Source organism: Argentina anserina, unplaced genomic scaffold (assembly GCF_933775445.1).
Source record: "Argentina anserina unplaced genomic scaffold, drPotAnse1.1, whole genome shotgun sequence".
In the NCBI taxonomy this organism is placed as follows: Eukaryota; Viridiplantae; Streptophyta; class Magnoliopsida; order Rosales; family Rosaceae; genus Argentina; species Argentina anserina.
Genome location: NW_026089511.1, coordinates 2,110 through 74,198, shown reverse-complemented (window position 1 = coordinate 74,198; position 72,089 = coordinate 2,110).

Sequence of the window (72,089 nt, the reverse complement as noted above, 5' to 3'; positions counted from 1 at the left end):
TGCAAGTGTGGGAGTGTGTTTCTCTCAAACTGAGTATCTTTACATCGTTTGCGTATCTTTACTATTCCGATTGTGTATCTTTACATCGTTTGCGTATCTTTACTATTCCAATTCTGTATCTTTTCATTTCTCGTTTGAGTATCTTTCTGTAAGGCTTTCTGATGCGAGTTTCTATTGTATTTGAGAGTTTTGCAAGTGTGGGAGTGTGTTTCTTTCAAACTGAGTATCTTTACATCGTTTGCGTATCTTTACTATTCCAATTGTGTATCTTTTCATTTCTCATTTGAGTATTTTTCTGTAAGGCTTTCTGATGCGAGTTTCTATTGAATTTGAGAGTTTTGCAAGTGTGGGAGTGTGTTTCTTTCAAACTGAGTATCTTTACATCGTTTGCGTATCTTTACTATTCCAATTGTGTATCTTTACATCGTTTGCGTATCTTTACTATTCCAATTCTGTATCTTTTCATTTCTCGTTTGAGTATCTTTCTATAAGGCTTTCTGATGCGAGTTTCTATTGTATTTGAGAGTTTTGCAAGTGTGGGAGTGTGTTTCTTTCAAACTGAGTATCTTTACATCGTTTGCGTATCTTTACTATTCCAATTGTGTATCTTTACATCGTTTGCGTATCTTTACTATTCCAATTGTGTATCTTTTCATTTCTCGTTTGAGTATCTTTCTGTAAGGCTTCTGATGCGAGTTTCTATTGTATTTGAGAGTTTTGCAAGTGTGGGAGTGTGTTTCTTTCAAACTGAGTATCTTTACATCGTTTGCGTATCTTTACTATTCCAAAAGTGTATCTTTACATCGTTTGCGTATCTTTACTATTCCAATTCTGTATCTTTTCATTTCTCGTTTGAGTATCTTTCTGTAAGGCTTTCTGATGCGAGTTTCTATTGTATTTGAGAGTTTTGCAAGTGTGGGAGTGTGTTTCTTTCAAACTGAGTATCTTTACATCGTTTGCGTATCTTTACTATTCCAATTGTGTATCTTTACATCGTTTGCGTATCTTTACTATTCCAATTGTGTATCTTTTCATTTCTCGTTTGAGTATCTTTCTGTAAGGCTTCTGATGCGCTTTTCTATTGTATTTGAGAGTTTTGCAAGTGTGGGAGTGTGTTTCATTCAAACTGAGTATCTTTACATCGATTGCGTATCTTTACTATCCCAATTGTGTATCTTTTCATTTCTCGTTTGAGTATCTTTCTGTAAGGCTTTCTGATGCGAGAGTCTATTGTATTTGAGAGTTTTGCAAGTGTGGGAGTGTGTTTCTTTCAAACTGAGTATCTTTACATCGTTTGCGTATCTTTACTATTCCAATTGTGTATCTTTACATCGTTTGCGTATCTTTACTATTCCAATTGTGTATCTTTTCATTTCTCGTTTGAGTATCTTTCTGTAAGGCTTCTGATGCGAGTTTCTATTGTATTTGAGAGTTTTGCAAGTGTGGGAGTGTGTTTCTTTCGAACTGAGTATCTTTACATCGATTGCGTATCTTTACTATTCCAATTGTCTATCTTTTCATTTCTCGTTTGAGTATCTTTCTGTAAGGCTTTCTGATGCGAGTGTCTATTGAATTTGAGAGTTTTGCAAGTGTGGGAGTGTGTTTCTTTCAAACTGAGTATCTTTACATCGTTTGCGTATCTTTACTATTCTAATAGTGTATCTTTACATCGTTTGCGTATCTTTACTATTCCAATTGTGTATCTTTTCATATCTCGTTTGAGTATCTTTCTGTAAGGCTTTCTGATGCGAGTTTCTATTGAAATTGAGAGTTTTGCAAGTGTGGGAGTGTGTTTCTTTCAAACTGAGTATCTTTACATCGTTTGCGTATCTTTACTATTCCAATTGTGTATCTTTACATCGTTTGCGTATCTTTACTATTCCAATTCTGTATCTTTTCATTTCTCGTTTGAGTATCTTTCTGTAAGGCTTTCTGATGCGAGTTTCTATTGTATTTGAGAGTTTTGCAAGTGTGGAAGTGTGTTTCTTTCAAACTTAGTATCTTTACATCGTTTGCGTATCTTTACTATTCCAATTGTGTTTCTTTACATCGTTTGCGTATCTTTACTATTCCAATTCTGTATCTTTTCATTTCTCATTTGAGTATCTTTCTGTAAGGCTTCTGAAGCGAGTTTCTATTGTATTTGAGAGTTTTGCAAGTGTGGGAGTGTGTTTTTCTCAAACTTAGTATCTTTACATCGTTTGCGTATCTTTACTATTCCAATTGTGTATCTTTTCATTTCTCGTTTGAGTATCTTTCTGTAAGGCTTTCTGATGCGAGTTTCTATTGAATTTGAGAGTTTTGCAAGTGTAGGAGTGTGTTTCTTTCAAACTGAGTATCTTTACATCGTTTGCGTATCTTTACTATTCCAATTGTGTATCTTTTCATTTCTCGTTTGAGTATCTTTCTGTAAGGCTTCTGATGCGAGTTTCTATTGTATTTGAGAGTTTTGCAAGTGTGGGAGTGTGTTTCTTTCAAACTGAGTATCTTTACATCGTTTGCGTATCTTTACTATTCTAATAGTGTATCTTTACATCGTTTGCGTATCTTTACTATTCCAATTGTGTATCTTTTCATTTCTCGTTTGAGTATCTTTCTGTAAGGCTTTCTGATGCGAGTTTCTATTGAAATTGAGAGTTTTGCAAGTGTGGGAGTGTGTTTCTTTCAAACTGAGTATCTTTACATCGTTTGCGTATCTTTACTATTCCAATTGTGTATCTTTTCATTTCTCGTTTGAGTATCTTTCTGTAAGGCTTTCTGATGCGAGTTTCTATTGAATTTGAGAGTTTTGCAAGTGTGGGAGTGTGTTTCTTTCAAACTGAGTATCTTTACATCGTTTGCGTATCTTTACTATTCCAATTGTGTATCTTTACATCGTTTGCGTATCTTTACTATTCCAATTCTGTATCTTTTCATTTCTCGTTTGAGTATCTTTCTGTAAGGCTTTCTGATGCGAGTTTCTATTGTATTTGAGAGTTTTGCAAGTGTGGAAGTGTGTTTCTTTCAAACTTAGTATCTTTACATCGTTTGCGTATCTTTACTATTCCAATTGTGTTTCTTTACATCGTTTGCGTATCTTTACTATTCCAATTCTGTATCTTTTCATTTCTCATTTGAGTATCTTTCTGTAAGGCTTCTGAAGCGAGTTTCTATTGTATTTGAGAGTTTTGCAAGTGTGGGAGTGTGTTTCTTTCAAACTGAGTATCTTTACATCGATTGCGTATCTTTACTATCCCAATTGTGTATCTTTTCATTTCTCGTTTGAGTATCTTTCTGTAAGGCTTTCTGATGCGAGAGTCTATTGTATTTGAGAGTTTTGCAAGTGTGGGAGTGTGTTTCTTTCAAACTGAGTATCTTTACATCGTTTGCGTATCTTTACTATTCCAATTGTGTATCTTTACATCGTTTGCGTATCTTTACTATTCCAATTGTGTATCTTTTCATTTCTCGTTTGAGTATCTTTCTGTAAGGCTTCTGATGCGAGTTTCTATTGTATTTGAGAGTTTTGCAAGTGTGGGAGTGTGTTTCTTTCGAACTGAGTATCTTTACATCGATTGCGTATCTTTACTATTCCAATTGTCTATCTTTTCATTTCTCGTTTGAGTATCTTTCTGTAAGGCTTTCTGATGCGAGTTTCTATTGAATTTGAGAGTTTTGCAAGTGTGGGAGTGTGTTTCTTTCAAACTGAGTATCTTTACATCGTTTGCGTATCTTTACTATTCCAATTGTGTATCTTTACATCGTTTGCGTATCTTTACTATTCCAATTCTGTATCTTTTCATTTCTCGTTTGAGTATCTTTCTGTAAGGCTTTCTGATGCGAGTTTCTATTGTATTTGAGAGTTTTGCAAGTGTGGAAGTGTGTTTCTTTCAAACTTAGTATCTTTACATCGTTTGCGTATCTTTACTATTCCAATTGTGTTTCTTTACATCGTTTGCGTATCTTTACTATTCCAATTCTGTATCTTTTCATTTCTCATTTGAGTATCTTTCTGTAAGGCTTCTGAAGCGAGTTTCTAATGTATTTGAGAGTTTTGCAAGTGTGGGAGTGTGTTTTTCTCAAACTGAGTATCTTTACATCGTTTGCGTATCTTTACTATTCCAATTGTGTATCTTTTCATTTCTCGTTTGAGTATCTTTCTGTAAGGCTTTCTGATGCGAGTTTCTATTGAATTTGAGAGTTTTGCAAGTGTGGGAGTGTGTTTCTTTCAAACTGAGTATCTTTACATCGTTTGCGTATCTTTACTATTCCAATTGTGTATCTTTTCATTTCTCGTTTGAGTATCTTTCTGTAAGGCTTCTGATGCGAGTTTCTATTGTATTTGAGAGTTTTGCAAGTGTGGGAGTGTGTTTCTTTCAAACTGAGTATCTTTACATCGTTTGCGTATCTTTACTATTCTAATAGTGTATCTTTACATCGTTTGCGTATCTTTACTATTCCAATTGTGTATCTTTTCATTTCTCGTTTGAGTATCTTTCTGTAAGGCTTTCTGATGCGAGTTTCTATTGAATTTCAGAGTTTTGCAATTGTGGGAGTGTGTTTCTTTCAAACTGAGTATCTTTACATCGTTTGCGTATCTTTACTATTCCAATTGTGTATCTTTACATCGTTTGCGTATCTTTACTATTCCAATTGTGTATCTTTTCATTTCTCGTTTGAGTATCTTTCTGTAAGGCTTTCTGATGCGAGTTTCTATTGAATTTGAGAGTTTTGCAAGTGTGGGAGTGTGTTTTTTTCAAACTGAGTATCTTTACATCGTTTGCGTATCTTTACTATTCCAATTGTGTATCTTTACATCGTTTGCGTATCTTTACTATTCCAATTGTGTATCGTTTTATTTCTCGTTTGAGTATCTTTCTGTAAGGCTTCTGATGCGATTTTCTATTGTATTTGAGAGTTTTGCAAGTGTGGGAGTGTGTTTCTTTCAAACTGAGTATCTTTACATCGTTTGCGTATCTTTACTATTCCAATTGTGTATCTTTACAGCGTTTGCGTATCTTTACTATTCCAATTGTGTATCTTTTCATTTCTCATTTGAGTATCTTTCTGTAAGGCTTCTGATGCGAGTTTCTATTGTATTTGAGAGTTTTGCAAGTGTGGGAGTGTGTTTCTTTCAAACTGAGTATCTTTACATCGATTGCGTATCTTTACTATCCCAATTGTGTATCTTTTCATTTCTCGTTTGAGTATCTTTCTGTAAGGCTTTCTGATGCGAGAGTCTATTGTATTTGAGAGTTTTGCAAGTGTGGGAGTGTGTTTCTTTCAAACTTAGTATCTTTACATCGTTTGCGTATCTTTACTATTCTAATTGTGTATCTTTTCATTTCTCGTTTGAGTATCTTTCTGTAAGGCTTCTGATGCGAGTTTCTATTGTATTTGAGAGTTTTGCAAGTGTGGGAGTGTGTTTCTTTCAAACTGAGTATCTTTACATCGTTTGCGTATCTTTACTATTCTAATAGTGTATCTTTACATCGTTTGCGTATCTTTACTATTCCAATTCTGTATCTTTTCATTTCTCGTTTGAGTATCTTTCTGTAAGGCTTTCTGATGCGAGTTTCTATTGTATTTGAGAGTTTTGCAAGTGTGGGAGTGTGTTTCTTTCAAACTGAGTATCTTTACATCGTTTGCGTATCTTTACTATTCCAATTGTGTATCTTTTCATTTCTCGTTTGAGTATCTTTACTATTCCAATTCTGTATCTTTTCATTTCTCGTTTGAGTATCTTTCTGTAAGGCTTCTGAAGCGAGTTTCTATTGTATTTGAGAGTTTTGCAAGTGTGGGAGTGTGTTTTTCTCAAACTGAGTATCTTTACATCGTTTGCGTATCTTTACTATTCCAATTGTGTATCTTTTCATTTCTCGTTTGAGTATCTTTCTGTAAGGCTTTCTGATGCGAGTTTCTATTGAATTTGAGAGTTTTGCAAGTGTGGGAGTGTGTTTCTTTCAAACTGAGTATCTTTACATCGTTTGCGTATCTTTACTATTCCAATTGTGTATCTTTTCATTTCTCGTTTGAGTATCTTTCTGTAAGGCTTCTGATGCGAGTTTCTATTGAATTTGAGAGTTTTGCAAGTGTGGGAGTGTGTTTCTTTCAAACTGAGTATCTTTACATCGTTTGCGTATCTTTACTATTCTAATAGTGTATCTTTACATCGTTTGCGTATCTTTACTATTCCAATTGTGTATCTTTTCATTTCTCGTTTGAGTATCTTTCTGTAAGGCTTTCTGATGCGAGTTTCTATTGAATTTGAGAGTTTTGCAAGTGTGGGAGTGTGTTTCTTTCAAACTGAGTATCTTTACATCGTTTGCGTATCTTTACTATTCCAATTGTGTATCTTTACATCGTTTGCGTATCTTTACTATTCCAATTGTGTATCTTTCTGTAAGGCTTTCTGATGCGAGTTTCTATTGAATTTGAGAGTTTTGCAAGTGTGGGAGTGTGTTTTTTTCAAACTGAGTATCTTTACATCGTTTGCGTATCTTTACTATTCCAATTGTGTATCTTTACATCGTTTGCGTATCTTTACTATTCCAATTGTGTATCGTTTTATTTCTCGTTTGAGTATCTTTCTGTAAGGCTTCTGATGCGATTTTCTATTGTATTTGAGAGTTTTGCAAGTGTGGGAGTGTGTTTCTTTCAAACTGAGTATCTTTACATCGTTTGCGTATCTTTACTATTCCAATTGTGTATCTTTACAGCGTTTGCGTATCTTTACTATTCCAATTGTGTATCTTTTCATTTCTCGTTTGAGTATCTTTCTGTAAGGCTTCTGATGCGAGTTTCTATTGTATTTGAGAGTTTTGCAAGTGTGGGAGTGTGTTTCTTTCAAACTGAGTATCTTTACATCGATTGCGTATCTTTACTATCCCAATTGTGTATCTTTTCATTTCTCGTTTGAGTATCTTTCTGTAAGGCTTTCTGATGCGAGAGTCTATTGTATTTGAGAGTTTTGCAAGTGTGGGAGTGTGTTTCTCTCAAACTGAGTATCTTTACATCGTTTGCGTATCTTTACTATTCCGATTGTGTATCTTTACATCGTTTGCGTATCTTTACTATTCCAATTCTGTATCTTTTCATTTCTCGTTTGAGTATCTTTCTGTAAGGCTTTCTGATGCGAGTTTCTATTGTATTTGAGAGTTTTGCAAGTGTGGGAGTGTGTTTCTTTCAAACTGAGTATCTTTACATCGTTTGCGTATCTTTACTATTCCAATTGTGTATCTTTTCATTTCTCATTTGAGTATTTTTCTGTAAGGCTTTCTGATGCGAGTTTCTATTGAATTTGAGAGTTTTGCAAGTGTGGGAGTGTGTTTCTTTCAAACTGAGTATCTTTACATCGTTTGCGTATCTTTACTATTCCAATTGTGTATCTTTACATCGTTTGCGTATCTTTACTATTCCAATTCTGTATCTTTTCATTTCTCGTTTGAGTATCTTTCTATAAGGCTTTCTGATGCGAGTTTCTATTGTATTTGAGAGTTTTGCAAGTGTGGGAGTGTGTTTCTTTCAAACTGAGTATCTTTACATCGTTTGCGTATCTTTACTATTCCAATTGTGTATCTTTACATCGTTTGCGTATCTTTACTATTCCAATTGTGTATCTTTTCATTTCTCGTTTGAGTATCTTTCTGTAAGGCTTCTGATGCGAGTTTCTATTGTATTTGAGAGTTTTGCAAGTGTGGGAGTGTGTTTCTTTCAAACTGAGTATCTTTACATCGTTTGCGTATCTTTACTATTCTAATAGTGTATCTTTACATCGTTTGCGTATCTTTACTATTCCAATTCTGTATCTTTTCATTTCTCGTTTGAGTATCTTTCTGTAAGGCTTTCTGATGCGAGTTTCTATTGTATTTGAGAGTTTTGCAAGTGTGGGAGTGTGTTTCTTTCAAACTGAGTATCTTTACATCGTTTGCGTATCTTTACTATTCCAATTGTGTATCTTTACATCGTTTGCGTATCTTTACTATTCCAATTGTGTATCTTTTCATTTCTCGTTTGAGTATCTTTCTGTAAGGCTTCTGATGCGATTTTCTATTGTATTTGAGAGTTTTGCAAGTGTGGGAGTGTGTTTCATTCAAACTGAGTATCTTTACATCGATTGCGTATCTTTACTATCCCAATTGTGTATCTTTTCATTTCTCGTTTGAGTATCTTTCTGTAAGGCTTTCTGATGCGAGAGTCTATTGTATTTGAGAGTTTTGCAAGTGTGGGAGTGTGTTTCTTTCAAACTGAGTATCTTTACATCGTTTGCGTATCTTTACTATTCCAATTGTGTATCTTTACATCGTTTGCGTATCTTTACTATTCCAATTGTGTATCTTTTCATTTCTCGTTTGAGTATCTTTCTGTAAGGCTTCTGATGCGAGTTTCTATTGTATTTGAGAGTTTTGCAAGTGTGGGAGTGTGTTTCTTTCGAACTGAGTATCTTTACATCGATTGCGTATCTTTACTATTCCAATTGTCTATCTTTTCATTTCTCGTTTGAGTATCTTTCTGTAAGGCTTTCTGATGCGAGTGTCTATTGAATTTGAGAGTTTTGCAAGTGTGGGAGTGTGTTTCTTTCAAACTGAGTATCTTTACATCGTTTGCGTATCTTTACTATTCTAATAGTGTATCTTTACATCGTTTGCGTATCTTTACTATTCCAATTGTGTATCTTTTCATTTCTCGTTTGAGTATCTTTCTGTAAGGCTTTCTGATGCGAGTTTCTATTGAAATTGAGAGTTTTGCAAGTGTGGGAGTGTGTTTCTTTCAAACTGAGTATCTTTACATCGTTTGCGTATCTTTACTATTCCAATTGTGTATCTTTACATCGTTTGCGTATCTTTACTATTCCAATTCTGTATCTTTTCATTTCTCGTTTGAGTATCTTTCTGTAAGGCTTTCTGATGCGAGTTTCTATTGTATTTGAGAGTTTTGCAAGTGTGGAAGTGTGTTTCTTTCAAACTTAGTATCTTTACATCGTTTGCGTATCTTTACTATTCCAATTGTGTTTCTTTACATCGTTTGCGTATCTTTACTATTCCAATTCTGTATCTTTTCATTTCTCATTTGAGTATCTTTCTGTAAGGCTTCTGAAGCGAGTTTCTATTGTATTTGAGAGTTTTGCAAGTGTGGGAGTGTGTTTTTCTCAAACTTAGTATCTTTACATCGTTTGCGTATCTTTACTATTCCAATTGTGTATCTTTTCATTTCTCGTTTGAGTATCTTTCTGTAAGGCTTTCTGATGCGAGTTTCTATTGAATTTGAGAGTTTTGCAAGTGTAGGAGTGTGTTTCTTTCAAACTGAGTATCTTTACATCGTTTGCGTATCTTTACTATTCCAATTGTGTATCTTTTCATTTCTCGTTTGAGTATCTTTCTGTAAGGCTTCTGATGCGAGTTTCTATTGTATTTGAGAGTTTTGCAAGTGTGGGAGTGTGTTTCTTTCAAACTGAGTATCTTTACATCGTTTGCGTATCTTTACTATTCTAATAGTGTATCTTTACATCGTTTGCGTATCTTTACTATTCCAATTGTGTATCTTTTCATTTCTCGTTTGAGTATCTTTCTGTAAGGCTTTCTGATGCGAGTTTCTATTGAAATTGAGAGTTTTGCAAGTGTGGGAGTGTGTTTCTTTCAAACTGAGTATCTTTACATCGTTTGCGTATCTTTACTATTCCAATTGTGTATCTTTACATCGTTTGCGTATCTTTACTATTCCAATTGTGTATCTTTTCATTTCTCGTTTGAGTATCTTTCTGTAAGGCTTTCTGATGCGAGTTTCTATTGAATTTAAGAGTTTTGCAAGTGTGGGAGTGTGTTTCTTTCAAACTGAGTATCTTTACATCGTTTGCGTATCTTTACTATTCCAATTGTGTATCTTTACATCGTTTGCGTATCTTTACTATTCCAATTGTGTATCTTTTCATTTCTCGTTTGAGTATCTTTCTGTAAGGCTTCTGATGCGAGTTTCTATTGTATTTGAGAGTTTTGCAAGTGTGGGAGTGTGTTTCTTTCAAACTGAGTATCTTTACATCGTTTGCGTATCTTTACTATTCTAATAGTGTATCTTTACATCGTTTGCGTATCTTTACTATTCCAATTCTGTATCTTTTCATTTCTCGTTTGAGTATCTTTCTGTAAGGCTTTCTGATGCGAGTTTCTATTGTATTTGAGAGTTTTGCAAGTGTGGGAGTGTGTTTCTTTCAAACTGAGTATCTTTACATCGTTTGCGTATCTTTACTATTCCAATTGTGTATCTTTACATCGTTTGCGTATCTTTACTATTCCAATTGTGTATCTTTTCATTTCTCGTTTGAGTATCTTTCTGTAAGGCTTCTGATGCGATTTTCTATTGTATTTGAGAGTTTTGCAAGTGTGGGAGTGTGTTTCATTCAAACTGAGTATCTTTACATCGATTGCGTATCTTTACTATCCCAATTGTGTATCTTTTCATTTCTCGTTTGAGTATCTTTCTGTAAGGCTTTCTGATGCGAGAGTCTATTGTATTTGAGAGTTTTGCAAGTGTGGGAGTGTGTTTCTTTCAAACTGAGTATCTTTACATCGTTTGCGTATCTTTACTATTCCAATTGTGTATCTTTACATCGTTTGCGTATCTTTACTATTCCAATTGTGTATCTTTTCATTTCTCGTTTGAGTATCTTTCTGTAAGGCTTTCTGATGCGAGTTTCTATTGAAATTGAGAGTTTTGCAAGTGTGGGAGTGTGTTTCTTTCAAACTGAGTATCTTTACATCGTTTGCGTATCTTTACTATTCTAATAGTGTATCTTTACATCGTTTGCGTATCTTTACTATTCCAATTGTGTATCTTTTCATTTCTCGTTTGAGTATCTTTCTGTAAGGCTTTCTGATGCGAGTTTCTATTGTATTTGAGAGTTTTGCAAGTGTGGGAGTGTGTTTCTTTCAAACTGAGTATCTTTACATCGTTTGCGTATCTTTACTATTCCAATTGTGTATCTTTACATCGTTTGCGTATCTTTACTATTCCAATTGTGTATCTTTTCATTTCTCGTTTGAGTATCTTTCTGTAAGGCTTCTGATGCGATTTTCTATTGTATTTGAGAGTTTTGCAAGTGTGGGAGTGTGTTTCATTCAAACTGAGTATCTTTACATCGATTGCGTATCTTTACTATCCCAATTGTGTATCTTTTCATTTCTCGTTTGAGTATCTTTCTGTAAGGCTTTCTGATGCGAGAGTCTATTGTATTTGAGAGTTTTGCAAGTGTGGGAGTGTGTTTCTTTCAAACTGAGTATCTTTACATCGTTTGCGTATCTTTACTATTCCAATTGTGTATCTTTACATCGTTTGCGTATCTTTACTATTCCAATTGTGTATCTTTTCATTTCTCGTTTGAGTATCTTTCTGTAAGGCTTCTGATGCGAGTTTCTATTGTATTTGAGAGTTTTGCAAGTGTGGGAGTGTGTTTCTTTCGAACTGAGTATCTTTACATCGATTGCGTATCTTTACTATTCCAATTGTCTATCTTTTCATTTCTCGTTTGAGTATCTTTCTGTAAGGCTTTCTGATGCGAGTGTCTATTGAATTTGAGAGTTTTGCAAGTGTGGGAGTGTGTTTCTTTCAAACTGAGTATCTTTACATCGTTTGCGTATCTTTACTATTCTAATAGTGTATCTTTACATCGTTTGCGTATCTTTACTATTCCAATTGTGTATCTTTTCATTTCTCGTTTGAGTATCTTTCTGTAACGCTTTCTGATGCGAGTTTCTATTGAAATTGAGAGTTTTGCAAGTGTGGGAGTGTGTTTCTTTCAAACTGAGTATCTTTACATCGTTTGCGTATCTTTACTATTCCAATTGTGTATCTTTACATCGTTTGCGTATCTTTACTATTCCAATTCTGTATCTTTTCATTTCTCGTTTGAGTATCTTTCTGTAAGGCTTTCTGATGCGAGTTTCTATTGTATTTGAGAGTTTTGCAAGTGTGGAAGTGTGTTTCTTTCAAACTTAGTATCTTTACATCGTTTGCGTATCTTTACTATTCCAATTGTGTTTCTTTACATCGTTTGCGTATCTTTACTATTCCAATTCTGTATCTTTTCATTTCTCATTTGAGTATCTTTCTGTAAGGCTTCTGAAGCGAGTTTCTATTGTATTTGAGAGTTTTGCAAGTGTGGGAGTGTGTTTTTCTCAAACTTAGTATCTTTACATCGTTTGCGTATCTTTACTATTCCAATTGTGTATCTTTTCATTTCTCGTTTGAGTATCTTTCTGTAAGGCTTTCTGATGCGAGTTTCTATTGAATTTGAGAGTTTTGCAAGTGTAGGAGTGTGTTTCTTTCAAACTGAGTATCTTTACATCGTTTGCGTATCTTTACTATTCCAATTGTGTATCTTTTCATTTCTCGTTTGAGTATCTTTCTGTAAGGCTTCTGATGCGAGTTTCTATTGTATTTGAGAGTTTTGCAAGTGTGGGAGTGTGTTTCTTTCAAACTGAGTATCTTTACATCGTTTGCGTATCTTTACTATTCTAATAGTGTATCTTTACATCGTTTGCGTATCTTTACTATTCCAATTGTGTATCTTTTCATTTCTCGTTTGAGTATCTTTCTGTAAGGCTTTCTGATGCGAGTTTCTATTGAAATTGAGAGTTTTGCAAGTGTGGGAGTGTGTTTCTTTCAAACTGAGTATCTTTACATCGTTTGCGTATCTTTACTATTCCAATTGTGTATCTTTACATCGTTTGCGTATCTTTACTATTCCAATTGTGTATCTTTTCATTTCTCGTTTGAGTATCTTTCTGTAAGGCTTTCTGATGCGAGTTTCTATTGAATTTAAGAGTTTTGCAAGTGTGGGAGTGTGTTTTTTTCAAACTGAGTATCTTTACATCGTTTGCGTATCTTTACTATTCCAATTGTGTATCGTTTTATTTCTCGTTTGAGTATCTTTCTGTAAGGCTTCTGATGCGATTTTCTATTGTATTTGAGAGTTTTGTAAGTGTGGGAGTGTGTTTCTTTCAAACTGAGTATCTTTACATCGTTTGCGTATCTTTACTATTCCAATTGTGTATCTTTACAGCGTTTGCGTATCTTTACTATTCCAATTGTGTATCTTTTCATTTCTCATTTGAGTATCTTTCTGTAAGGCTTCTGATGCAAGTTTCTATTGTATTTGAGAGTTTTGCAAGTGTGGGAGTGTGTTTCTTTCAAACTGAGTATCTTTACATCGATTGCGTATCTTTACTATCCCAATTGTGTATCTTTTCATTTCTCGTTTGAGTATCTTTCTGTAAGGCTTTCTGATGCGAGAGTCTATTGTATTTGAGAGTTTTGCAAGTGTGGGAGTGTGTTTCTTTCAAACTTAGTATCTTTACATCGTTTGCGTATCTTTACTATTCCAATTGTGTTTCTTTACATCGTTTGCGTATCTTTACTATTCCAATTCTGTATCTTTTCATTTCTCATTTGAGTATCTTTCTGTAAGGCTTCTGAAGCGAGTTTCTATTGTATTTGAGAGTTTTGCAAGTGTGGGAGTGTGTTTTTCTCAAACTGAGTATCTTTACATCGTTTGCGTATCTTTACTATTCCGATTGTGTATCTTTACATCGTTTGCGTATCTTTACTATTCCAATTCTGTATCTTTTCATTTCTCGTTTGAGTATCTTTCTGTAAGGCTTTCTGATGCGAGTTTCTATTGAAATTGAGAGTTTTGCAAGTGTGGGAGTGTGTTTCTTTCAAACTGAGTATCTTTACATCGTTTGCGTATCTTTACTATTCCAATTGTGTATCTTTACATCGTTTGCGTATCTTTACTATTCCAATTGTGTATCTTTTCATTTCTCGTTTGAGTATCTTTCTGTAAGGCTTCTGATGCGATTTTCTATTGTATATGAGAGTTTTGCAAGTGTGGGAGTGTGTTTCTTTCAAACTGAGTATCTTTACATCGTTTGCGTATCTTTACTATTCCAATTGTGTATCTTTACATCGTTTGCGTATCTTTACTATTCCAATTCTGTATCTTTTCATTTCTCGTTTGAGTATCTTTCTGTAAGGCTTTCTGATGCGAGTTTCTATTGAATTTGAGAGTTTTGCAAGTGTGGGAGTGTGTTTCTTTCAAACTGAGTATCTTTACATCGTTTGCGTATCTTTACTATTCCAATTGTGTATCTTTACATCGTTTGCGTATCTTTACTATTCCAATTCTGTATCTTTTCATTTCTCGTTTGAGTATCTTTCTGTAAGGCTTCTGAAGCGAGTTTCTATTGTATTTGAGAGTTTTGCAAGTGTGGGAGTGTGTTTCTTTCAAACTGAGTATCTTTACATCGTTTGCGTATCTTTACTATTCCAATTGTGTATCTTTACATCGTTTGCGTATCTTTACTATTCCAATTCTGTATCTTTTCATTTCTCGTTTGAGTATCTTTCTGTAAGGCTTTCTGATGCGAGTTTCTATTGAATTTGAGAGTTTTGCAAGTGTGGGAGTGTGTTTCTTTCAAACTGAGTATCTTTACATCGTTTGCGTATCTTTACTATTCCAATTGTGTATCTTTACATCGTTTGCGTATCTTTACTATTCCAATTCTGTATCTTTTCATTTCTCGTTTGAGTATCTTTCTGTAAGGCTTTCTGATGCGAGTTTCTATTGTATTTGAGAGTTTTGCAAGTGTGGGAGTGTGTTTCTTTCAAACTTAGTATCTTTACATCGTTTGCGTATCTTTACTATTCCAATTGTGTTTCTTTACATCGTTTGCGTATCTTTACTATTCCAATTCTGTATCTTTTCATTTCTCATTTGAGTATCTTTCTGTAAGGCTTCTGAAGCGAGTTTCTATTGTATTTGAGAGTTTTGCAAGTGTGGGAGTGTGTTTTTCTCAAACTGAGTATCTTTACATCGTTTGCGTATCTTTACTATTCCGATTGTGTATCTTTACATCGTTTGCGTATCTTTACTATTCCAATTCTGTATCTTTTCATTTCTCGTTTGAGTATCTTTCTGTAAGGCTTTCTGATGCGAGTTTCAATTGTATTTGAGAGTTTTGCAAGTGTGGGAGTGTGTTTCTTTCAAACTGAGTATCTTTACATCGTTTGCGTATCTTTACTATTCCAATTGTGTATCTTTTCATTTCTCGTTTGAGTATTTTTCTGTAAGGCTTTCTGATGCGAGTTTCTATTGAATTTGAGAGTTTTGCAAGTGTGGGAGTGTGTTTCTTTCAAACTGAGTATCTTTACATCGTTTGCGTATCTTTACTATTCCAATTGTGTACCTTTACATCGTTTGCGTATCTTTACTATTCCAATTCTGTATCTTTTCATTTCTCGTTTGAGTATCTTTCTATAAGGCTTTCTGATGCGAGTTTCTATTGTATTTGAGAGTTTTGCAAGTGTGGGAGTGTGTTTCTTTCAAACTGAGTATCTTTACATCGTTTGCGTATCTTTACTATTCTAATAGTGTATCTTTACATCGTTTGCGTATCTTTACTATTCCAATTCTGTATCTTTTCATTTCTCGTTTGAGTATCTTTCTGTAAGGCTTTCTGATGCGAGTTTCTATTGAATTTGAGAGTTTTGCAAGTGTGGGAGTGTGTTTCTTTCAAACTGAGTATCTTTACATCGTTTGCGTATCTTTACTATTCCAATTGTGTATCTTTTCATTTCTCGTTTGAGTATCTTTCTGTAAGGCTTTCTGATGCGAGTTTCTATTGAATTTGAGAGTTTTGCAAGTGTGGGAGTGTGTTTCTTTCAAACTGAGTATCTTTACATCGTTTGCGTATCTTTACTATTCCAATTGTGTATCTTTACATCGTTTGCGTATCTTTACTATTCCAATTGTGTATCTTTACATCGTTTGCGTATCTTTACTATTCCAATTGTGTATCTTTTCATTTCTCGTTTGAGTATCTTTCTGTAAGGCTTCTGATGCGAGTTTCTATTGTATTTGAGAGTTTTGCAAGTGTGGGAGTGTGTTTCTTTCAAACTGAGTATCTTTACATCGTTTGCGTATCTTTACTATTCCAATTGTGTATCTTTACATCGTTTGCGTATCTTTACTATTCCAATTGTGTATCTTTTCATTTCTCGTTTGAGTATCTTTCTGTAAGGCTTTCTGATGCGAGTTTCTATTGAATTTAAGAGTTTTGCAAGTGTGGGAGTGTGTTTTTTTCAAACTGAGTATCTTTACATCGTTTGCGTATCTTTACTATTCCAATTGTGTATCGTTTTATTTCTCGTTTGAGTATCTTTCTGTAAGGCTTCTGATGCGATTTTCTATTGTATTTGAGAGTTTTGCAAGTGTGGGAGTGTGTTTCTTTCAAACTGAGTATCTTTACATCGTTTGCGTATCTTTACTATTCCAATTGTGTATCTTTACAGCGTTTGCGTATCTTTACTATTCCAATTGTGTATCTTTTCATTTCTCATTTGAGTATCTTTCTGTAAGGCTTCTGATGCAAGTTTCTATTGTATTTGAGAGTTTTGCAAGTGTGGGAGTGTGTTTCTTTCAAACTGAGTATCTTTACATCGATTGCGTATCTTTACTATCCCAATTGTGTATCTTTTCATTTCTCGTTTGAGTATCTTTCTGTAAGGCTTTCTGATGCGAGTTTCTATTGTATTTGAGAGTTTTGCAAGTGTGGGAGTGTGTTTCTTTCAAACTGAGTATCTTTACATCGTTTGCGTATCTTTACTATTCCAATTGTGTTTCTTTACATCGTTTGCGTATCTTTACTATTCCAATTCTGTATCTTTTCATTTCTCATTTGAGTATCTTTCTGTAAGGCTTCTGAAGCGAGTTTCTATTGTATTTGAGAGTTTTGCAAGTGTGGGAGTGTGTTTTTCTCAAACTGAGTATCTTTACATCGTTTGCGTATCTTTACTATTCCGATTGTGTATCTTTACATCGTTTGCGTATCTTTACTATTCCAATTGTGTATCTTTTCATTTCTCGTTTGAGTATCTTTCTGTAAGGCTTTCTGATGCGAGTTTCTATTGAAATTGAGAGTTTTGCAAGTGTGGGAGTGTGTTTCTTTCAAACTGAGTATCTTTACATCGTTTGCGTATCTTTACTATTCCAATTGTGTATCTTTACATCGTTTGCGTATCTTTACTATTCCAATTGTGTATCTTTTCATTTCTCGTTTGAGTATCTTTCTGTAAGGCTTCTGATGCGCTTTTCTATTGTATATGAGAGTTTTGCAAGTGTGGGAGTGTGTTTCTTTCAAACTGAGTATCTTTACATCGTTTGCGTATCTTTACTATTCCAATTGTGTATCTTTACATCGTTTGCGTATCTTTACTATTCCAATTCTGTATCTTTTCATTTCTCGTTTGAGTATCTTTCTGTAAGGCTTTCTGATGCGAGTTTCTATTGAATTTGAGAGTTTTGCAAGTGTGGGAGTGTGTTTCTTTCAAACTGAGTATCTTTACATCGTTTGCGTATCTTTACTATTCCAATTGTGTATCTTTACATCGTTTGCGTATCTTTACTATTCCAATTCTGTATCTTTTCATTTCTCGTTTGAGTATCTTTCTGTAAGGCTTCTGAAGCGAGTTTCTATTGTATTTGAGAGTTTTGCAAGTGTGGGAGTGTGTTTTTCTCAAACTGAGTATCTTTACATCGTTTGCGTATCTTTACTATTCCAATTGTGTATCTTTTCATTTGTCGTTTGAGTATCTTTCTGTAAGGCTTTCTTATGCGAGTTTCTATTGAATTTGAGAGTTTTGCAAGTGTGGGAGTGTGTTTCTTTCAAACTGAGTATCTTTACATCGTTTGCGTATCTTTACTATTCCAATTGTGTATCTTTTCATTTCTCGTTTGAGTATCTTTCTGTAAGGCTTTCTGATGCGAGTTTCTATTGAATTTGAGAGTTTTGCAAGTGTGGGAGTGTGTTTCTTTCAAACTGAGTATCTTTACATCGTTTGCGTATCTTTACTATTCTAATAGTGTATCTTTACATCGTTTGCGTATCTTTACTATTCCAATTCTGTATCTTTTCATTTCTCGTTTGAGTATCTTTCTGTAAGGCTTCTGATGCGAGTTTCTATTGTATTTGAGAGTTTTGCAAGTGTGGGAGTGTGTTTCTTTCAAACTGAGTATCTTTACATCGATTGCGTATCTTTACTATTCCAATTGTGTTTCTTTACATCGTTTGCGTATCTTTACTATTCCAATTGTGTATCTTTTCATTTCTCGTTTGAGTATCTTTCTGTAAAGCTTTCTGATGCGAGTTTCTATTAAATTTGAGAGTTTTGCAAGTGTGGGAGTGTGTTTCTTTCAAACTGAGTATCTTTACATCGTTTGCGTATCTTTACTATTCCAATTCTGTATCTTTTCATTTCTTGTTTGAGTATCTTTCTATAAGGCTTTCTGATGCGAGTTTCTATTGTATTTGAGAGTTTTGCAAGTGTGGGAGTGTGTTTCTTTCAAACTGAGTATCTTTACATCGTTTGCGTATCTTTACTATTCCAATTGTGTTTCTTTACATCGTTTGCGTATCTTTACTATTCTAATTGTGTATCTTTTCATTTCTCGTTTGAGTATCTTTCTGTAAGGTTTCTGAAGCGAGTATCTATTGTATTTGAGAGTTTTGCAAGTGTGGGAGTGTGTTTTTCTCAAACTGAGTATCTTTACATCGTTTGCGTATCTTTACTATTCCAATTGTGTATCTTTTCATTTGTCGTTTGAGTATCTTTCTGTAAGGCTTTCTCATGCGAGTTTCTATTGAATTTGAGAGTTTTGCAAGTGTGGGAGTGTGTTTCTTTCAAACTGAGTATCTTTACATCGTTTGCGTATCTTTACTATTCCAATTGTGTATCTTTTCATTTCTCGTTTGAGTATCTTTCTGTAAGGCTTTCTGATGCGAGTTTCTATTGAATTTGAGAGTTTTGCAAGTGTGGGAGTGTGTTTCTTTCAAACTGAGTATCTTTACATCGTTTGCGTATCTTTACTATTCCAATTGTGTATCTTTACATCGTTTGCGTATCTTTACTATTCCAATTGTGTATCTTTTCATTTCTCGTTTGAGTATCTTTCTGTAAGGGTTCTGATGCGAGTTTCTATTGTATTTGAGAGTTTTGCAAGTGTGGGAGTGTGTTTCTTTCAAACTGAGTATCTTTACATCGTTTGCGTATCTTTACTATTCTAATAGTGTATCTTTACATCGTTTGCGTATCTTTACTATTCCAATTCTGTATCTTTTCATTTCTCGTTTGAGTATCTTTCTGTAAGGCTTCTGATGCGAGTTTCTATTGTATTTAAGAGTTTTGCAAGTGTGGGAGTGTGTTTCTTTCAAACTGAGTATCTTTACATCGATTGCGTATCTTTACTATTCCAATTGTCTATCTTTTCATTTCTCGTTTGAGTATCTTTCTGTAAGGCTTTCTAATGCGAGTTTCTATTGCATTTGAGAGTTTTGCAAGTGTGGGAGTGTGTTTCTTTCAAACTGAGTATCTTTACATCGTTTGCGTATCTTTACTATTCCAATTGTGTATCTTTACATCGTTTGCGTATCTTTACTATTCCAATTGTGTATCATTTCATTTCTCGTTTGAGTATCTTTCTGAAAGGCTTCTGATGCGATTTTCTATTGTATTTGAGAGTTTTTCAAGTGTGGGAGTGTGTTTCTTTCAAACTGAGTATCTTTACATCGTTTGCGTATCTTTACTATTCCAATTGTGTATCTTTACAGCGTTTGCGTATCTTTACTATTCCAATTGTGTATCTTTTCATTTCTCATTTGAGTATCTTTCTGTAAGGCTTCTGATGCGAGTTTCTATTGTATTTGAGAGTTTTGCAAGTGTGGGAGTGTGTTTCTTTCAAACTGAGTATCTTTACATCGATTGCGTATCTTTACTATCCCAATTGTGTATCTTTTCATTTCTCGTTTGAGTATCTTTCTGTAAGGCTTTCTGATGCGAGAGTCTATTGTATTTGAGAGTTTTGCAAGTGTGGGAGTGTGTTTCTTTCAAACTGAGTATCTTTACATCGTTTGCGTATCTTTACTATTCCAATTGTGTATCTTTACATCGTTTGCGTATCTTTACTATTCCAATTGTGTATCTTTTCATTTCTCGTTTGAGTATCTTTCTGTAAGGCTTCTGATGCGAGTTTCTATTGTATTTGAGAGTTTTGCAAGTGTGGGAGTGTGTTTCTTTCGAACTGAGTATCTTTACATCGATTGCGTATCTTTACTATTCCAATTGTCTATCTTTTCATTTCTCGTTTGAGTATCTTTCTGTAAGGCTTTCTGATGCGAGTTTCTATTGAATTTGAGAGTTTTGCAAGTGTGGGAGTGTGTTTCTTTCAAACTGAGTATCTTTACATCGTTTGCGTATCTTTACTATTCCAATTGTGTATCTTTACATCGTTTGCGTATCTTTACTATTCCAATTCTGTATCTTTTCATTTCTCGTTTGAGTATCTTTCTGTAAGGCTTTCTGATGCGAGTTTCTATTGTATTTGAGAGTTTTGCAAGTGTGGGAGTGTGTTTCTTTCAAACTTAGTATCTTTACATCGTTTGCGTATCTTTACTATTCCAATTGTGTTTCTTTACATCGTTTGCGTATCTTTACTATTCCAATTCTGTATCTTTTCATTTCTCATTTGAGTATCTTTCTGTAAGGCTTCTGAAGCGAGTTTCTATTGTATTTGAGAGTTTTGCAAGTGTGGGAGTGTGTTTTTCTCAAACTGAGTATCTTTACATCGTTTGCGTATCTTTACTATTCCGATTGTGTATCTTTACATCGTTTGCGTATCTTTACTATCCCAATTCTGTATCTTTTCATTTGTCGTTTGAGTATCTTTCTGTAAGGCTTTCTGATGCGAGTTTCAATTGTATTTGAGAGTTTTGCAAGTGTGGGAGTGTGTTTCTTTCAAACTGAGTATCTTTACATCGTTTGCGTATCTTTACTATTCCAATTGTGTATCTTTTCATTTCTCGTTTGAGTATTTTTCTGTAAGGCTTTCTGATGCGAGTTTCTATTGAATTTGAGAGTTTTGCAAGTGTGGGAGTGTGTTTCTTTCAAACTGAGTATCTTTACATCGTTTGCGTATCTTTACTATTCCAATTGTGTATCTTTACATCGTTTGCGTATCTTTACTATTCCAATTCTGTATCTTTTCATTTCTCGTTTGAGTATCTTTCTATAAGGCTTTCTGATGCGAGTTTCTATTGTATTTGAGAGTTTTGCAAGTGTGGGAGTGTGTTTCTTTCAAACTGAGTATCTTTACATCGTTTGCGTATCTTTACTATTCTAATAGTGTATCTTTACATCGTTTGCGTATCTTTACTATTCCAATTCTGTATCTTTTCATTTCTCGTTTGAGTATCTTTCTGTAAGGCTTTCTGATGCGAGTTTCTATTGAATTTGAGAGTTTTGCAAGTGTGGGAGTGTGTTTCTTTCAAACTGAGTATCTTTACATCGTTTGCGTATCTTTACTATTCCAATTGTGTATCTTTTCATTTCTCGTTTGAGTATCTTTCTGTAAGGCTTTCTGATGCGAGTTTCTATTGAATTTGAGAGTTTTGCAAGTGTGGGAGTGTGTTTCTTTCAAACTGAGTATCTTTACATCGTTTGCGTATCTTTACTATTCCAATTGTGTATCTTTACATCGTTTGCGTATCTTTACTATTCCAATTGTGTATCTTTACATCGTTTGCGTATCTTTACTATTCCAATTGTGTATCTTTTCATTTCTCGTTTGAGTATCTTTCTGTAAGGCTTCTGATGCGAGTTTCTATTGTATTTGAGAGTTTTGCAAGTGTGGGAGTGTGTTTCTTTCAAACTGAGTATCTTTACATCGTTTGCGTATCTTTACTATTCCAATTGTGTATCTTTACATCGTTTGCGTATCTTTACTATTCCAATTGTGTATCTTTACATCGTTTGCGTATCTTTACTATTCCAATTGTGTATCTTTTCATTTCTCGTTTGAGTATCTTTCTGTAAGGCTTCTGATGCGAGTTTCTATTGTATTTGAGAGTTTTGCAAGTGTGGGAGTGTGTTTCTTTCAAACTGAGTATCTTTACATCGTTTGCGTATCTTTACTATTCCAATTGTGTTTCTTTACATCGTTTGCGTATCTTTACTATTCCAATTGTGTATCTTTTCATTTCTCGTTTGAGTATCTTTCTGTAAAGCTTTCTGATGCGAGTTTCTATTAAATTTGAGAGTTTTGCAAGTGTGGGAGTGTGTTTCTTTCAAACTGAGTATCTTTACATCGTTTGCGTATTTTTACTATTCCAATTGTGTTTCTTTACATCGTTTGCGTATCTTTACTATTCCAATTCTGTATCTTTTCATTTCTCGTTTGAGTATCTTTCTGTAAGGCTTCTGAAGCGAGTTTCTATTGTATTTGAGAGTTTTGCAAGTGTGGGAGTGTGTTTTTCTCAAACTGAGTATCTTTACATCGTTTGCGTATCTTTACTATTCCAATTGTGTTTCTTTACATCGTTTGCGTATCTTTACTATTCCAATTGTGTATCTTTTCATTTCTCGTTTGAGTATCTTTCTGTAAAGCTTTCTGATGCGAGTTTCTATTAAATTTGAGAGTTTTGCAAGTGTGGGAGTGTGTTTCTTTCAAACTGAGTATCTTTACATCGTTTGCGTATTTTTACTATTCCAATTGTGTTTCTTTACATCGTTTGCGTATCTTTACTATTCCAATTCTGTATCTTTTCATTTCTCGTTTGAGTATCTTTCTGTAAGGCTTCTGAAGCGAGTTTCTATTGTATTTGAGAGTTTTGCAAGTGTGGGAGTGTGTTTTTCTCAAACTGAGTATCTTTACATCGTTTGCGTATCTTTACTATTCCAATTGTGTTTCTTTACATCGTTTGCGTATCTTTACTATTCCAATTGTGTTTCTTTACATCGTTTGCGTATCTTTACTATTCCAATTGTGTATCTTTTCATTTCTCGTTTGAGTATCTTTCTGTAAGGCTTCTGATGCGAGTTTCTATTGTATTTGAGAGTTTTGCAAGTGTGGGAGTGTGTTTCTTTCAAACTGAGTATCTGTACATCGATTGCGTATCTTTGCTATTCCAATTGTCTATCTTTTCATGTCTCGTTTGAGTATCTTTCTGTAAGGCTTTCTGATGCGAGTTTCTATTGAATTTGAGAGTTTTGCAAGTGTGGGAGTGTGTTTCTTTCAAACTGAGTATCTTTACATCGTTTGCGTATCTTTACTATTCCAATTGTGTATCTGTACATCGTTTGCGTATCTTTACTATTCCAATTCTGTATCTTTTCATTTCTCGTTTGAGTATCTTTCTGTAAGGCTTCTGATGCGATTTTCTATTGTATTTGAGAGTTTTGCAAGTGTGGGAGTGTGTTTCTTTCAAACTGAGTATCTTTACAGCGTTTGCGTATCTTTACTATTCCAATTGTGTATGTTTTCATTTCTCGTTTGAGTATCTTTCTGTAAGGGTTCTGATGCGAGTTTCTATTGTATTTGAGAGTTTTGCAAGTGTGGGAGTGTGTTTCTTTCAAACTGAGTATCTTTACATCGTTTGCGTATCTTTACTATTCCAATTGTGTATCTTTACATCGTTTGCGTATCTTTACTATTCCAATTCTGTATCATTTCATTTCTCGTTTGAGTATCTTTTTGTAAGGCTTTCTGATGCGAGTTTCTATTGAATTTGAGAGTTTTGCAAGTGTGGGAGTGTGTTTCTTTCAAACTGAGTATCTTTACATCGTTTGTGTATCTTTACTATTCCTATTGCGAATCTTTACATCGTTTGCGTATATTTACTATTCCAATTGTGTATGTTTTCATTTCTCGTTTGAATATCTTTCTGTAAGGGTTCTGATGCGAGTTTCTATTGTATTTGAGAGTTTTGCAGGTGTGGGAGTGTGTTTCTTTCAAACTGAGTATCTTTACATCGTTTGCGTATCTTTACTATTCCAATTGTGTATATTTTCATTTCTCGTTTGAGTATCTTTCTGTAAGGCTTCTGATGCGAGTTTCTATTGTATTTGAGAGTTTTGCAAGTGTGGGAGTGTGTTTTTCTCAAAATGAGTATCTTTACATCGTTTGCGTATCTTTACTATTCCAATTGTGTATCTTTACATCGTTTGCGTATCTTTACTATTCCAATTGTGTATCTTTTCATTTCTCGTTTGAGTATCCTTCTGTAAGGCTTCTGATGCGAGTTTCTATTGTATTTGAGAGTTTTGCAAGTGTGGGAGTGTGTTTCTTTCAAACTGAGTATCTTTACATCGATTGCGTATCTTTACTATTCCTATTGTGTATCTTTTCATTTCTCGTTTGAGTATCTTTCTGTAAGGCTTCTTATGCGAGTTTCTATTGTATTTGAGAGTTTTGCAAGTGTGGGAGTGTGTTTCTTTCAAACTGAGTATCTTTACATCGTTTGCGTATCTTTACTATTCCAATTGTGTTTCATTCAAACTGAGTATCTTTGCATCGTTTGCGTATCTTTACTATTCCAATTGTGTATCTTTACATCGTTTGCGTATCTTTACTATTCCAATTCTGTATCTTTTCATTTCTCGTTTGAGTATCTTTCTGTAAGGCTTTCTGATGCGAGTTTCTATTGTATTTGAGAGTTTTGCAAGTGTGGGAGTGTGTTTCTTTCAAACTGAGTATCTTTGCATCGTTTGGGTATCTTTACTATTCCAATTGTGTATCTTTACATCGTTTGCGTATCTTTACTATTCCATTTCTGTGTCTTTTCATTTCTCGTTTGAGTATCTTTCTGTAAGGCTTTCTGATGCGAGTTTCTATTGTATTTGAGAGTTTTGCAAGTGTGGGAGTGTGTTTCTTTCAAACTGAGTATCTTTACATCGTTTGCGTATCTTTACTATTCCAATTGTGTTTCTTTACATCGTTTGCGAATCTTTACTATTCCAATTGTGTTTCTTTACATCGTTTGCGTATCTTTACTATTCCAATTGTGTATCTTTTCATTTCTCGTTTGAGTATCTTTCTGTAAGGCTTCTGATGCGAGTTTCTATTGTATTTGAGAGTTTTGCAAGTGTGGGAGTGTGTTTCTTTCAAACTGAGTATCTGTACATCGATTGCGTATCTTTGCTATTCCAATTGTCTATCTTTTCATGTCTCGTTTGAGTATCTTTCTGTAAGGCTTTCTGATGCGAGTTTCTATTGAATTTGAGAGTTTTGCAAGTGTGGGAGTGTGTTTCTTTCAAACTGAGTATCTTTACATCGTTTGCGTATCTTTACTATTCCAATTGTGTATCTGTACATCGTTTGCGTATCTTTACTATTCCAATTCTGTATCTTTTCATTTCTCGTTTGAGTATCTTTCTGTAAGGCTTCTGATGCGATTTTCTATTGTATTTGAGAGTTTTGCAAGTGTGGGAGTGTGTTTCTTTCAAACTGAGTATCTTTACAGCGTTTGCGTATCTTTACTATTCCAATTGTGTATGTTTTCATTTCTCGTTTGAGTATCTTTCTGTAAGGGTTCTGATGCGAGTTTCTATTGTATTTGAGAGTTTTGCAAGTGTGGGAGTGTGTTTCTTTCAAACTGAGTATCTTTACATCGTTTGCGTATCTTTACTATTCCAATTGTGTATCTTTACATCGTTTGCGTATCTTTACTATTCCAATTCTGTATCATTTCATTTCTCGTTTGAGTATCTTTCTGTAAGGCTTTCTGATGCGAGTTTCTATTGAATTTGAGAGTTTTGCAAGTGTGGGAGTGTGTTTCTTTCAAACTGAGTATCTTTACATCGTTTGTGTATCTTTACTATTCCTATTGCGAATCTTTACATCGTTTGCGTATATTTACTATTCCAATTGTGTATGTTTTCATTTCTCGTTTGAATATCTTTCTGTAAGGGTTCTGATGCGAGTTTCTATTGTATTTGAGAGTTTTGCAGGTGTGGGAGTGTGTTTCTTTCAAACTGAGTATCTTTACATCGTTTGCGTATCTTTACTATTCCAATTGTGTATATTTTCATTTCTCGTTTGAGTATCTTTCTGTAAGGCTTCTGATGCGAGTTTCTATTGTATTTGAGAGTTTTGCAAGTGTGGGAGTGTGTTTTTCTCAAAATGAGTATCTTTACATCGTTTGCGTATCTTTACTATTCCAATTGTGTATCTTTACATCGTTTGCGTATCTTTACTATTCCAATTGTGTATCTTTTCATTTCTCGTTTGAGTATCCTTCTGTAAGGCTTCTGATGCGAGTTTCTATTGTATTTGAGAGTTTTGCAAGTGTGGGAGTGTGTTTCTTTCAAACTGAGTATCTTTACATCGATTGCGTATCTTTACTATTCCTATTGTGTATCTTTTCATTTCTCGTTTGAGTATCTTTCTGTAAGGCTTCTTATGCGAGTTTCTATTGTATTTGAGAGTTTTGCAAGTGTGGGAGTGTGTTTCTTTCAAACTGAGTATCTTTACATCGTTTGCGTATCTTTACTATTCCAATTGTGTTTCATTCAAACTGAGTATCTTTGCATCGTTTGCGTATCTTTACTATTCCAATTGTGTATCTTTACATCGTTTGCGTATCTTTACTATTCCAATTCTGTATCTTTTCATTTCTCGTTTGAGTATCTTTCTGTAAGGCTTTCTGATGCGAGTTTCTATTGTATTTGAGAGTTTTGCAAGTGTGGGAGTGTGTTTCTTTCAAACTGAGTATCTTTGCATCGTTTGGGTATCTTTACTATTCCAATTGTGTATCTTTACATCGTTTGCGTATCTTTACTATTCCATTTCTGTGTCTTTTCATTTCTCGTTTGAGTATCTTTCTGTAAGGCTTTCTGATGCGAGTTTCTATTGTATTTGAGAGTTTTGCAAGTGTGGGAGTGTGTTTCTTTCAAACTGAGTATCTTTACATCGTTTGCGTATCTTTACTATTCCAATTGTGTTTCTTTACATCGTTTGCGAATCTTTACTATTCCAATTGTGTTTCTTTACATCGTTTGCGTATCTTTACTATTCCAATTGTGTATCTTTTCATTTCTCGTTTGAGTATCTTTCTGTAAGGCTTATGATGCGAGTTTCTATTGTATTTGAGAGTTTTGCAAGTGTGGGAGTGTGTTTCTTTCAAAACTGAGTATCTGTACATCGATTGCGTTATCTTTGCTATTCCAATTGTCTATCTTTTCATGTCTCGTTTGAGTATCTTTCTGTAAGGCTTTCTGATGCGAGTTTCTATTGAATTTGAGAGTTTTGCAAGTGTGGGAGTGTGTTTCTTTCAAACTGAGTATCTTTACATCGTTTGCGTATCTTTACTATTCCAATTGTGTATCGTACATCGTTTGCGTATCTTTACTATTCCAATTCTGTATCTTTTCATTTCTCGTTTGAGTATCTTTCTGTAAGGCTTCTGATGCGATTTTCTATTGTATTTGAGAGTTTTGCAAGTGTGGGAGTGTGTTTCTTTCAAACTGAGTATCTTTACATCGTTTGCGTATCTTTACTATTCCAATTGTGTATCTTTTCATTTCTCGTTTGAGTATCTTTCTGTAAGGCTTTCTGATGCGAGTTTCTATAGAATTTGAGAGTTTTGCAAGTGTGGGAGTGTGTTTCTTTCAAACTGAGTATCTTTACATCTTTTGCGTATGTTTACTATTCCAATTGTGTTTCTTTACATCGTTTGCGTATCTTTACTATTCCAATTGTGTATCTTTTCATTTCTCGTTTGAGTATCTTTCTGTAAGGCTTTCTGATGCGAGTTTCTATTGAATTTGAGAGTTTTGCAAGTGTGGGAGTGTGTTTCTTTCAAACTGAGTATCTTTACATCGTTTGCGTATCTTTACTATTCCAATTGTGTATCTTTACATCGTTTGCGTATCTTACTATTCCAATTGTGTATCTTTACATCGTTTGCGTATCTTTACTATTCCAATTATGTATCTTTTCATTTCTCGTTTGAGTATCTTTCTGTAAGGCTTTCTGATGCGAGTTTCTATTGTATTTGATAGTTTTTCAAGTGTGGGAGTGTGTTTCTTGCAAAACTGAGTATCTTTACATCGTTTGCGTATCTTTACTATTCCAATTGTGTATCTTTTCATTTCTCGTTTGAGTATCTTTCTGTAAGGGTTCTGATGCGAGTTCTATTGTATTTGAGAGTTTTGCAGGTGTGGGAGTGTGTTTCTTTCAAACTGAGTATCTTTACATCGTTTGCGTATCTTTACTATTCCAATTGTGTTTCTTTACATTGTTTGCGTATCTTTACTATTCCAATTCTGTATCTTTTCATTTCTCGTTTGAGTATCTTTCTGTAAGGCTTTCTGATGCGAGTTTCTATTGTATTTGAGAGTTTTTGCAAGTGTGGGAGTGTGTTTCTTTCAAACTGAGTATCTTTACATCGTTTGCGTATCTTTACTATTCCAATTGTGTATCTTTACATCGTTTGCGTATCTTTACTATTCCAATTGTGTATCTTTTCATTTCTCGTTTGAGTATCTTTCTGTAAGGCTTCTGATGCGAGTGTCCTATTGTATTTGAGAGTTTTGCAAGTGTGGGAGTGTGTTTCTTTCAAACTGAGTATCTTTACATCGTTTGCGTATCTTTACTATTCCAATTGTGTATCTTTTCATTTCTCGTTTGAGTATCTTTCTGTAAGGCTTCTGATGCGAGTTTCTATTGTATTTGAGAGTTTTGCAAGTGTGGGAGTGTGTTTCTTTCAAACTGAGTATCTTTACATCGATTGCGTATCTTTACTATTCCAATTGTGTATCTTTGTATTTCTCGTTTGAGTATCTTTCTGTAAGGCTTTCTGATGCGAGTTTCTATTGAATTTGAGAGTTTTGCAAGTGTGAGAGTGTGTTTCTTTCAAACTGAGTATCTTTACATCGATTGCGTATCTTTACTATTCCAATTGTGTTTCTTTACATCGTTTGCGTATCTTTACTATTCCAATTGTGTATCTTTTCATTTCTCGTTTGAGTATCTTTCTGTAAGGGTTCTGATGCGAGTTTCTATTGTATTTGAGAGTTTTGCAGGTGTGGGAGTGTGTTTCTTTCAAACTGAGTATCTTTACATCGTTTGCGTATCTTTACTATTCCAATTGTGTTTCTTTACATCGTTTACGTATCTTTACTATTCCAATTGTGTTTCTTTTCATTTCTCGTTTGAGTATCTTTCTGTAAGGCTTCTTATGCGAGTTTCTATTGTATTTAAGAGTTTTGCAAGTGTGGGAGTGTGTTTCTTTCAAACTGAGTATCTTTACATCGTTTGCGTATCTTTACTATTCCAATTGTGTTTCTTTACATCGTTTGCGTATCTTTACTATTCCAATTGTGTATCCTTTCATTTCTCGTTTGAGTATCTTTCTGTAAGGCTTCTGATGCGAGTTTCTATTGTATTTGAGAGTTTTGCAAGTGTGGGAGTGTGTTTCTTTCAAACTGAGTATCTTTACATCGTTTGCTTATCTTTACTATTCCAATTGTGTTTCTTTACATCGTTTACGTATCTTTACTATTCCAATTGTGTTTCTTTTCATTTCTCGTTTGAGTATCTTTCTGTAAGGCTTCTTATGCGAGTTTCTATTGTATTTGAGAGTTTTGCAAGTGTGGGAGTGTGTTTCTTTCAAACTGAGTATCTTTACATCGTTTGCGTATCTTTACTATTCCAATTGTGTTTCTTTACATCGTTTGCGTATCTTTACTATTCCAATTGTGTATCCTTTCATTTCTCGTTTCAGTATCTTTCTGTAAGGCTTCTGATGCGAGTTTCTATTGTATTTGAGAGTTTTGCAAGTGTGGGAGTGTGTTTCTTTCAAACTGAGTATCTTTACATCGTTTGCGTATCTTTACTATTCCAATTGTGTTTCTTTACATCGTTTGCGTATCTTTACTATTCCAATTGTGTATCTTTTCATTTCTCGTTTGAGTATCTTTCTGTAAGGCTTCTGATGCGAGTTTCTATTGTATTTGAGAGTTTTGCAAGTGTGGGAGTGTGTTTCTTTCAAACTGAGTATCTTTACATCGATTGCGTATCTTTACTATTCCAATTCTCTATCTTTTCATTTCTCGTTTGAGTATCTTTCTGTTAGGCTTTCTGATGCGAGTTTCTATTGAATTTGAGAGTTTTGCAAGTGTGGGAGTGTGTTTCTTTCAAACTGAGTATCTTTACATCGTTTCCGTATCTTTACTATTCCAATTGTGTATCTTTACATCGTTTGCGTATCTTTACTATTCTAATTGTGTATCTTTTCATTTCTCGTTTGAGTATCTTTCTGTAAGGCTTCTGATGCGAGTTTCTATTGTATTTGAGAGTTTTGCAAGTGTGGGAGTGTGTTTCTTTCAAACTGAGTATCTTTACATCGATTGCGTATCTTTACTATTCCAATTGTCTATATTTTCATTTCTCGTTTGAGTATCTTTCTGTAAGGCTTTCTGATGCGAGTTTCTATTGAATTTGAGAGTTTTGCAAGTGTGGGAGTGTGTTTCTTTCAAACTGAGTATCTTTACATCGTTTGCGTATCTTTACTATTCCAATTGTGTATCTTTACATCGTTTGCGTATCTTTACTATTCCAATTGTGTATCTTTTCATTTCTCGTTTGAGTATCTTTCTGTAAGGGTTCTGATGCGAGTTTCTATTGTATTTGAGAGTTTTGCAGGTGTGGGAGTGTGTTTCTTTCAAACTGAGTATCTTTACATCGTTTGCGTATCTTTACTATTCCAATTGTGTATCTTTACATCGTTTGCGTATCTTTACTATTCCAATTGTGTATCTTTTCATTTCTCGTTTGAGTATCTTTCTGTAAGGGTTCTGATGCGAGTTTCTATTGTATTTGAGAGTTTTGCAGGTGTGGGAGTGTGTTTCTTTCAAACTGAGTATCTTTACATCGTTTGCGTATCTTTACTATTCCAATTGTGTTTCTTTACATCGTTTGCGTATCTTTACTATTCCAATTGTGTATCTTTTCATTTCTCGTTTGAGTATCTTTCTGTAAGGCTTCTGATGCGAGTTTCTATTGTATTTGAGAGTTTTGCAAGTGTGGGAGTGTGTTTCTTTCAAACTGAGTATCTTTACATCGATTGCGTATCTTTACTATTCCAATTGTCTATCTTTTCATTTCTCGTTTGAGTATCTTTCTGTCAGGCTTTCTGATGCGAGTTTCTAGTGAATTTGAGAGTTTTGCAAGTGTGGGAGTGTGTTTCTTTCAAACTGAGTATCTTTACATCGTTTGCGTATCTTTACTATTCCAATTGTGTATCTTTACATCGTTTGCGTATCTTTACTATTCCAATTGTGTATCTTTTCATTTCTCGTTTGAGTATCTTTCTGTAAGGCTTCTGATGCGAGTTTCTATTGTATTTGAGAGTTTTGCAGGTGTGGGAGTGTGTTTCTTTCAAACTGAGTATCTTTACATCGTTTGCGTATCTTTACTATTCCAATTGTGTTTCTTTACATCGTTTGCGTATCTTTACTATTCCAATTGTGTATCTTTTCATTTCTCGTTTGAGTATCTTTCTGTAAGGCTTCTGATGCGAGTTTCTATTGTATTTGAGAGTTTTGCAAGTGTGGGAGTGTGTTTCTTTCAAACTGAGTATCTTTACATCGTTTGCGTATCTTTACTATTCCAATTGTGTATCTTTTCATTTCTCGTTTGAGTATCTTTCTGTAAGGCTTCTGATGCGAGTTTCTATTGTATTTGAGAGTTTTGCAAGTGTGGGAGTGTGTTTCTTTCAAACTGAGTATCTTTAGATCGTTTGCGTATCTTTACTATTCCAATTGTGTTTCTTTACATCGTTTGCGTATCTTTACTATTCCAATTGTGTATCTTTTCATTTCTCGTTTGAGTATCTTTCTGTAAGGGTTCTGATGCGAGTTTCTATTGTATTTGAGAGTTTTGCAGGTGTGGGAGTGTGTTTCTTTCAAACTGAGTATCTTTACATCGTTTGCGTATCTTTACTATTCCAATTGTGTTTCTTTACATCGTTTGCGTATCTTTACTATTCCAATTGTGTATCTTTTCATTTCTCGTTTGAGTATCTTTCTGTAAGGCTTCTGATGCGAGTTTCTATTGTATTTGAGAGTTTTGCAAGTGTGGGAGTGTGTTTCTTTCAAACTGAGTATCTTTACATCGATTGCGTATCTTTACTATTCCAATTGTCTATATTTTCATTTCTCGTTTGAGTATCTTTCTGTATGGCTTTCTGATGCGAGTTTCTATTGAATTTGAGAGTTTTGCAAGTGTGGGAGTGTGTTTCTTTCAAACTGAGTATCTTTACATCGTTTGCATATCTTTACTATTCCAATTGTGTATCTTTACATCGTTTGCGTATCTTTACTATTCCAATTGTGTATCTTTTCATTTCTCGTTTGAGTATCTTTCTGTAAGGCTTCTGATGCGAGTTTCTATTGTATTTGAGAGTTTTGCAGGTGTGGGAGTGTGTTTCTTTCAAACTGAGTATCTTTACATCGTTTGCGTATCTTTACTATTCCAATTGTGTTTCTTTACATCGTTTGCGTATCTTTACTATTCCAATTGTGTATCTTTTCATTTCTCGTTTGAGTATCTTTCTGTAAGGCTTCTGATGCGAGTTTCTATTGTATTTGAGAGTTTTGCAAGTGTGGGAGTGTGTTTCTTTCAAACTGAGTATCTTTACATCGATTGCGTATCTTTACTATTCCAATTGTCTATATTTTCATTTCTCGTTTGAGTATCTTTCTGTAAGGCTTTCTGATGCGAGTTTCTATTGAATTTGAGAGTTTTGCAAGTGTGGGAGTGTGTTTCTTTCAAACTGAGTATCTTTACATCGTTTGCATATCTTTACTATTCCAATTGTGTATCTTTATATCGTTTGCGTATCTTTACTATTCCAATTGTGTATCTTTTCATTTCTCGTTTGAGTATCTTTCTGTAAGGCTTCTGATGCGAGTTTCTATTGTATTTGAGAGTTTTGCAAGTGTGGGAGTGTGTTTCATTCAAACTGAGTATCTTTACATCGTTTGCGTATCTTTACTATTCCAATTGTGTATCTTTACATCGTTTGCGTATCTTTACTATTCCAATTGTGTATCTTTTCATTTCTCGTTTGAGTATCTTTCTGTAAGGGTTCTGATGCGAGTTTCTATTGTATTTGAGAGTTTTGCAGGTGTGGGAGTGTGTTTCTTTCAAACTGAGTATCTTTACATCGTTTGCGTATCTTTACTATTCCAATTGTGTTTCTTTACATCGTTTACGTATCTTTACTATTCCAATTGTGTATCTTTTCATTTCTCGTTTGAGTATCTTTCTGTAAGGGTTCTGATGCGAGTTTCTATTGTATTTGAGAGTTTTGCAGGTGTGGGAGTGTGTTTCTTTCAAACTGAGTATCTTTACATCGTTTGCGTATCTTTACTATTCCAATTGTGTTTCTTTACATCGTTTGCGTATCTTTACTATTCCAATTGTGTATCTTTTCATTTCTCGTTTGAGTATCTTTCTGTAAGGCTTCTGATGCGAGTTTCTATTGTATTTGAGAGTTTTGCAAGTGTGGGAGTGTGTTTCTTTCAAACTGAGTATCTTTACATCGATTGCGTATCTTTACTATTCCAATTGTCTATATTTTCATTTCTCGTTTGAGTATCTTTCTGTATGGCTTTCTGATGCGAGTTTCTATTGAATTTGAGAGTTTTGCAAGTGTGGGAGTGTGTTTCTTTCAAACTGAGTATCTTTACATCGTTTGCGTATCTTTACTATTCCAATTGTGTATCTTTACATCGTTTGCGTATCTTTACTATTCCAATTGTGTATCTTTTCATTTCTCGTTTGAGTATCTTTCTGTAAGGCTTCTGATGCGAGTTTCTATTGTATTTGAGAGTTTTGCAGGTGTGGGAGTGTGTTTCTTTCAAACTGAGTATCTTTACATCGTTTGCGTATCTTTACTATTCCAATTGTGTTTCTTTACATCGTTTACGTATCTTTACTATTCCAATTGTGTATCTTTTCATTTCTCGTTTGAGTATCTTTCTGTAAGGCTTCTGATGCGAGTTTCTATTGTATTTGAGAGTTTTGCAAGTGTGGGAGTGTGTTTCTTTCAAACTGAGTATCTTTACATCGATTGCGTATCTTTACTATTCCAATTGTCTATATTTTCATTTCTCGTTTGAGTATCTTTCTGTAAGGCTTTCTGATGCGAGTTTCTATTGAATTTGAGAGTTTTGCAAGTGTGGGAGTGTGTTTCTTTCAAACTGAGTATCTTTACATCGTTTGCGTATCTTTACTATTCCAATTGTGTATCTTTATATCGTTTGCGTATCTTTACTATTCCAATTGTGTATCTTTTCATTTCTCGTTTGAGTATCTTTCTGTAAGGCTTCTGATGCGAGTTTCTATTGTATTTGAGAGTTTTGCAAGTGTGGGAGTGTGTTTCATTCAAACTGAGTATCTTTACATCGTTTGCGTATCTTTACTATTCCAATTGTGTATCTTTACATCGTTTGCGTATCTTTACTATTCCAATTGTGTATCTTTTCATTTCTCGTTTGAGTATCTTTCTGTAAGGGTTCTGATGCGAGTTTCTATTGTATTTGAGAGTTTTGCAGGTGTGGGAGTGTGTTTCTTTCAAACTGAGTATCTATACATCGTTTGCGTATCTTTACTATTCCAATTGTGTTTCTTTACATCGTTTACGTATCTTTACTATTCCAATTGTGTATCTTTTCATTTCTCGTTTGAGTATCTTTCTGTAAGGCTTCTTATGCGAGTTTCTATTGTATTTGAGAGTTTTGCAAGTGTGGGAGTGTGTTTCTTTCAAACTGAGTATCTTTACATCGTTTGCGTATCTTTACTATTCCAATTGTGTTTCTTTACATCGTTTGCGTATCTTTACTATTCCAATTGTGTATCTTTTCATTTCTCGTTTGAGTATCTTTCTGTAAGGCTTTCTGATGCGAGTTTCTATTGTATTTGAGAGTTTTTCAAGTGTGGGAGTGTGTTTCTTTCAAACTGAGTATCTTCACATCGATTGCGTATCTTTACTATTCCAATTGTCTATATTTTCATTTCTCGTTTGAGTATCTTTCTGTAAGGCTTTCTGATGCGAGTTTCTATTGAATTTGAGAGTTTTGCAAGTGTGGGAGTGTGTTTCTTTCAAACTGAGTATCTTTACATCGTTTGCGTATCTTTACTATTCCAATTGTGTATCTTTTCATTTCTCGTTTGAGTATCTTTCTGTAAGGGTTCTGATGCGAGTTTCTATTGTATTTGAGAGTTTTGCAGGTGTGGGAGTGTGTTTCTTTCAAACTGAGTATCTTTACATCTTTTGCGTATGTTTACTATTCCAATTGTGTATCTTTACATCGTTTGCGTATCTTTACTATTCCAATTCTGTATCTTTTCATTTCTCATTTGAGTATCTTTCTGTAAGGCTTTCTGATGCGAGTTTCTATTGAATTTGAGAGTTTTGCAAGTGTGGGAGTGTGTTTCTTTCAAACTGAGTATCTTTAGATCGTTTGCGTATCTTTACTATTCCAATTGTGTTTCTTTACATCGTTTGCGTATCTTTACTATTCCAATTGTGTATCTTTTCATTTCTCGTTTGAGTATCTTTCTGTAAGGGTTCTGATGCGAGTTTCTATTGTATTTGAGAGTTTTGCAGGTGTGGGAGTGTGTTTCTTTCAAACTGAGTATCTTTACATCGTTTGCGTATCTTTACTATTCCAATTGTGTTTCTTTACATCGTTTGCGTATCTTTACTATTCCAATTGTGTATCTTTTCATTTCTCGTTTGAGTATCTTTCTGTAAGGCTTCTGATGCGAGTTTCTATTGTATTTGAGAGTTTTGCAAGTGTGGGAGTGTGTTTCTTTCAAACTGAGTATCTTTACATCGATTGCGTATCTTTACTATTCCAATTGTCTATATTTTCATCTCTCGTTTGAGTATCTTTCTGTAAGGCTTTCTGATGCGAGTTTCTATTGAATTTGAGAGTTTTGCAAGTGTGGGAGTGTGTTTCTTTCAAACTGAGTATCTTTACATCGTTTGCATATCTTTACTATTCCAATTGTGTATCTTTACATCGTTTGCGTATCTTTACTATTCCAATTGTGTATCTTTTCATTTCTCGTTTGAGTATCTTTCTGTAAGGCTTCTGATGCGAGTTTCTATTGTATTTGAGAGTTTTGCAGGTGTGGGAGTGTGTTTCTTTCAAACTGAGTATCTTTACATCGTTTGCGTATCTTTACTATTCCAATTGTGTTTCTTTACATCGTTTGCGTATCTTTACTATTCCAATTGTGTATCTTTTCATTTCTCGTTTGAGTATCTTTCTGTAAGGCTTCTGATGCGAGTTTCTATTGTATTTGAGAGTTTTGCAAGTGTGGGAGTGTGTTTCTTTCAAACTGAGTATCTTTACATCGATTGCGTATCTTTACTATTCCAATTGTCTATATTTTCATTTCTCGTTTCAGTATCTTTCTGTAAGGCTTTCTGATGCGAGTTTCTATTGAATTTGAGAGTTTTGCAAGTGTGGGAGTGTGTTTCTTTCAAACTGAGTATCTTTACATCGTTTGCATATCTTTACTATTCCAATTGTGTATCTTTACATCGTTTGCGTATCTTTACTATTCCAATTGTGTATCTTTTCATTTCTCGTTTGAGTATCTTTCTGTAAGGCTTCTGATGCGAGTTTCTATTGTATTTGAGAGTTTTGAAAGTGTGGGAGTGTGTTTCTTTCAAACTGAGTATCTTTACATCGTTTGCGTATCTTTACTATTCCAATTGTGTATCTTTACATCGTTTGCGTATCTTTACTATTCCAATTGTGTATCTTTACATCGTTTGTGTATCTTTTCATTTCTCGTTTGAGTATCTTTCTGTAAGGCTTTCTGATGCGAGTTTCTATTGTATTTGAGAGTTTTGCAGGTGTGGGAGTGTGTTTCTTTCAAACTGAGTATCTTTACATCGTTTGCGTATCTTTACTATTCCAATTGTGTTTCTTTACATCGTTTGCGTATCTTTACTATTCCAATTGTGTATCTTTTCATTTCTCGTTTGAGTATCTTTCTGTAAGGGTTCTGATGCGAGTTTCTATTGTATTTGAGAGTTTTGCAGGTGTGGGAGTGTGTTTCTTTCAAACTGAGTATCTTTACATCGTTTGCGTATCTTTACTATTCCAATTGTGTATCTTTTCATTTCTCGTTTGAGTATCTTTCTGTAAGGCTTCTGATGCGAGTTTCTATTGTATTTGAGAGTTTTGCAAGTGTGGGAGTGTGTTTCTTTCAAACTGAGTATCTTTACATCGTTTGCGTATCTTTACTATTCCAATTGTGTTTCTTTACATCGTTTGCGTATCTTTACTATTCCAATTGTGTATCTTTTCATTTCTCGTTTGAGTATCTTTCTGTAAGGCTTCGGATGCGAGTTTCTATTGTATTTGAGAGTTTTGCAAGTGTGGGAGTGTGTTTCTTTCAAACTGAGTATCTTTACATCGTTTGCGTATCTTTACTTTTCCAATTCTGTATCTTTTTATTTCTCGTTTGAGTATCTTTCTGTAAGGCTTCTGATGCGAGTTTCTATTGTATTTGAGAGTTTTGCAAGTGTGGGAGTGTGTTTCTTTCAAACTGAGTATCTTTACATCGATTGCGTATCTTTACTATTCCAATTGTCTTTATTTTCATTTCTCGTTTGAGTATCTTTCTGTAAGGCTTTCTGATGCGAGTTTCTATTGAATTTGAGAGTTTTGCAAGTGTGGGAGTGTGTTTCTTTCAAACTGAGTATCTTTACATCGTTTGCATATCTTTACTATTCCAATTGTGTATCTTTACATCGTTTGCGTATCTTTACTATTCCAATTGTGTATCTTTTCATTTCTCGTTTGAGTATCTTTCTGTAAGGCTTCTGATGCGAGTTTCTATTGTATTTGAGAGTTTTGCAGGTGTGGGAGTGTGTTTCTTTCAAACTGAGTATCTTTACATCGTTTGCGTATCTTTACTATTCCAATTGTGTTTCTTTACATCGTTTGCGTATCTTTACTATTCCAATTGTGTATCTTTTCATTTCTCGTTTGAGTATCTTTCTGTAAGGCTTCTGATGCGAGTTTCTATTGTATTTGAGAGTTTTGCAAGTGTGGGAGTGTGTTTCTTTCAAACTGAGTATCTTTACATCGATTGCGTATCTTTACTATTCCAATTGTCTATATTTTCATTTCTCGTTTGAGTATCTTTCTGTAAGGCTTTCTGATGCGAGTTTCTATTGAATTTGAGAGTTTTGCAAGTGTGGGAGTGTGTTTCTTTCAAACTGAGTATCTTTACATCGTTTGCATATCTTTACTATTCCAATTGTGTATCTTTACATCGTTTGCGTATCTTTACTATTCCAATTGTGTATCTTTTCATTTCTCGTTTGAGTATCTTTCTGTAAGGCTTCTGATGCGAGTTTCTATTGTATTTGAGAGTTTTGCAAGTGTGGGAGTGTGTTTCTTTCAAACTGAGTATCTTTACATCGTTTGCGTATCTTTACTATTCCAATTGTGTATCTTTACATCGTTTGCGTATCTTTACTATTCCAATTGTGTATCTTTTCATTTCTCGTTTGAGTATCTTTCTGTAAGGGTTCTGATGCGAGTTTCTATTGTATTTGAGAGTTTTGCAGGTGTGGGAGTGTGTTTCTTTCAAACTGAGTATCTTTACATCGTTTGCGTATCTTTACTATTCCAATTGTGTTTCTTTACATCGTTTACGTATCTTTACTATTCCAATTGTGTATCTTTTCATTTCTCGTTTGAGTATCTTTCTGTAAGGCTTCTTATGCGAGTTTCTATTGTATTTGAGAGTTTTGCAAGTGTGGGAGTGTGTTTCTTTCAAACTGAGTATCTTTACATCGTTTGCGTATCTTTACTATTCCAATTGTGTATCTTTACATCGTTTGCGTATCTTTACTATTCCAATTGTGTATCTTTTCATTTCTCGTTTGAGTATCTTTCTGTAAGGCTTTCTGATGCGAGTGTCTATTGTATTTGAGAGTTTTTCAAGTGTGGGAGTGTGTTTCTTTCAAACTGAGTATCTTCACATCGATTGCGTATCTTTACTATTCCAATTGTCTATATTTTCATTTCTCGTTTGAGTATCTTTCTGTAAGGCTTTCTGATGCGAGTTTCTATTGAATTTGAGAGTTTTGCAAGTGTGGGAGTGTGTTTCTTTCAAACTGAGTATCTTTACATCGTTTGCGTATCTTTACTATTCCAATTGTGTATCTTTTCATTTCTCGTTTGAGTATCTTTCTGTAAGGGTTCTGATGCGAGTTTCTATTGTATTTGAGAGTTTTGCAAGTGTGGGAGTGTGTTTCTTTCAAACTGAGTATCTTTACATCGATTGCGTATCTTTACTATTCCAATTGTGTATCTTTACATCGTTTGCGTATCTTTACTATTCCAATTCTGTATCTTTTCATTTCTCATTTGAGTATCTTTCTGTAAGGCTTTCTGATGCGAGTTTCTATTGAATTTGAGAGTTTTGCAAGTGTGGGAGTGTGTTTCTTTCAAACTGAGTATCTTTACATCGTTTGCGTATCTTTACTATTCCAATTGTGTATCTTTACATCGTTTGCGTATCTTTACTATTCCAATTCTGTATCTTTTCATTTCTCGTTTGAGTATCTTTCTGTAAGGCTTTCTGATGCGAGTTTCTATTGTATTTGAGAGTTTTGCAAGTGTGGGAGTGTGTTTCTTTCAAACTGAGTATCTTTACATCGTTTGCGTATCTTTACTATTCCAATTGTGTTTCTTTACATCGTTTGCGTATCTTTACTATTCCAATTGTGTATCTTTTCATTTCTCGTTTGAGTATCTTTCTGTAAGGGTTCTGATGCGAGTTTCTATTGTATTTGAGAGTTTTGCAGGTGTGGGAGTGTGTTTCTTTCAAACTGAGTATCTTTACATCGTTTGCGTATCTTTACTATTCCAATTGTGTTTCTTTACATCGTTTGCGTATCTTTACTATTCCAATTGTGTATCTTTTCATTTCTCGTTTGAGTATCTTTCTGTAAGGCTTCTGATGCGAGTTTCTATTGTATTTGAGAGTTTTGCAAGTGTGGGAGTGTGTTTCTTTGAAATTGAGTATCTTTACATCGTTTGCGTATCTTTACTATTCCAATTGTGTTTCTTTACATCGTTTGCGTATCTTTACTATTCCAATTGTGTATCTTTTCATTTCTCGTTTGAGTATCTTTCTGTAAGGCTTTCTGATGCGAGTGTCTATTGTATTTGAGAGTTTTTCAAGTGTGGGAGTGTGTTTCTTTCAAACTGAGTATCTTCACATCGATTGCGTATCTTTACTATTCCAATTGTCTATATTTTCATTTCTCGTTTGAGTATCTTTCTGTAAGGCTTCTGATGCGAGTTTCTATTGTATTTGAGAGTTTTGCAAGTGTGGGAGTGTGTTTCTTTCAAACTGAGTATCTTTACATCGTTTGCGTATCTTTACTATTCCAATTGTGTTTCTTTACATCGTTTGCGTATCTTTACTATTCCAATTGTGTATCTTTTCATTTCTCGTTTGAGTATCTTTCTGTAAGGCTTCTGATGCGAGTTTCTATTGTATTTGAGAGTTTTGCAAGTGTGGGAGTGTGTTTCTTTCAAACTGAGTATCTTTACATCGTTTGCGTATCTTTACTATTCCAATTGTGTTTCTTTACATCGTTTGCGTATCTTTACTATTCCAATTGTGTATCTTTTCATTTCTCGTTTGAGTATCTTTCTGTAAGACTTCTGATGCGAGTTTCTATTGTATTTGAGAGTTTTGCAAGTGTGGGAGTGTGTTTCTTTCAAAGTGAGTATCTTTACATCGTTTGCGTATCTTTACTATTCCAATTGTGTTTCTTTACATCGTTTGCGTATCTTTACTATTCCAATTGTGTATCTTTTCATTTCTCGTTTGAGTATCTTTCTGTAAGGCTTCTGATGCGAGTTTCTATTGTATTTGAGAGTTTTGCAAGTGTGGGAGTGTGTTTCTTTCAAACTGAGTATCTTTACATCGATTGCGTATCTTTACTATTCCAATTGTCTATATTTTCATTTCTCGTTTGAGTATCTTTCTGTAAGGCTTTCTGATGCGAGTTTCTATTGAATTTGAGAGTTTTGCAAGTGTGGGAGTGTGTTTTTTTCAAACTGAGTATCTTTACATCGTTTGCATATCTTTACTATTCCAATTGTGTATCTTTATATCGTTTGCGTATCTTTACTATTCCAATTGTGTATCTTTTCATTTCTCGTTTGAGTATCTTTCTGTAAGGCTTCTGATGCGAGTTTCTATTGTATTTGAGAGTTTTGCAAGTGTGGGAGTGTGTTTCTTTCAAATTGAGTATCTTTACATCGTTTGCGTATCTTTACTATTCCAATTGTGTTTCTTTACATCGTTTGCGTATCTTTACTATTCCAATTGTGTATCTTTTCATTTCTCGTTTGAGTATCTTTCTGTAAGGCTTCTGATGCGAGTTTCTATTGTATTTGAGAGTTTTGCAAGTGTGGGAGTGTGTTTCTTTCAAACTGAGTATCTTTACATCGTTTGCGTATCTTTACTATTCCAATTGTGTATCTTTTCATTTCTCGTTTGAGTATCTTTCTGTAAGGCTTCTGATGCGAGTTTCTATTGTATTTGAGAGTTTTGCAAGTATGGGAGTGTGTTTCTTTCAAACTGAGTATCTTTACATCGTTTGCGTATCTTTACTATTCCAATTGTGTTTCTTTACATCGTTTGCGTATCTTTACTATTCCAATTGTGTATCTTTTCATTTCTCGTTTGAGTATCTTTCTGTAAGGCTTCTGATGCGAGTTTCTATTGTATTTGAGAGTTTTGCAAGTGTGGGAGTGTGTTTCTTTCAAACTGAGTATCTTTACATCGTTTGCGTATCTTTACTATTCCAATTGTGTATCTTTTCATTTCTCGTTTGAGTATCTTTCTGTAAGGCTTCTGATGCGAGTTTCTATTGTATTTGAGAGTTTTGCAAGTGTGGGAGTGTGTTTCTTTCAAACTGAGTATCTTTACATCGTTTGCGTATCTTTACTATTCCAATTGTGTTTCTTTACATCGTTTGCGTATCTTTACTATTCCAATTGTGTATCTTTTCATTTCTCGTTTGAGTATCTTTCTGTAAGGCTTCTGATGCGAGTTTCTATTGTATTTGAGAGTTTTGCAGGTGTGGGAGTGTGTTTCTTTCAAACTGAGTATCTTTACATCTTTTGCGTATGTTTACTATTCCAATTGTGTATCTTTACATCGTTTGCGTATCTTTACTATTCCAATTCTGTATCTTTTCATTTCTCATTTGAGTATCTTTCTGTAAGGCTTTCTGATGCGAGTTTCTATTGAATTTGAGAGTTTTGCAAGTGTGGGAGTGTGTTTCTTTCAAACTGAGTATCTTTACATCGTTTGCGTATCTTTACTATTCCAATTGTGTATCTTTACATCGTTTGCGTATCTTTACTATTCCAATTCTGTATCTTTTCATTTCTCGTTTGAGTATCTTTCTGTAAGGCTTTCTGATGCGAGTTTCTATTGTATTTGAGAGTTTTGCAAGTGTGGGAGTGTGTTTCTTTCAAACTGAGTATCTTTACATCGTTTGCGTATCTTTACTATTCCAATTGTGTTTCTTTACATCGTTTGCGTATCTTTACTATTCCAATTGTGTATCTTTTCATTTCTCGTTTGAGTATCTTTCTGTAAGGGTTCTGATGCGAGTTTCTATTGTATTTGAGAGTTTTGCAGGTGTGGGAGTGTGTTTCTTTCAAACTGAGTATCTTTACATCGTTTGCGTATCTTTACTATTCCAATTGTGTATCTTTTCATTTCTCGTTTGAGTATCTTTCTGTAAGGCTTCTGATGCGAGTTTCTATTGTATTTGAGAGTTTTGCAAGTGTGGGAGTGTGTTTCTTTCAAACTGAGTATCTTTACATCGTTTGCGTATCTTTACTATTCCAATTGTGTTTCTTTACATCGTTTGCGTATCTTTACTATTCCAATTGTGTATCTTTTCATTTCTCGTTTGAGTATCTTTCTGTAAGGCTTCGGATGCGAGTTTCTATTGTATTTGAGAGTTTTGCAAGTGTGGGAGTGTGTTTCTTTCAAACTGAGTATCTTTACATCGTTTGCGTATCTTTACTTTTCCAATTGTGTATCTTTTTATTTCTCGTTTGAGTATCTTTCTGTAAGGCTTCTGATGCGAGTTTCTATTGTATTTGAGAGTTTTGCAAGTGTGGGAGTGTGTTTCTTTCAAACTGAGTATCTTTACATCGATTGCGTATCTTTACTATTCCAATTGTCTTTATTTTCATTTCTCGTTTGAGTATCTTTCTGTAAGGCTTTCTGATGCGAGTTTCTATTGAATTTGAGAGTTTTGCAAGTGTGGGAGTGTGTTTCTTTCAAACTGAGTATCTTTACATCGTTTGCATATCTTTACTATTCCAATTGTGTATCTTTACATCGTTTGCGTATCTTTACTATTCCAATTGTGTATCTTTTCATTTCTCGTTTGAGTATCTTTCTGTAAGGCTTCTGATGGGAGTTTCTATTGTATTTGAGAGTTTTGCAGGTGTGGGAGTGTGTTTCTTTCAAACTGAGTATCTTTACATCGTTTGCGTATCTTTACTATTCCAATTGTGTTTCTTTACATCGTTTGCGTATCTTTACTATTCCAATTGTGTATCTTTTCATTTCTCGTTTGAGTATCTTTCTGTAAGGCTTCTGATGCGAGTTTCTATTGTATTTGAGAGTTTTGCAAGTGTGGGAGTGTGTTTCTTTCAAACTGAGTATCTTTACATCGATTGCGTATCTTTACTATTCCAATTGTCTATATTTTCATTTCTCGTTTGAGTATCTTTCTGTAAGGCTTTCTGATGCGAGTTTCTATTGAATTTGAGAGTTTTGCAAGTGTGGGAGTGTGTTTCTTTCAAACTGAGTATCTTTACATCGTTTGCGTATCTTTACTATTCCAATTGTGTATCTTTTCATTTCTCGTTTGAGTATCTTTCTGTAAGGCTTCTGATGCGAGTTTCTATTGTATTTGAGAGTTTTGCAAGTGTGGGAGTGTGTTTCTTTCAAACTGAGTATCTTTACATCGTTTGCGTATCTTTACTATTCCAATTGTGTTTCTTTACATCGTTTGCGTATCTTTACTATTCCAATTGTGTTTCTTTACATCGTTTGCGTATCTTTACTATTCCAATTGTGTATCTTTTCATTTCTCGTTTGAGTATCTTTCTGTAAGGCTTCTGATGCGAGTTTCTATTGTATTTGAGAGTTTTGCAGGTGTGGGAGTGTGTTTCTTTCAAACTGAGTATCTTTACATCTTTTGCGTATGTTTACTATTCCAATTGTGTATCTTTACATCGTTTGCGTATCTTTACTATTCCAATTCTGTATCTTTTCATTTCTCATTTGAGTATCTTTCTGTAAGGCTTTCTGATGCGAGTTTCTATTGAATTTGAGAGTTTTGCAAGTGTGGGAGTGTGTTTCTTTCAAACTGAGTATCTTTACATCGTTTGCGTATCTTTACTATTCCAATTGTGTATCTTTACATCGTTTGCGTATCTTTACTATTCCAATTCTGTATCTTTTCATTTCTCGTTTGAGTATCTTTCTGTAAGGCTTTCTGATGCGAGTTTCTATTGTATTTGAGAGTTTTGCAAGTGTGGGAGTGTGTTTCTTTCAAACTGAGTATCTTTACATCGTTTGCGTATCTTTACTATTCCAATTGTGTTTCTTTACATCGTTTGCGTATCTTTACTATTCCAATTGTGTATCTTTTCATTTCTCGTTTGAGTATCTTTCTGTAAGGGTTCTGATGCGAGTTTCTATTGTATTTGAGAGTTTTGCAGGTGTGGGAGTGTGTTTCTTTCAAACTGAGTATCTTTACATCGTTTGCGTATCTTTACTATTCCAATTGTGTATCTTTTCATTTCTCGTTTGAGTATCTTTCTGTAAGGCTTCTGATGCGAGTTTCTATTGTATTTGAGAGTTTTGCAAGTGTGGGAGTGTGTTTCTTTCAAACTGAGTATCTTTACATCGTTTGCGTATCTTTACTATTCCAATTGTGTATCTTTACATCGTTTGCGTATCTTTACTATTCCAATTGTGTATCTTTTCATTTCTCGTTTGAGTATCTTTCTGTAAGGCTTCGGATGCGAGTTTCTATTGTATTTGAGAGTTTTGCAAGTGTGGGAGTGTGTTTCTTTCAAACTGAGTATCTTTACATCGTTTGCGTATCTTTACTTTTCCAATTGTGTATCTTTTTATTTCTCGTTTGAGTATCTTTCTGTAAGGCTTCTGATGCGAGTTTCTATTGTATTTGAGAGTTTTGCAAGTGTGGGAGTGTGTTTCTTTCAAACTGAGTATCTTTACATCGATTGCGTATCTTTACTATTCCAATTGTCTTTATTTTCATTTCTCGTTTGAGTATCTTTCTGTAAGGCTTTCTGATGCGAGTTTCTATTGAATTTGAGAGTTTTGCAAGTGTGGGAGTGTGTTTCTTTCAAACTGAGTATCTTTACATCGTTTGCATATCTTTACTATTCCAATTGTGTATCTTTACATCGTTTGCGTATCTTTACTATTCCAATTGTGTATCTTTTCATTTCTCGTTTGAGTATCTTTCTGTAAGGCTTCTGATGGGAGTTTCTATTGTATTTGAGAGTTTTGCAGGTGTGGGAGTGTGTTTCTTTCAAACTGAGTATCTTTACATCGTTTGCGTATCTTTACTATTCCAATTGTGTTTCTTTACATCGTTTGCGTATCTTTACTATTCCAATTGTGTATCTTTTCATTTCTCGTTTGAGTATCTTTCTGTAAGGCTTCTGATGCGAGTTTCTATTGTATTTGAGAGTTTTGCAAGTGTGGGAGTGTGTTTCTTTCAAACTGAGTATCTTTACATCGATTGCGTATCTTTACTATTCCAATTGTCTATATTTTCATTTCTCGTTTGAGTATCTTTCTGTAAGGCTTTCTGATGCGAGTTTCTATTGAATTTGAGAGTTTTGCAAGTGTGGGAGTGTGTTTCTTTCAAACTGAGTATCTTTACATCGTTTGCATATCTTTACTATTCCAATTGTGTATCTTTAAATCGTTTGCGTATCTTTACTATTCCAATTGTGTATCTTTTCATTTCTCGTTTGAGTATCTTTCTGTAAGGCTTCTGATGCGAGTTTCTATTGTATTTGAGAGTTTTGCAAGTGTGGGAGTGTGTTTCTTTCAAACTGAGTATCTTTACATCGTTTGCGTATCTTTACTATTCCAATTGTGTATCTTTACATCGTTTGCGTATCTTTACTATTCCAATTGTGTATCTTTTCATTTCTCGTTTGAGTATATTTCTGTAAGGGTTCTGATGCGAGTTTCTATTGTATTTGAGAGTTTTGCAGGTGTGGGAGTGTGTTTCTTTCAAACTGAGTATCTTTACATCGTTTGCGTATCTTTACTATTCCAATTGTGTTTCTTTACATCGTTTACGTATCTTTACTATTCCAATTGTGTATCTTTTCATTTCTCGTTTGAGTATCTTTCTGTAAGGCTTCTTATGCGAGTTTCTATTGTATTTGAGAGTTTTGCAAGTGTGGGAGTGTGTTTCTTTCAAACTGAGTATCTTTACATCGTTTGCGTATCTTTACTATTCCAATTGTGTTTCTTTACATCGTTTGCGTATCTTTACTATTCCAATTGTGTATCTTTTCATTTCTCGTTTGAGTATCTTTCTGTAAGGCTTTCTGATGCGAGTGTCTATTGTATTTGTGAGTTTTTCAAGTGTGGGAGTGTGTTTCTTTCAAACTGAGTATCTTCACATCGATTGCGTATCTTTACTATTCCAATTGTCTATATTTTCATTTCTCGTTTGAGTATCTTTCTGTAAGGCTTTCTGATGCGAGTTTCTATTGAATTTGAGAGTTTTGCAAGTGTGGGAGTGTGTTTCTTTCAAACTGAGTATCTTTACATCGTTTGCGTATCTTTACTATTCCAATTGTGTATCTTTTCATTTCTCGTTTGAGTATCTTTCTGTAAGGGTTCTGATGCGAGTTTCTATTGTATTTGAGAGTTTTGCAGGTGTGGGAGTGTGTTTCTTTCAAACTGAGTATCTTTACATCTTTTGCGTATGTTTACTATTCCAATTGTGTATCTTTACATCGTTTGCGTATCTTTACTATTCCAATTCTGTATCTTTTCATTTCTCATTTGAGTATCTTTCTGTAAGGCTTTCTGATGCGAGTTTCTATTGAATTTGAGAGTTTTGCAAGTGTGGGAGTGTGTTTCTTTCAAACTGAGTATCTTTACATCGTTTGCGTATCTTTACTATTCCAATTGTGTTTCTTTACATCGTTTGCGTATCTTTACTATTCCAATTGTGTATCTTTTCATTTCTCGTTTGAGTATCTTTCTGTAAGGGTTCTGATGCGAGTTTCTATTGTATTTGAGAGTTTTGCAGGTGTGGGAGTGTGTTTCTTTCAAACTGAGTATCTTTACATCGTTTGCGTATCTTTACTATTCCAATTGTGTTTCTTTACATCGTTTGCGTATCTTTACTATTCCAATTGTGTATCTTTTCATTTCTCGTTTGAGTATCTTTCTGTAAGGCTTCTGATGCGAGTTTCTATTGTATTTGAGAGTTTTGCAAGTGTGGGAGTGTGTTTCTTTCAAACTGAGTATCTTTACATCGATTGCGTATCTTTACTATTCCAATTGTGTATCTTTTCATTTCTCGTTTGAGTATCTTTCTGTAAGGCTTCTGATGCGAGTTTCTATTGTATTTGAGAGTTTTGCAAGTGTGGGAGTGTGTTTCTTTCAAACTGAGTATCTTTACATCGTTTGCGTATCTTTACTATTCCAATTGTGTTTCTTTACATCGTTTGCGTATCTTTACTATTCCAATTGTGTATCTTTTCATTTCTCGTTTGTGTATCTTTCTGTAAGGCTTCTGATGCGAGTTTCTATTGTATTTGAGAGTTTTGCAAGTGTGGGAGTGTGTTTCTTTCAAACTGAGTATCTTTACATCTTTTGCGTATGTTTACTATTCCAATTGTGTTTCTTTACATCGTTTGCGTATCTTTACTATTCCAATTGTGTATCTTTTCATTTCTCGTTTGTGTATCTTTCTGTAAAGCTTTCTGATGCGAGTTTCTATTGAATTTGAGAGTTTTGCAAGTGTGGGAGTGTGTTTCTTTCAAACTGAGTATCTTTACATCTTTTGCGTATGTTTACTATTCCAATTGTGTATCTTTACATCGTTTGCGTATCTTTACTATTCCAATTCTGTATCTTTTCATTTCTCGTTTGAGTATCTTTCTGTAAGGCTTTCTGATGCGAGTTTCTATTGAATTTGCGAGTTTTGCAAGTGTGGGAGTGTGTTTCTTTCAAACTGAGTATCTTTACATCGTTTGCGTATCTTTACTATTCCAATTCTGTATCTTTTCATTTCTCGTTTGAGTATCTTTCTGTAAGGCTTTCTGATGCGAGTTTCTATTGTATTTGAGAGTTTTGCAAGTGTGGGAGTGTGTTTCTTTCAAACTGAGTATCTTTACATCGTTTGCGTATCTTTACTATTCCAATTGTGTTTCTTTACATCGTTTGCGTATCTTTACTATTCCAATTCTGTATCTTTTCATTTCTCGTTTGAGTATCTTTCTGTAAGGCTTTCTGATGCGAGTTTCTATTGTATTTGAGAGTTTTGCAAGTGTGGGAGTGTGTTTCTTTCAAATTGAGTATCTTTACATCGTTTGCGTATCTTTACTATTCCAATTGTGTATCTTTTCATTTCTCGTTTGAGTATCTTTCTGTAAGGGTTCTGATGCGAGTTTCTATTGTATTTGAGAGTTTTGCAGGTGTGGGAGTGTGTTTCTTTCAAACTGAGTATCTTTACATCGTTTGCGTATCTTTACTATTCCAATTGTGTTTCTTTACATCGTTTGCGTATCTTTACTATTCCAATTGTGTATCTTTTCATTTCTCGTTTGAGTATCTTTCTGTAAGGCTTCTGATGCGAGTTTCTATTGTATTTGAGAGTTTTGCAAGTGTGGGAGTGTGTTTCTTTCAAACTGAGTATCTTTACATCGTTTGCGTATCTTTACTATTCCAATTGTGTTTCTTTACATCGTTTGCGTATCTTTACTATTCCAATTGTGTATCTTTTCATTTCTCGTTTGAGTATCTTTCTGTAAGGCTTCTGATGCGAGTTTCTATTGTATTTGAGAGTTTTGCAGGTGTGGGAGTGTGTTTCTTTCAAACTGAGTATCTTTACATCGTTTGCGTATCTTTACTATTCCAATTGTGTATCTTTCTTTACATCGTTTGCGTATCTTTACTATTCCAATTGTGTATCTTTTCATTTCTCGTTTGAGTATCTTTCTGTAAGGCTTCTGATGCGAGTTTCTATTGTATTTGAGAGTTTTGCAAGTGTGGGAGTGTGTTTCTTTCAAACTGAGTATCTTTACATCGATTGCGTATCTTTACTATTCCAATTGTCTATCTTTACATCGTTTGCGTATCTTTACTATTCCAATTGTGTATCTTTTCATTTCTCGTTTGAGTATATTTCTGTAAAGCTTCTGATTCGAGTTTCTATTGTATTTGAGAGTTTTGCAAGTGTGGGAGTGTGTTTCTTTCAAACTGAGTATCTTTACATCGTTTGCGTATCTTTACTATTCCAATTGTGTATCTTTTCATTTCTCGTTTGAGTATCTTTCTGTAAGGCTTCTGATGCGAGTTTCTATTGTATTTGAGAGTTTTGCAAGTGTGGGAGTGTGTTTCTTTCAAACTGAGTATCTTTACATCGTTTGCGTATCTTTACTATTCCAATTGTGTTTCTTTACATCGTTTGCGTATCTTTACTATTCCAATTCTGTATCTTTTCATTTCTCGTTTGAGTATCTTTCTGTAAGGCTTTCTGATGCGAGTTTCTATTGTATTTGAGAGTTTTGCAAGTGTGGGAGTGTGTTTCTTTCAAATTGAGTATCTTTACATCGTTTGCGTATCTTTACTATTCCAATTGGTGTATCTTTTCATTTCTCGTTTGAGTATCTTTCTGTAAGGGTTCTGATGCGAGTTTCTATTGTATTTGAGAGTTTTGCAGGTGTGGGAGTGTGGTTTCTTTCAAACTGAGTATCTTTACATCGTTTGCGTATCTTTACTATTCCAATTGTGTTTCTTTACATCGTTTGCGTATCTTTACTATTCCAATTGTGTATCTTTTCATTTCTCGTTTGAGTATCTTTCTGTAAGGCTTCTGATGCGAGTTTCTATTGTATTTGAGAGTTTTGCAAGTGTGGGAGTGTGTTTCTTTCAAACTGAGTATCTTTACATCGTTTGCGTATCTTTACTATTCCAATTGTGTTTCTTTACATCGTTTGCGTATCTTTACTATTCCAATTGTGTATCTTTTCATTTCTCGTTTGAGTATCTTTCTGTAAGGCTTCTGATGCGAGTTTCTATTGTATTTGAGAGTTTTGCAGGTGTGGGAGTGTGTTTCTTTCAAACTGAGTATCTTTACATCGTTTGCGTATCTTTACTATTCCAATTGTGTTTCTTTACATCGTTTGCGTATCTTTACTATTCCAATTCTGTATCTTTTCATTTCTCGTTTGAGTATCTTTCTGTAAGGCTTTCTGATGCGAGTTTCTATTGTATTTGAGAGTATTCCAATTGAGTATCTTTACATCGTTTGCGTATCTTTACTATTCCAATTGTGTATCTTTTCATTTCTCGTTTGAGTATCTTTCTGTAAGGGTTCTGATGCGAGTTTCTATTGTATTTGAGAGTTTTGCAGGTGTGGGAGTGTGTTTCTTTCAAACTGAGTATCTTTACATCGTTTGCGTATCTTTACTATTCCAATTGTGTTTCTTTACATCGTTTGCGTATCTTTACTATTCCCAATTGTGTATCTTTTCATTTCTCGTTTGAGTATCTTTCTGTAAGCTTCTGATGCGAGTTTCTATTGTATTTGAGAGTTTTGCAAGTGTGGGAGTGTGTTTCTTTCAAACTGAGTATCTTTACATCGTTTGCGTATCTTTACTATTCCAATTGTGTTTCTTTACATCGTTTGCGTATCTTTACTATTCCAATTGTGTATCTTTTCATTTCTCGTTTGAGTATCTTTCTGTAAGGCTTCTGATGCGAGTTTCTATTGTATTTGAGAGTTTTGCAGGTGTGGGAGTGTGTTTCTTTCAAACTGAGTATCTTTACATCGTTTGCGTATCTTTACTATTCCAATTGTGTTTCTTTACATCGTTTGCGTATCTTTACTATTCCAATTGTGTATCTTTTCATTTCTCGTTTGAGTATCTTTCTGTAAGGCTTCTGATGCGAGTTTCTATTGTATTTGAGAGTTTTGCAAGTGTGGGAGTGTGTTTCTTTCAAACTGAGTATCTTTACATCGATTGCGTATCTTTACTATTCCAATTGTCTATCTTTACATCGTTTGCGTATCTTTACTATTCCAATTGTGTATCTTTTCATTTCTCGTTTGAGTATATTTCTGTAAAGCTTCTGATTCGAGTTTCTATTGTATTTGAGAGTTTTGCAAGTGTGGGAGTGTGTTTCTTTCAAACTGAGTATCTTTACATCGTTTGCGTATCTTTACTATTCCAATTGTGTATCTTTACATCGATTGCGTATCTTTACTATTCCAATTGTGTATCTTTTCATTTCTCGTTTGAGTATCTTTCTGTAAGGCTTCTGATGCGAGTTTCTATTGAATTTGAAAGTTTTGCAAGTGTGGGAGTGTGTTTCTTTCAAACTGAGTATCTTTACATCGTTTCCGTATCTTTACTATTCCAATTGTGTATCTTTACATCGTTTGCGTATCTTTACTATTCTAATTGTGTATCTTTTCATTTCTCGTTTGAGTATCTTTCTGTAAGGCTTTCTGATGCGAGTTTCTATTGAATTTGAGAGTTTTGCAAGTGTGGGAGTGTGTTTCTTTCAAACTGAGTATCTTTACATCGATTGCGTATCTTTACTATTCCAATTGTCTATGTTTACATCGTTTGCGTATCTTTACTATTCAAATTGTGTATCTTTTCATTTCTCGTTTGAGTATCTTTCTGTAAGGCTTCTGATTCGAGTTTCTATTGTATTTGAGAGTTTTGCAAGTGTGGGAGTGTGTTTCTTTCAAACTGAGTATCTTTACATCGTTTGCGTATCTTTACTATTCCAATTCTGTATCTTTTCATTTCTCGTTTGAGTATCTTTCTGTAAGGCTTCTGATGCGAGTTTCTATTGTATTTGAGAGTTTTGCAAGTGTGGGAGTGTGTTTCTTTCAAACTGAGTATCTTTACATCGTTTGCGTATCTTTACTATTCCAATTATGTATCTTTTCATTTCTCGTTTGAGTATCTTTCTGTAAGGCTTTCTGATGCGAGTTTCTATTGAATTTGAGAGTTTTGCAAGTGTGGGAGTGTGTTTCTTTCAAACTGAGTATCTTTACATCGTTTGCGTATCTTTACTATTCCAATTGTGTATCTTTACATCGATTGCGTATCTTTACTATTCCAATTGTGTATCTTTTCATTTCTCGTGTGAGTATCTTTCTGTAAGGCTTCTGATGTGAGTTTCTATTGAATTTGAAAGTTTTGCAAGTGTGGGAGTGTGTTTCTTTCAAACTGAGTATCTTTACATCGTTTCCGTATCTTTACTATTCCAATTGTGTATCTTTACATCGTTTGCGTATCTTTACTATTCTAATTGTGTATCTTTTCATTTCTCGTTTGAGTATCTTTCTGTAAGGCGTTCTGATGCGAGTTTCTATTGAATTTGAGAGTTTTGCAAGTGTGGGAGTGTGTTTCTTTCAAACTGAGTATCTTTACATCGATTGCGTATCTTTACTATTCCAATTGTCTATGTTTACATCGTTTGCGTATCTTTACTATTCAAATTGTGTATCTTTTCATTTCTCGTTTGAGTATCTTTCTGTAAGGCTTCTGATTCGAGTTTCTATTGTATTTGAGAGTTTTGCAAGTGTGGGAGTGTGTTTCTTTCAAACTGAGTATCTTTACATCGTTTGCGTATCTTTACTATTCCAATTGTGTATATTTTCATTTCTCGTTTGAGTATCTTTCTGTAAGGCTTCTGATGCGAGTTTCTATTGTATTTGAGAGTTTTGCAAGTGTGGGAGTGTGTTTCTTTCAAACTGAGTATCTTTACATCGTTTGCGTATCTTTACTATTCCAATTATGTATCTTTTCATTTCTCGTTTGAGTATCTTTCTGTAAGGCTTTCTGATGCGAGTTTCTATTGAATTTGAGAGTTTTGCAAGTGTGGGAGTGTGTTTCTTTCAAACTGAGTATCTTTACATCGTTTGCGTATCTTTACTATTCCAATTGTGTATCTTTACATCGATTGCGTATCTTTACTATTCCAATTGTGTATCTTTTCATTTCTCGTGTGAGTATCTTTCTGTAAGGCTTCTGATGTGAGTTTCTATTGAATTTGAAAGTTTTGCAAGTGTGGGAGTGTGTTTCTTTCAAACTGAGTATCTTTACATCGTTTCCGTATCTTTACTATTCCAATTGTGTATCTTTACATCGTTTGCGTATCTTTACTATTCTAATTGTGTATCTTTTCATTTCTCGTTTGAGTATCTTTCTGTAAGGCTTTCTGATGCGAGTTTCTATTGAATTTGAGAGTTTTGCTAGTGTGGGAGTGTGTTTCTTTCAAACTGAGTATCTTTACATCGATTGCGTATCTTTACTATTCCAATTGTCTATGTTTACATCGTTTGCGTATCTTTACTATTCAAATTGTGTATCTTTTCATTTCTCGTTTGAGTATCTTTCTGTAAGGCTTCTGATTCGAGTTTCTATTGTATTTGAGAGTTTTGCAAGTGTGGGAGTGTGTTTCTTTCAAACTGAGTATCTTTACATCGTTTGCGTATCTTTACTATTCCAATTGTGTATATTTTCATTTCTCGTTTGAGTATCTTTCTGTAAGGCTTCTGATGCGAGTTTCTATTGTATTTGAGAGTTTTGCAAGTGTGGGAGTGTGTTTCTTTCAAACTGAGTATCTTTACATCGTTTGCGTATCTTTACTATTCCAATTATGTATCTTTTCATTTCTCGTTTGAGTATCTTTCTGTAAGGCTTTCTGATGCGAGTTTCTATTGAATTTGAGAGTTTTGCAAGTGTGGGAGTGTGTTTCTTTCAAACTGAGTATCTTTACATCGTTTCCGTATCTTTACTATTCCAATTGTGTATCTTTACATCGTTTGCGTATCTTTACTATTCTAATTGTGTATCTTTTCATTTCTCGTTTGAGTATCTTTCTGTAAGGCGTTCTGATGCGAGTTTCTATTGAATTTGAGAGTTTTGCAAGTGTGGGAGTGTGTTTCTTTCAAACTGAGTATCTTTACATCGATTGCGTATCTTTACTATTCCAATTGTCTATGTTTACATCGTTTGCGTATCTTTACTATTCAAATTGTGTATCTTTTCATTTCTCGTTTGAGTATCTTTCTGTAAGGCTTCTGATTCGAGTTTCTATTGTATTTGAGAGTTTTGCAAGTGTGGGAGTGTGTTTCTTTCAAACTGAGTATCTTTACATCGTTTGCGTATCTTTACTATTCCAATTGTGTATATTTTCATTTCTCGTTTGAGTATCTTTCTGTAAGGCTTCTGATGCGAGTTTCTATTGTATTTGAGAGTTTTGCAAGTGTGGGAGTGTGTTTCTTTCAAACTGAGTATCTTTACATCGTTTGCGTATCTTTACTATTCCAATTGTGTTTCTTTACATCATTTGCGTATCTTTACTATTCGAATTGTGTATCTTTTCATTTCTCGTTTGAGTATCTTTCTGTAAGGCTTTCTGATGCGAGTTTCTATTGTATTTGAGAGTTTTGCAAGTGTGGGAGTGTGTTTCTTTCAAATTGAGTATCTTTACATCGTTTGCGTATCTTTACTATTCCAATTGTGTTTCTTTACATCATTTGCGTATCTTTACTATTCGAATTGTGTATCTTTTCATTTCTCGTTTGAGTATCTTTCTGTAAGGCTTTCTGATGCGAGTTTCTATTGAATTTGAGAATTTTGCAAGTGTGGGAGTGTGTTTCTTTCAAACTGAGTATCTTTACATCTTTTGCGTATCTTTACTATTCCAATTGTCTATCTTTACATCGTTTGAGTATCTTTACTATTCCAATTGTGTATCTTTTCATTTCTCGTGTGAGTATCTTTCTGTAAGGCTTCTGATGCGAGTTTCTATTGTATTTGAGAGTTTTGCAAGTGTGGGAGTGTGTTTCTTTCAAACTGAGTATCTTTACATCGATTGCGTATCTTTACTATTCCAATTGTGTATCTTTTCATTTCTCGTTTGAGTATCTTTCTGTAAGGCTTTCTGATGCGAGTTTCTATTGAATTTGAGAGTTTTGCAAGTGTGGGAGTGTGTTTCTTTCAAACTGAGTATCTTTACATCGATTGCGTATCTTTACTATTCCAATTGTCTATGTTTACATCGTTTGCGTATCTTTACTATTCAAATTGTGTATCTTTTCATTTCTCGTTTGAGTATCTTTCTGTAAGGCTTCTGATTCGAGTTTCTATTGTATTTGAGAGTTTTGCAAGTGTGGGAGTGTGTTTCTTTCAAACTGAGTATCTTTACATCGTTTGCGTATCTTTACTATTCCAATTGTGTATATTTTCATTTCTCGTTTGAGTATCTTTCTGTAAGGCTTCTGATGCGAGTTTCTATTGTATTTGAGAGTTTTGCAAGTGTGGGAGTGTGTTTCTTTCAAACTGAGTATCTTTACATCGTTTGCGTATCTTTACTATTCCAATTGTGTTTCTTTACATCATTTGCGTATCTTTACTATTCGAATTGTGTATCTTTTCATTTCTCGTTTGAGTATCTTTCTGTAAGGCTTCTGATGTGAGTTTCTATTGAATTTGAAAGTTTTGCAAGTGTGGGAGTGTGTTTCTTTCAAACTGAGTATCTTTACATCGTTTCCGTATCTTTACTATTCCAATTGTGTATCTTTACATCGTTTGCGTATCTTTACTATTCTAATTGTGTATCTTTTCATTTCTCGTTTGAGTATCTTTCTGTAAGGCTTTCTGATGCGAGTTTCTATTGAATTTGAGAGTTTTGCAAGTGTGGGAGTGTGTTTCTTTCAAACTGAGTATCTTTACATCGATTGCGTATCTTTACTATTCCAATTGTCTATGTTTACATCGTTTGCGTATCTTTACTATTCAAATTGTGTATCTTTTCATTTCTCGTTTGAGTATCTTTCTGTAAGGCTTCTGATTCGAGTTTCTATTGTATTTGAGAGTTTTGCAAGTGTGGGAGTGTGTTTCTTTCAAACTGAGTATCTTTACATCGTTTGCGTATCTTTACTATTCCAATTCTGTATCTTTTCATTTCTCGTTTGAGTATCTTTCTGTAAGGCTTTCTGATGTGAGTTTCTATTGTATTTGAGAGTTTTGCAAGTGTGGGTGTGTGTTTCTTTCAAACTGAGTATCTTTACATCGTTTGCGTATCTTTACTATTCCAATTCTGTATCTTTTCATTTCTCGTTTGAGTATCTTTCTGTAAGGCTTTCTGATGCGAGTTTCTATTGAATTTGCGAGTTTTGCAAGTGTGGGAGTGTGTTTCTTTCAAACTGAGTATCTTTACATCGTTTGCGTATCTTTACTATTCCAATTGTGTATCTTTACATCGTCTGCGTATCTTTACTATTCCAATTCTGTATCTTTTCATTTCTCGTTTGAGTATCTTTCTGTAAGGCCTTCTGATGCGAGTTTCTATTGTATTTGAGAGTTTTGCAAGTGTGGGAGTGTGTTTCTTTCAAACTGAGTATCTTTACATCGTTTGCGTATCTTTACTATTCCAATTGTGTATCTTTACATCGTTTGCGTATATTTACTATTCCAATTGTGTATCTTTACATCGTTTGCGTATCTTTACTATTCTAATTGGGTATCTTTTCATTTCTCGTTTGAGTATCTTTCTGTAAGGCTTTCTGATGCGAGTTTCTATTGAATTTGAGAGTTTTGCAAGTGTGGGAGTGTGTTTCTTTCAAACTGAGTATCTTTACATCGATTGCGTATCTTTACTATTCCAATTGTCTATGTTTACATCGTTTGCGTATCTTTACTATTCAAATTGTGTATCTTTTCATTTCTCGTTTGAGTATCTTTCTGTAAGGCTTCTGATTCGAGTTTCTATTGTATTTGAGAGTTTTGCAAGTGTGGGAGTGTGTTTCTTTCAAACTGAGTATCTTTACATCGTTTGCGTATCTTTACTATTCCAATAGTGTATATTTTCATTTCTCGTTTGAGTATCTTTCTGTAAGGCTTCTGATGCGAGTTTCTATTGTATTTGAGAGTTTTGCAAGTGTGGGAGTGTGTTTCTTTCAAACTGAGTATCTTTACATCGTTTGCGTATCTTTACTATTCCAATTGTGTATCTTTTCATTTCTCGTTTGAGTATCTTTCTGTAAGGCTTTCTGATGCGAGTTTCTATTGAATTTGAGAGTTTTGCAAGTGTGGGAGTGTGTTTCTTTCAAACTGAGTATCTTTACATCGTTTGCGTATCTTTACTATTCCAATTGTGTATCTTTACATCGATTGCGTATCTTTACTATTCCAATTGTGTATCTTTTCATTTCTCGTTTGAGTATCTTTCTGTAAGGCTTCTGATGTGAGTTTCTATTGAATTTGAAAGTTTTGCAAGTGTGGGAGTGTGTTTCTTTCAAACTGAGTATCTTTACATCGTTTCCGTATCTTTACTATTCCAATTGTGTATCTTTACATCGTTTGCGTATCTTTACTATTCTAATTGTGTATCTTTTCATTTCTCGTTTGAGTATCTTTCTGTAAGGCGTTCTGATGCGAGTTTCTATTGAATTTGAGAGTTTTGCAAGTGTGGGAGTGTGTTTCTTTCAAACTGAGTATCTTTACATCGATTGCGTATCTTTACTATTCCAATTGTCTATGTTTACATCGTTTGCGTATCTTTACTATTCAAATTGTGTATCTTTTCATTTCTCGTTTGAGTATCTTTCTGTAAGGCTTCTGATTCGAGTTTCTATTGTATTTGAGAGTTTTGCAAGTGTGGGAGTGTGTTTCTTTCAAACTGAGTATCTTTACATCGTTTGCGTATCTTTATTATTCCAATTGTGTATATTTTCATTTCTCGTTTGAGTATCTTTCTGTAAGGCTTCTGATGCGAGTTTCTATTGTATTTGAGAGTTTTGCAAGTGTGGGAGTGTGTTTCTTTCAAACTGAGTATCTTTACATCGTTTGCGTATCTTTACTATTCCAATTGTGTTTCTTTACATCATTTGCGTATCTTTACTATTCGAATTGTGTATCTTTTCATTTCTCGTTTGAGTATCTTTCTGTAAGGCTTTCTGATGCGAGTTTCTATTGTATTTGAGAGTTTTGCAAGTGTGGGAGTGTGTTTCTTTCAAATTGAGTATCTTTACATCGTTTGCGTATCTTTACTATTCCAATTGTGTTTCTTTACATCATTTGCGTATCTTTACTATTCGAATTGTGTATCTTTTCATTTCTCGTTTGAGTATCTTTCTGTAAGGCTTTCTGATGCGAGTTTCTATTGAATTTGAGAATTTTGCAAGTGTGGGAGTGTGTTTCTTTCAAACTGAGTATCTTTACATCTTTTGCGTATCTTTACTATTCCAATTGTCTATCTTTACATCGTTTGAGTATCTTTACTATTCCAATTGTGTATCTTTTCATTTCTCGTGTGAGTATCTTTCTGTAAGGCTTCTGATGCGAGTTTCTATTGTATTTGAGAGTTTTGCAAGTGTGGGAGTGTGTTTCTTTCAAACTGAGTATCTTTACATCGATTGCGTATCTTTACTATTCCAATTGTGTATCTTTTCATTTCTCGTTTGAGTATCTTTCTGTAAGGCTTTCTGATGCGAGTTTCTATTGAATTTGAGAGTTTTGCAAGTGTGGGAGTGTGTTTCTTTCAAACTGAGTATCTTTACATCGATTGCGTATCTTTACTATTCCAATTGTCTATGTTTACATCGTTTGCGTATCTTTACTATTCAAATTGTGTATCTTTTCATTTCTCGTTTGAGTATCTTTCTGTAAGGCTTCTGATTCGAGTTTCTATTGTATTTGAGAGTTTTGCAAGTGTGGGAGTGTGTTTCTTTCAAACTGAGTATCTTTACATCGTTTGCGTATCTTTACTATTCCAATTGTGTATATTTTCATTTCTCGTTTGAGTATCTTTCTGTAAGGCTTCTGATGCGAGTTTCTATTGTATTTGAGAGTTTTGCAAGTGTGGGAGTGTGTTTCTTTCAAACTGAGTATCTTTACATCGTTTGCGTATCTTTACTATTCCAATTGTGTTTCTTTACATCATTTGCGTATCTTTACTATTCGAATTGTGTATCTTTTCATTTCTCGTTTGAGTATCTTTCTGTAAGGCTTCTGATGTGAGTTTCTATTGAATTTGAAAGTTTTGCAAGTGTGGGAGTGTGTTTCTTTCAAACTGAGTATCTTTACATCGTTTCCGTATCTTTACTATTCCAATTGTGTATCTTTACATCGTTTGCGTATCTTTACTATTCTAATTGTGTATCTTTTCATTTCTCGTTTGAGTATCTTTCTGTAAGGCTTTCTGATGCGAGTTTCTATTGAATTTGAGAGTTTTGCAAGTGTGGGAGTGTGTTTCTTTCAAACTGAGTATCTTTACATCGATTGCGTATCTTTACTATTCCAATTGTCTATGTTTACATCGTTTGCGTATCTTTACTATTCAAATTGTGTATCTTTTCATTTCTCGTTTGAGTATCTTTCTGTAAGGCTTCTGATTCGAGTTTCTATTGTATTTGAGAGTTTTGCAAGTGTGGGAGTGTGTTTCTTTCAAACTGAGTATCTTTACATCGATTGCGTATCTTTACTATTCCAATTGTGTATCTTTTCATTTCTCGTTTGAGTATCTTTCTGTAAGGCTTTCTGATGCGAGTTTCTATTGAATTTGAGAGTTTTGCAAGTGTGGGAGTGTGTTTCTTTCAAACTGAGTATCTTTACATCGTTTGCGTATCTTTACTATTCCAATTGTGTTTCTTTACATCATTTGCGTATCTTTACTATTCGAATTGTGTATCTTTTCATTTCTCGTTTAAGTATCTTTCTGTAAGGCTTTCTGATGCGAGTTTCTATTGAATTTGAGAGTTTTGCAAGTGTGGGAGTGTGTTTCTTTCAAACTGAGTATCTTTACATCGATTGCGTATCTTTACTATTCCAATTGTCTATCTTTACATCGTTTGCGTATCTTTACTATTCCAATTGTGTATCTTTTCATTTCTCGTTTGAGTATCTTTCTGTAAGGCTTATGATTCGAGTTTCTATTGTATTTGAGAGTTTTGCAAGTGTGGGAGTGTGTTTCTTTCAAACTGAGTATCTTTACATCGATTGCGTATCTTTACTATTCCAATTGTGTATCTTTTCATTTCTCGTTTGAGTATCTTTCTGTAAGGCTTTCTGATGCGAGTTTCTATTGAATTTGAGAGTTTTGCAAGTGTGGGAGTGTGTTTCTTTCAAACTGAGTATCTTTACATCGTTTGCGTATCTTTACTATTCCAATTGTGTATCTTTACATCGTTTGCGTATATTTACTATTCCAATTGTGTATCTTTTCATTTCTCGTTTGAGTATCTTTCTGTAAGGCTTCTCATGCGAGTTTCTATTGTATTTGAGAGTTTTGCAAGTGTGGGAGTGTGTTTCTTTCAAACTGAGTATCTTTACATCGTTTGCGTATCTTTACTATTCCAATTGTGTTTCTTTACATCGTTTGCGTATCTTTACTCTTCCAATTGTGTATCTTTTCATTTCTCGTTTGAGTATCTTTCTGTAAGGCTTTCTGATGCGAGTTTCTATTGAATTTGAGAGTTTTGCAAGTGTGGGAGTGTGTTTCTTTCAAACTGAGTATCTTTACATCTTTTGCGTATGTTTACTATTCCAATTGTGTTTCTTTACATCGTTTGCGTATCTTTACTATTCCAATTGTGTATATTTTCATTTCTCGTTTGAGTATCTTTCTGTAAGGCTTTCTGATGCGAGTTTCTATTGAATTTGAGAGTTTTGCAAGTGTGGGAGTGTGTTTCTTTCAAACTGAGTATCTTTACATCTTTTGCGTATGTTTACTATTCCAATTGTGTATCTTTACATCATTTGCGTATCTTTACTATTCGAATTGTGTATCTTTTCATTTCTCGTTTGAGTATCTTTCTGTAAGGCTTTCTGATGCGAGTTTCTATTGAATTTGAGAGTTTTGCAAGTGTGGGAGTGTGTTTCTTTCAAACTGAGTATCTTTACATCGATTGCGTATCTTTACTATTCCAATTGTCTATCTTTACATCGTTTGCGTATCTTTACTATTCCAATTGTGTATCTTTTCATTTCTCGTTTGAGTATCTTTCTGTAAGGCTTCTGATTCGAGTTTCTATTGTATTTGAGAGTTTTGCAAGTGTGGGAGTGTGTTTCTTTCAAACTGAGTATCTTTACATCGATTGCGTATCTTTACTATTCCAATTGTGTATCTTTTCATTTCTCGTTTGAGTATATTTCTGTAAGGCTTTCTGATGCGAGTTTCTATTGAATTTGAGAGTTTTGCAAGTGTGGGAGTGTGTTTCTTTCAAACTGAGTATCTTTACATCGTTTGCGTATCTTTACTATTCCAATTGTGTTTCTTTACATCATTTGCGTATCTTTACTATTCGAATTGTGTATCTTTTCATTTCTCGTTTGAGTATCTTTCTGTAAGGCTTTCTGATGCGAGTTTCTTTTGAATTTGAGAGTTTTGCAAGTGTGGGAGTGTGTTTCTTTCAAACTGAGTATCTTTACATCGTTTGCGTATCTTTACTATTCCAATTGTCTATCTTTACATCGTTTGCGTATCTTTACTATTCCAATTGTGTATCTTTTCATTTCTCGTTTGAGTATCTTTCTGTAAGGCTTCTGATTCGAGTTTCTATTGTATTTGAGAGTTTTGCAAGTGTGGGAGTGTGTTTCTTTCAAACTGAGTATCTTTACATCGATTGCGTATCTTTACTATTCCAATTGTGTATCTTTTCATTTCTCGTTTGAGTATATTTCTGTAAGGCTTTCTGATGCGAGTTTCTATTGAATTTGAGAGTTTTGCAAGTGTGGGAGTGTGTTTCTTTCAAACTGAGTATCTTTACATCGTTTGCGTATCTTTACTATTCCAATTGTGTTTCTTTACATCATTTGCGTATCTTTACTATTCGAATTGTGTATCTTTTCATTTCTCGTTTGAGTATCTTTCTGTAAGGCTTTCTGATGCGAGTTTCTTTTGAATTTGAGAGTTTTGCAAGTGTGGGAGTGTGTTTCTTTCAAACTGAGTATCTTTACATCGATTGCGTATCTTTACTATTCCAATTGTCTATCTTTACATCGTTTGCGTATCTTTACTATTCCAATTGTGTATCTTTTCATTTCTCGTTTGAGTATCTTTCTGTAAGGCTTCTGATTCGAGTTTCTATTGTATTTGAGAGTTTTGCAAGTGTGGGAGTGTGTTTCTTTCAAACTGAGTATCTTTACATCGATTGCGTATCTTTACTATTCCAATTGTGTATCTTTTCATTTCTCGTTTGAGTATCTTTCTGTAAGGCTTTCTGATGCGAGTTTCTATTGAATTTGAGAGTTTTGCAAGTGTGGGAGTGTGTTTCTTTCAAACTGAGTATCTTTACATCGATTGCGTATCTTTACTATTCCAATTGTCTATGTTTACATCGTTTGCGTATCTTTACTATTCAAATTGTGTATCTTTTCATTTCTCGTTTGAGTATCTTTCTGTAAGGCTTCTGATTCGAGTTTCTATTGTATTTGAGAGTTTTGCAAGTGTGGGAGTGTGTTTCTTTCAAACTGAGTATCTTTACATCGTTTGCGTATCTTTACTATTCCAATTGTGTATATTTTCATTTCTCGTTTGAGTATCTTTCTGTAAGGCTTCTGATGCGAGTTTCTATTGTATTTGAGAGTTTTGCAAGTGTGGGAGTGTGTTTCTTTCAAACTGAGTATCTTTACATCGTTTGCGTATCTTTACTATTCCAATTGTGTTTCTTTACATCATTTGCGTATCTTTACTATTCGAATTGTGTATCTTTTCATTTCTCGTTTGAGTATCTTTCTGTAAGGCTTCTGATGTGAGTTTCTATTGAATTTGAAAGTTTTGCAAGTGTGGGAGTGTGTTTCTTTCAAACTGAGTATCTTTACATCGTTTCCGTATCTTTACTATTCCAATTGTGTATCTTTACATCGTTTGCGTATCTTTACTATTCTAATTGTGTATCTTTTCATTTCTCGTTTGAGTATCTTTCTGTAAGGATTTCTGATGCGAGTTTCTATTGAATTTGAGAGTTTTGCAAGTGTGGGAGTGTGTTTCTTTCAAACTGAGTATCTTTACATCGATTGCGTATCTTTACTATTCCAATTGTCTATGTTTACATCGTTTGCGTATCTTTACTATTCAAATTGTGTATCTTTTCATTTCTCGTTTGAGTATCTTTCTGTAAGGCTTCTGATTCGAGTTTCTATTGTATTTGAGAGTTTTGCAAGTGTGGGAGTGTGTTTCTTTCAAACTGAGTATCTTTACATCGATTGCGTATCTTTACTATTCCAATTGTGTATCTTTTCATTTCTCGTTTGAGTATCTTTCTGTAAGGCTTTCTGATGCGAGTTTCTATTGAATTTGAGAGTTTTGCAAGTGTGGGAGTGTGTTTCTTTCAAACTGAGTATCTTTACATCGATTGCGTATCTTTACTATTCCAATTGTCTATGTTTACATCGTTTGCGTATCTTTACTATTCAAATTGTGTATCTTTTCATTTCTCGTTTGAGTATCTTTCTGTAAGGCTTCTGATTCGAGTTTCTATTGTATTTGAGAGTTTTGCAAGTGTGGGAGTGTGTTTCTTTCAAACTGAGTATCTTTACATCGTTTGCGTATCTTTACTATTCCAATTGTGTATATTTTCATTTCTCGTTTGAGTATCTTTCTGTAAGGCTTCTGATGCGAGTTTCTATTGTATTTGAGAGTTTTGCAAGTGTGGGAGTGTGTTTCTTTCAAACTGAGTATCTTTACATCGTTTGCGTATCTTTACTATTCCAATTGTGTTTCTTTACATCATTTGCGTATCTTTACTATTCGAATTGTGTATCTTTTCATTTCTCGTTTGAGTATCTTTCTGTAAGGCTTCTGATGTGAGTTTCTATTGAATTTGAAAGTTTTGCAAGTGTGGGAGTGTGTTTCTTTCAAACTGAGTATCTTTACATCGTTTCCGTATCTTTACTATTCCAATTGTGTATCTTTACATCGTTTGCGTATCTTTACTATTCTAATTGTGTATCTTTTCATTTCTCGTTTGAGTATCTTTCTGTAAGGCTTTCTGATGCGAGTTTCTATTGAATTTGAGAGTTTTGCAAGTGTGGGAGTGTGTTTCTTTCAAACTGAGTATCTTTACATCGATTGCGTATCTTTACTATTCCAATTGTCTATGTTTACATCGTTTGCGTATCTTTACTATTCAAATTGTGTATCTTTTCATTTCTCGTTTGAGTATCTTTCTGTAAGGCTTCTGATTCGAGTTTCTATTGTATTTGAGAGTTTTGCAAGTGTGGGAGTGTGTTTCTTTCAAACTGAGTATCTTTACATCGATTGCGTATCTTTACTATTCCAATTGTGTATCTTTTCATTTCTCGTTTGAGTATCTTTCTGTAAGGCTTTCTGATGCGAGTTTCTATTGAATTTGAGAGTTTTGCAAGTGTGGGAGTGTGTTTCTTTCAAACTGAGTATCTTTACATCGTTTGCGTATCTTTACTATTCCAATTGTGTTTCTTTACATCATTTGCGTATCTTTACTATTCGAATTGTGTATCTTTTCATTTCTCGTTTAAGTATCTTTCTGTAAGGCTTTCTGATGCGAGTTTCTATTGAATTTGAGAGTTTTGCAAGTGTGGGAGTGTGTTTCTTTCAAACTGAGTATCTTTACATCGATTGCGTATCTTTACTATTCCAATTGTCTATCTTTACATCGTTTGCGTATCTTTACTATTCCAATTGTGTATCTTTTCATTTCTCGTTTGAGTATCTTTCTGTAAGGCTTCTGATTCGAGTTTCTATTGTATTTGAGAGTTTTGCAAGTGTGGGAGTGTGTTTCTTTCAAACTGAGTATCTTTACATCGATTGCGTATCTTTACTATTCCAATTGTGTATCTTTTCATTTCTCGTTTGAGTATCTTTCTGTAAGGCTTTCTGATGCGAGTTTCTATTGAATTTGAGAGTTTTGCAAGTGTGGGAGTGTGTTTCTTTCAAACTGAGTATCTTTACATCGTTTGCGTATCTTTACTATTCCAATTGTGTATCTTTACATCGTTTGCGTATATTTACTATTCCAATTGTGTATCTTTTCATTTCTCGTTTGAGTATCTTTCTGTAAGGCTTCTCATGCGAGTTTCTATTGTATTTGAGAGTTTTGCAAGTGTGGGAGTGTGTTTCTTTCAAACTGAGTATCTTTACATCGTTTGCGTATCTTTACTATTCCAATTGTGTTTCTTTACATCGTTTGCGTATCTTTACTATTCCAATTGTGTATCTTTTCATTTCTCGTTTGAGTATCTTTCTGTAAGGCTTTCTGATGCGAGTTTCTATTGAATTTGAGAGTTTTGCAAGTGTGGGAGTGTGTTTCTTTCAAACTGAGTATCTTTACATCTTTTGCGTATGTTTACTATTCCAATTGTGTTTCTTTACATCGTTTGCGTATCTTTACTATTCCAATTGTGTATATTTTCATTTCTCGTTTGAGTATCTTTCTGTAAGGCTTTCTGATGCGAGTTTCTATTGAATTTGAGAGTTTTGCAAGTGTGGGAGTGTGTTTCTTTCAAACTGAGTATCTTTAAATCTTTTGCGTATGTTTACTATTCCAATTGTGTATCTTTACATCATTTGCGTATCTTTACTATTCGAATTGTGTATCTTTTCATTTCTCGTTTGAGTATCTTTCTGTAAGGCTTTCTGATGCGAGTTTCTATTGAATTTGAGAGTTTTGCAAGTGTGGGAGTGTGTTTCTTTCAAACTGAGTATCTTTACATCGATTGCGTATCTTTACTATTCCAATTGTCTATCTTTACATCGTTTGCGTATCTTTACTATTCCAATTGTGTATCTTTTCATTTCTCGTTTGAGTATCTTTCTGTAAGGCTTCTGATTCGAGTTTCTATTGTATTTGAGAGTTTTGCAAGTGTGGGAGTGTGTTTCTTTCAAACTGAGTATCTTTACATCGATTGCGTATCTTTACTATTCCAATTGTGTATCTTTTCATTTCTCGTTTGAGTATATTTCTGTAAGGCTTTCTGATGCGAGTTTCTATTGAATTTGAGAGTTTTGCAAGTGTGGGAGTGTGTTTCTTTCAAACTGAGTATCTTTACATCGTTTGCGTATCTTTACTATTCCAATTGTGTATCTTTACATCGTTTGCGTATATTTACTATTCCAATTGTGTATCTTTTCATTTCTCGTTTGAGTATCTTTCTGTAAGGCTTCTCATGCGAGTTTCTATTGTATTTGAGAGTTTTGCAAGTGTGGGAGTGTGTTTCTTTCAAACTGAGTATCTTTACATCGTTTGCGTATCTTTACTATTCCAATTGAGTATCTTTACATCGTTTGCGTATCTTTACTATTCCAATTGTGTTTCTTTACATCGTTTGCGTATCTTTACTATTCCAATTGTGTATCTTTTCATTTCTCGTTTGAGTATCTTTCTGTAAGGCTTTCTGATGCGAGTTTCTATTGAATTTGAGAGTTTTGCAAGTGTGGGAGTGTGTTTCTTTCAAACTGAGTATCTTTACATCTTTTGCGTATGTTTACTATTCCAATTGTGTTTCTTTACATCGTTTGCGTATCTTTACTATTCCAATTGTGTATATTTTCATTTCTCGTTTGAGTATCTTTCTGTAAGGCTTTCTGATGCGAGTTTCTATTGAATTTGAGAGTTTTGCAAGTGTGGGAGTGTGTTTCTTTCAAACTGAGTATCTTTACATCTTTTGCGTATGTTTACTATTCCAATTGTGTATCTTTACATCATTTGCGTATCTTTACTATTCGAATTGTGTATCTTTTCATTTCTCGTTTGAGTATCTTTCTGTAAGGCTTTCTGATGCGAGTTTCTATTGAATTTGAGAGTTTTGCAAGTGTGGGAGTGTGTTTCTTTCAAACTGAGTATCTTTACATCGTTTGCGTATCTTTACTATTCCAATTGTCTATCTTTACATCGTTTGCGTATCTTTACTATTCCAATTGTGTATCTTTTCATTTCTCGTTTGAGTATCTTTCTGTAAGGCTTCTGATTCGAGTTTCTATTGTATTTGAGAGTTTTGCAAGTGTGGGAGTGTGTTTCTTTCAAACTGAGTATCTTTACATCGATTGCGTATCTTTACTATTCCAATTGTGTATCTTTTCATTTCTCGTTTGAGTATATTTCTGTAAGGCTTTCTGATGCGAGTTTCTATTGAATTTGAGAGTTTTGCAAGTGTGGGAGTGTGTTTCTTTCAAACTGAGTATCTTTACATCGTTTGCGTATCTTTACTATTCCAATTGTGTATCTTTACATCGTTTGCGTATATTTACTATTCCAATTGTGTATCTTTTCATTTCTCGTTTGAGTATCTTTCTGTAAGGCTTCTCATGCGAGTTTCTATTGTATTTGAGAGTTTTGCAAGTGTGGGAGTGTGTTTCTTTCAAACTGAGTATCTTCACATCGTTTGCGTATCTTTACTATTCCAATTGGGTATCTTTACATCGTTTGCGTATATTTACTATTCCAATTGTGTATCTTTTCATTTCTCGTTTGAGTATCTTTCTGTAAGGCTTCTGATGCGAGTTTCTATTGTATTTGAGAGTTTTGCAAGTGTGGGAGTGTGTTTCTTTCAAACTGAGTATCTTTACATCGTTTGCGTATCTTTACTATTCCAATTGTGTTTCTTTACATCGTTTGCGTATCTTTACTATTCCAATTGTGTATCTTTTCATTTCTCGTTTGAGTATCTTTCTGTAAGGCTTTCTGATGCGAGTTTCTATTGAATTTGAGAGTTTTGCAAGTGTGGGAGTGTGTTTCTTTCAAACTGAGTATCTTTACATCTTTTGCGTATCTTTTCTATTCCAATTGTGTATCTTTTCATTTCTCGTTTGAGTATCTTTCTGTAAGGCTTCTGATTCGAGTTTCTATTGTATTTGAGAGTTTTGCAAGTGTGGGAGTGTGTTTCTTTCAAACTGAGTATCTTTACATCGATTGCGTATCTTTACTATTCCAATTGTGTATCTTTTCATTTCTCGTTTGAGTATATTTCTGTAAGGCTTTCTGATGCGAGTTTCTATTGAATTTGAGAGTTTTGCAAGTGTGGGAGTGTGTTTCTTTCAAACTGAGTATCTTTACATCGTTTGCGTATCTTTACTATTCCAATTGTGTTTCTTTACATCGTTTGCGTATCTTTACTATTCCAATTGTGTATCTTTTCATTTCTCGTTTGAGTATATTTCTGTAAGGCTTTCTGATGCGAGTTTCTATTGAATTTGAGAGTTTTGCAAGTGTGGGAGTGTGTTTCTTTCAAACTGAGTATCTTTACATCGTTTGCGTATCTTTACTATTCCAATTGTGTTTCTTTACATCATTTGCGTATCTTTACTATTCGAATTGTGTATCTTTTCATTTCTCGTTTGAGTATCTTTCTGTAAGGCTTTCTGATGCGAGTTTCTTTTGAATTTGAGAGTTTTGCAAGTGTGGGAGTGTGTTTCTTTCAAACTGAGTATCTTTACATCGATTGCGTATCTTTACTATTCCAATTGTCTATCTTTACATCGTTTGCGTATCTTTACTATTCCAATTGTGTATCTTTTCATTTCTCGTTTGAGTATCTTTCTGTAAAGCTTCTGATTCGAGTTTCTATTGTATTTGAGAGTTTTGCAAGTGTGGGAGTGTGTTTCTTTCAAACTGAGTATCTTTACATCGATTGCGTATCTTTACTATTCCAATTGTGTATCTTTTCATTTCTCGTTTGAGTATATTTCTGTAAGGCTTTCTGATGCGAGTTTCTATTGAATTTGAGAGTTTTGCAAGTGTGGGAGTGTGTTTCTTTCAAACTGAGTATCTTTACATCGTTTGCGTATCTTTACTATTCCAATTGTGTTTCTTTACATCGTTTGCGTATCTTTACTATTCCAATTGTGTATCTTTTCATTTCTCGTTTGAGTATATTTCTGTAAGGCTTTCTGATGCGAGTTTCTATTGAATTTGAGAGTTTTGCAAGTGTGGGAGTGTGTTTCTTTCAAACTGAGTATCTTTACATCTTTTGCGTATCTTTACTATTCCAATTGTGTTTCTTTACATCGTTTGCGTATCTTTACTATTCCAATTGTGTATCTTTTCATTTCTCGTTTGAGTATCTTTCTGTAAGGCTTTCTGATGCGAGTTTCTATTGAATTTGAGAGTTTTGCAAGTGTGGGAGTGTGTTTCTTTCAAACTGAGTATCTTTACATCTTTTGCGTATGTTTACTATTCCAATTGTGTTTCTTTACATCGTTTGCGTATCTTTACTATTCCAATTGTGTATATTTTCATTTCTCGTTTGAGTATCTTTCTGTAAGGCTTTCTGATGCGAGTTTCTATTGAATTTGAGAGTTTTGCAAGTGTGGGAGTGTGTTTCTTTCAAACTGAGTATCTTTACATCTTTTGCGTATGTTTACTATTCCAATTGTGTATCTTTACATCATTTGCGTATCTTTACTATTCGAATTGTGTATCTTTTCATTTCTCGTTTGAGTATCTTTCTGTAAGGCTTTCTGATGCGAGTTTCTATTGAATTTGAGAGTTTTGCAAGTGTGGGAGTGTGTTTCTTTCAAACTGAGTATCTTTACATCGATTGCGTATCTTTACTATTCCAATTGTCTATCTTTACATCGTTTGCGTATCTTTACTATTCCAATTGTGTATCTTTTCATTTCTCGTTTGAGTATCTTTCTGTAAGGCTTCTGATGCGAGTTTCTATTGTATTTGAGAGTTTTGCAAGTGTGGGAGTGTGTTTCTTTCAAACTGAGTATCTTTACATCGATTGCGTATCTTTACTATTCCAATTGTGTATCTTTTCATTTCTCGTTTGAGTATATTTCTGTAAGGCTTTCTGATGCGAGTTTCTATTGAATTTGAGAGTTTTGCAAGTGTGGGAGTGTGTTTCTTTCAAACTGAGTATCTTTACATCGTTTGCGTATCTTTACTATTCCAATTGTGTATCTTTACATCGTTTGCGTATATTTACTATTCCAATTGTGTATCTTTTCATTTCTCGTTTGAGTATCTTTCTGTAAGGCTTCTCATGCGAGTTTCTATTGTATTTGAGAGTTTTGCAAGTGTGGGAGTGTGTTTCTTTCAAACTGAGTATCTTTACATCGTTTGCGTATCTTTACTATTCCAATTGTGTATCTTTACATCGTTTGCGTATATTTACTATTCCAATTGTGTATCTTTTCATTTCTCGTTTGAGTATCTTTCTGTAAGGCTTCTGATGCGAGTTTCTATTGTATTTGAGAGTTTTGCAAGTGTGGGAGTGTGTTTCTTTCAAACTGAGTATCTTTACATCGTTTGCGTATCTTTACTATTCCAATTGTGTTTCTTTACATCGTTTGCGTATCTTTACTATTCCAATTGTGTATCTTTTCATTTCTCGTTTGAGTATCTTTCTGTAAGGCTTTCTGATGCGAGTTTCTATTGAATTTGAGAGTTTTGCAAGTGTGGGAGTGTGTTTCTTTCAAACTGAGTATCTTTACATCTTTTGCGTATCTTTTCTATTCCAATTGTGTATCTTTTCATTTCTCGTTTGAGTATCTTTCTGTAAGGCTTCTGATTCGAGTTTCTATTGTATTTGAGAGTTTTGCAAGTGTGGGAGTGTGTTTCTTTCAAACTGAGTATCTTTACATCGATTGCGTATCTTTACTATTCCAATTGTGTATCTTTTCATTTCTCGTTTGAGTATATTTCTGTAAGGCTTTCTGATGCGAGTTTCTATTGAATTTGAGAGTTTTGCAAGTGTGGGAGTGTGTTTCTTTCAAACTGAGTATCTTTACATCGTTTGCGTATCTTTACTATTCCAATTGTGTTTCTTTACATCGTTTGCGTATCTTTACTATTCCAATTGTGTATCTTTTCATTTCTCGTTTGAGTATCTTTCTGTAAGGCTTTCTGATGCGAGTTTCTATTGAATTTGAGAGTTTTGCAAGTGTGGGAGTGTGTTTCTTTCAAACTGAGTATCTTTACATCTTTTGCGTATGTTTACTATTCCAATTGTGTTTCTTTACATCATTTGCGTATCTTTACTATTCCAATTGTGTATCTTTTCATTTCTCGTTTGAGTATATTTCTGTAAGGCTTTCTGATGCGAGTTTCTATTGAATTTGAGAGTTTTGCAAGTGTGGGAGTGTGTTTCTTTCAAACTGAGTATCTTTACATCGTTTGCGTATCTTTACTATTCCAATTGTGTTTCTTTACATCATTTGCGTATCTTTACTATTCGAATTGTGTATCTTTTCATTTCTCGTTTGAGTATCTTTCTGTAAGGCTTTCTGATGCGAGTTTCTTTTGAATTTGAGAGTTTTGCAAGTGTGGGAGTGTGTTTCTTTCAAACTGAGTATCTTTACATCGATTGCGTATCTTTACTATTCCAATTGTCTATCTTTACATCGTTTGCGTATCTTTACTATTCCAATTGTGTATCTTATCATTTCTCGTTTGAGTATCTTTCTGTAAGGCTTCTGATTCGAGTTTCTATTGTATTTGAGAGTTTTGCAAGTGTGGGAGTGTGTTTCTTTCAAACTGAGTATCTTTACATCGATTGCGTATCTTTACTATTCCAATTGTGTATCTTTTCATTTCTCGTTTGAGTATATTTCTGTAAGGCTTTCTGATGCGAGTTTCTATTGAATTTGAGAGTTTTGCAAGTGTGGGAGTGTGTTTCTTTCAAACTGAGTATCTTTACATCGTTTGCGTATCTTTACCATTCCAATTGTGTATCTTTACATCGTTTGCGTATCTTTACTATTCCAATTCTGTATCTTTTCATTTCTCGTTTGAGTATCTTTCTGTAAGGCTTCTGATGCGAGTTTCTATTGTATTTGAGAGTTTTGCAAGTGTGGGAGTGTGTTTCTTTCAAACTGAGTATCTTTACATCGTTTGCGTATCTTTACTATTCCAATTGTGTATCTTTACATCGTTTGC